At 41.3% G+C, this 72,089-nt stretch overlaps 1 protein-coding gene and 1 long non-coding RNA gene across 2 annotated transcripts in view; both read right to left on the reverse strand.

Annotated features, from left to right (window-relative positions):
• Window positions 1-30,745: 30,745 nt before the first annotated feature.
• On the reverse strand, window positions 30,746-54,965 carry TMEM242 (transmembrane protein 242). The gene is made up of 4 exons (XM_014950993.1): window positions 54,785-54,965; window positions 52,259-52,359; window positions 46,139-46,276; window positions 30,746-33,016 (listed from the first exon to the last, which is right to left on the reverse strand). Exons 1-4 carry the CDS (start codon window positions 54,918-54,920, stop codon window positions 32,918-32,920), a joined length of 474 nt encoding a protein of 157 aa, XP_014806479.1. The 5' UTR covers window positions 54,921-54,965; the 3' UTR covers window positions 30,746-32,917.
• A 10,182-nt stretch (window positions 54,966-65,147) lies between these two features.
• LOC106893211 overlaps window positions 65,148-72,089 on the reverse strand; it is a 7,672-nt gene continuing 730 nt past the window's right edge. The window contains exons 2-3 of the long non-coding RNA XR_001413026.1: window positions 66,154-66,352; window positions 65,148-65,347 (exon numbers count right to left, since the gene is read on the reverse strand). This is a non-coding gene — a long non-coding RNA (uncharacterized LOC106893211). The remainder of the gene's footprint in view (window positions 65,348-66,153; window positions 66,353-72,089) is intronic.

The raw sequence follows: 72,089 nt of genomic DNA on the forward strand, positions 1-72,089 counted from the left end.
ACCATAAAGAGACAAACAATGAAGCAAGTTAATGAGTATTATAAAGTATTTTAAGTTAATATTTTTTCCCTAATCTCTCATTGTAAAGGTAAGAAAGGCATTATCTGCTCTGCTAGAAGTTTCAAACATCGTTTTCTTAAAACAACAGATATGTTGCTATTTAGATTAAAGACTTTTCATACAAGCCAGAAGATTCAATGATCCATTCATCTTGAGGATTTTGGAAAATATTTGTTTGCTTCATAGATTTTGTATTCCAACTTTTAATTCAATTCTCTTTCTGATTTAATTCCCAACCTAGTTAAATAAAATAATTAAAGAATGTTTGTATATATTTTAATAACAGCTAGAAACATATCTTTTTTCTTGTAAGAAAATATTGTCCCTAACATCCTTCTTATGGGAACAAAGAGCAAAGGAGAAATTACAGCAGCTCTAAATCAGTTTTGTGGTTTTGATTATTTAATACATTTTTCACGGGTTGCTCTCTCTGTTTGGCATCCTCATAAGAACTCAGTTGGCATGCAGCTTTGCAATCAATCTCATCTCTTTCCTCTGCCCTCTCTTCCTTCCCAGTATCATATACTTAAAAGGAGTTTAGATTTGCCAGGTGTACGATCCAAAGACTCATCTTTTGATTCCTGACATTATCCCAGTTCTGCAGATTTAAAATTATTTAATTCTTTTATTGTATGGACACAGCAATGAATATTATTGTAGGGTTAGTAACTCTAAGTGGCTATGCTGATGAGCCAACTTAATCCGTTGGAAAGGGATAATAGGGTAATAAAGCACAAAGGAATAATCTTAGTCATGTCTCTCTGGTATTCTGACAATTGCACCCTGTTCTAAAGCAGTTTCATGCAAAGCCACCCAAGAAAAAATGATTGTAATCGTCAACTGCACAGATGAGGGAAACGTCCATGGCTGTGTCAGTCATTTTAATGAGTCACAGGAGGAGGGAAAGTGGAGGAACAAATTAAAAACAACAGTATTTTTCTCCCTTCCCCCCAACAGAAGAAAGTGAGAATAGTTGCAATTTCATTTGCTTTTAAAGCACAGCACTTGGGTAATAAACGTCCCCTGCAAATGTGCTGAGCAAACACCTCCGCATTCATCAATATGCGGGAGCTGTTTATTGCCTCATAAACTTGGAAGCAAGTGATATTGTCTCTTAAATCAATGGCTGCGTGGACATCCCAGGCACTGTAGGAGAACAGTACATCCAGACAATGCTGATACTTAAATTAATGGTTCTAGTAATGACTGAAAGGTGCTTTGTCACTACTAAAAAAGTTAGACATAGATTAAAAGTATGCCTAGGACACAATGTATATATGTTGTGATAGCGGTGTGTGTATGTGTGCGTGTCATTATAGTTTTTATCACTTTGGCATAAAAACTTACTACTCCATGCAGTTTTGATTTAAATGTGGTTTGGGTTGCCAGTACTAATAGGATCAAACTTGGTTTAAGCCTAGTTCATGCACAAACCCAGTTTCTAAACCTATGGGGAAGGTGGCCTGGCTTGTGAAACTGTGTTAGCTTTATCAATTTCTAACCAGATTAAAGATACAATAATAATCTGAATTCCATGGCATCCATTATCTGAAAATGATTTATAAACACTACAGAACTAGCTGACATCGCACTGTGAATTTCTCATCTGCAGTGCCTCAAGCTGATCCTATCCTCTATCCTATCTTCTTTATCTGAAAGGAAGAGAATACACAGCTGGAAGGTGTTGCTCCTGGTCTGCAGCATTAGTGTGCAGGGTAGGAAGTCAGTGTAGGAGAAGCTGTGACAAGGATCAAGGAAGGGCTGACCCATCAAGGACTGCGTACTTGCAGTGTCTGTATTGCAACAAGGAGGACTAACTGCTTCCTGAGCAACTGTAACTTTAATAACAGCAGTGAAATGCAGGGGAATGTGAATTATACTTCCATGTAAAGCAGCCATCTGACTCTATAGCATGGGTCCCAGGCAAATGTGAGTAGCTTATGTTGTTGTCCATACTGTTGTGGGAAGCTAATTTAGCAGTAGTGTAGGTACCTTTACACTTGCTGCTGTCACATCTTCTCAAGGCAATCATCCATGCTGCTAGAGCATCCCCTGTTTTGTAGAGGAGCAGCACAAAGGTAGTGAAGGAAAAAATATTCCTTCTCAGCTCCTTTTCATCCTTTACCCCAGAACTATTTACAATAGTACACTATAGTGGATATTTCCCATCTGCAGACTGTTCCAGCTGGATCCTACTGTATGTATCTAAAGGGAGAACAGCACTCTATTTGACATAATTTATACATATCTATTTCTGGAGTATTTTCTCCTGGTAAGTTGCATTTCTGAAGATCCTATGTACATATTTAGCACCAGAACTTCCACTTCTGCAAGAAATAATGTACTGCTGATGATGTCCCAGGAGAGTGCCCTACAAACTCTTTACTAAGCCTATGTATAATTCTGATTTTAATCTTTAACTTCAAGTCCTCTTTGAATTGGCCGTGTCCATTCAAGCATTAGACTTGTTTTCTAATTAGCAAACCTGTTTCTTTTGTTCAGGTAGCTTAAGATCTGAGTGGGCTTTCTTCAAACTATGGAAAACAAAAACCTGTTTTCATTAAGTGAAACTGATAGCTGCAAAAGGTAAATATTTTGCTAAACTTCAGACCTCTCATAATAGGTTAAAATAAAATGAAACTGTAATTTCTGGGTAAAGTCCACAGTAGCCCAATTCAGATTTCAGATTTTTTTAAACTACATCATTACTAGCATTCGAGCAGAGCTCACAAAGAGCGTAAACCAGCTGAATAACCTTATACCACTGGCTTCCATATTGTTAAGAGGTAATAGTGAACAGAAAATTAAGCATGCATATGTAACATAACACAGTTCCAATGTAGCGTAGCATAATTTCAGGCTGCATGTGCAAAAGCTGTGCATCAGTGAGCCCTGCCTTAATAGCCCTCCCTGTGTAGTCCTGTTGTAGCCTGGCTAGAAGACTAAGTATGTGTTTGATTTAGTGTGTTGCTAAAGTGCAGCTGATAAACCAAAGCAAATCCAGAGAAGGAGAACAGGAAGATGAACTAGCACAGAAAAACAAAAACAAAAACCCACAGTCAAATATAGGCAACTTAGGGAAAGAGTAACTGAGATGAAACATACCAAGTTGTAAATGTTTATGGGATGTAAACGCTAAGGAGAAAGAAAGATTACCTTATTGTAAAGCAAAGACAAAATCAAGGAAAAGACATTAGGAATAATGGATCATGCTCCCAGAAGGAGTAGCAGAAGACCTATCAATTGGGAATTTAAACTAGTTTTGACAAGACGATAGAAAATTAATATCAAATACTGTTCTCTGTTACCAGGATTTGGTTTTGATGATGTAACAGCTTCTCCCTCTTGCTGCCTCTTGGGGAATGAAATTAGTGCTTTATTAGTGCTTTCTCACTACAGAGAAGAAAATAATAAATTTCTATTGCCTAGTGAAGCAGCAATCTAATATTTGCATTTCTGCTTGGAGAAGCATTGCAAGATTTTTAACAGGTGAAATACAGCTTTTCACATGAGCAGAGCTGCCTCTGCTTTTGCCTTCTTATCCTGGAGAAGGCAGTCTCTAGGCAGATTTCAGGTGTGGCACCCTTGAAATACAGAGGATGAGTGCTATAGATGCTGAATATTTAAGAAGCATGTGTGTTTCATACTTTTTGAAAACAAAATGTATTTTATAGCTATGAAAAGATGCAAAGCTATGACAATGTTGTGCCAGGTTCCCAAGCACAAGCACAGAATACTTCTCTCTTTCCAAAGACACATCCTGAGCCTCTTTCTTTCCTGTCATGGCCCTCAGTTCAGCCTACTTGGTAGCAACAACCTCTGCTGTGCATGCAATGGCTCTGAGTTCTTACCATCTGTATCCTCCTTTTCACCTCATCTGCAGTCCCTGAGAATTTTGATCATCCTCTGTTCCTTTTACAGTCTTATCTGGATATGTTTTCTCCTTCGCTCTTTCAGCCCTGGTCCTTTCATGATCTTACTCTCTACCTGTAGCTTCTCTGTCACTCCTGCTTTAATATTCATCAGCTTTCTGTGTTTTCTCCTCTGGTGCTTTTTTAAACCGTCTAAATTAGATACATTCACAGAGACAGCATTCAGTCAGCTCCCTTTTAATTGGAAACTGGCTGCGCTTAGCCCCACAGAAGTTAAGTGGAGATATTGCCTTTGACTTCAGTGAGGCCAGGATTTCAAGCTCACATTTCTCACATTTGACTGTCTCAAAAGCAGGAAACTGTGAAGTCCCTGGGCAGTACAAATACAGTGATTTGTGCCATGCAAAATGTTGTTGGGTTATAAGACTGTGACTTGCTTGGCTTTTCAGTACTACCAGAATACTTTGGCAGGCTTTCTGCTAAGGTTAACAGAAGTTAGATAAATAAGGGCTTGGTGCACTTAAATACTTTATCATTCTGTAATGTGTCTCGCTGTATCTGTGTATTCAGCCACAAGAATGTTGGCTGTATTCCTGTCTCATTTCTAAATGCTGGCAAGCTAACGGTAATCAAGGTACTCCTTTTAACAGGATTGATTTAAGACTAAATGGAGGTTTCTACTCCTTGCAGCTTCAGGTCCTTCAAAAACGAGGCAACATTGAACTCGGTAATAAAAGCAGTATCACTGTAGTTTTTTCCCCTACTACTCATTATTTTCCATCCTTTTTCCATGTTCTTTATGGAAACCTTCCCTCCTTTCTTATCATAATTGTTACTCTACCTTCTTCTTCCTCGTGCTTGAAGGCTCTGTGACATTCAGCCCTTTTCTCTTCAATCTTGATGCCTGATTCCTCCTTTCTCTGGCCATAGCTACCACCGTCTTATCTCTTTCTCTAACCTTGAAGGACAGATTAAGAGGGGAGAAAAGAGTCAATAGATGCTCTGTATAAAAATTGGAAAAAAAAGTGGTTATAACTTAGAGAAAGGAAGAAAGCAAAGAGGGGAAAAAAACCAACCCAACAAAAAAAGGAAGGAGAAGCGATAGAAGTGGGGATAGAACTGTGATCAAAGTTTACATAGAAGAAGTGATCAAGCTTTACGCAGAAGGAAAACAAACCCTGGAAAATGTAGGAAAATCATGGAGGCCCCTTACTGGGAAAAGGAAATGGGGCAGGAGGAAAAAAAGAAAGAGATAAAGGAATCAAAGTTCAAAGTTGTTTCATTTCATTGTGTTTCAGAATTTGATAGAAAAGTTACATACACAAGATCCATACAAGATAATAGACATACAAAATCATGAAAGATTTAATTATTATTTAGGCAAACCACACATACAATTTTCCTCTGATTCAACACAGCACTCAAACACTCCATTATTTCCCTTAAAGTCAAGCAAAAGTAAGTATTTTACTCAAAATGAGCCTAAGCTCAGCTCCCCCTAGATTACTCAAGATGTGTTGGTTGTATACCCAGCACTGAAGGTTTAGGATTTGCCTTGTTCAAACACAAAAGCCGTCTCAAGGCTTCTCAGTGATTTTAGCAAAATAAGTAAATAGGAAAGGGCTTGAAGGAAAGGGGGGAGCTTGGCTGGATAGTCGAGGGTACAACTTGCTGCTCATGTAGCCCCAGGGGGGGCAAAGTTACTCTTTCCTTCTTTCTCCCAGCAGCACCTTTTATTCCATTGCTCTTGGTGGCCAATCTTGCTGTCCAAAGCTCTGACATGGTTGAAATAGATCGCATTTTACTGCTGTATGGTGTCCCCAGCCATCTGCTGCTGTAGGCCAGGCCCACACAGTGCTACTGCCTTGGTTTCCTGTGTGCTCCCATCCACCCTTTGTTCCATGAGACAACAGAAGAGCTGTGCACCAGGTCTGAGAGCCCCGGGGAGCACTTATTGCACGAACGCAGAATTGAAGTTCCCTGGATCCTTATCCAGCTGAGCACTAACACAGCACAGAGTTTCATTTTCATCCTTACAGTGGTTCTATCCCTTTTTTACCCAACAGCCTACTGGGAATGTCACTGGCTGATATTCCATCTCTGCTTGTGCTATCATACAGAGACCAACCAATGAACTATTTGCTATCCGCAGTTACTCTCTACATGAAGTCATATTCAGCATTTCAGAATTTAGTCTGGTACCTGGTTTACTCAGGTATTATTTGGTTTTTCAGGCTGGGTTGTGCAGAGCTGGAAGCTGGTTTTGGCAGAGATGAAGTCACAATCGCAATAAAAGTGAAAAAATTAAATTCCATCTATAGCCAAAAAAGGAACATCAAATAAGAGCACAAGTGTTGCTAAGATATTTGTAAATGTATCACGTAATATAAAGTCCTGCTTACCACCTGGTCACCCAATGTTCTCATCAACACCCAAAGGGCTTGCAGGTCACTCTGTCCTCTGAATACCAACTCAGTATTTTCTTCCTATTCCCAAATGAAACAAGGGTGTCAATTTTACACCACTAGTTGACTACTTGGAAAAACTGTAGCTGTCTTGGACATCTACAGATCAGGAGCTTTCACTTTCAATTGAGCAGCAAGGAAGTTTTTCAATGGGCAGCAAGAGAGATAAGAAATCTTCTAATAAAGATTTCACTTCTCAATGAAACAGGCATCCACGCAGGCAGGAAGCAGGTTGAAGGCAATACAGGCAGCAGATAAATCCTCCAGCTCCACTTTCCTTATCCCATCTCTGCAGCACAATGCATTGAGTTGTCATCTGCCATTTGTGTATTCATTCTAATTCTTTCTGCCTTGTTATTCTGTCAATTTCTTAATCTATTTACACTGACTTTATTTTCAGTCTGTCTATTGTGACAGCAAATCCTAGAATTGCCTTGGGTGTTGTCTGAAAATGGCCATTATCAAATCATAATGCCTACCCAGATGAGGAACTGTAAAGGCCCTAGGCATCAGTAGGAGTCCTTAACAGCTGCCTGCAGTTCAGACCTGCATATCAATTTCCACCTTGGAGGATCTGCTGCAGTATTATAAGGTGAATGGGCGCTGTGTGTATTAAAATTTGGATTAGTGGCTCAACCAAAACGTTCCTGTTCCCTCCCGCTCTCTCTCTCTGTGTCTCTCTCTTTTTTTTCACATTAATAAACTTGCTATCTCCATCTTTTGTTGGTAAACTATATAAAAATGCAAATGATCCAGAATCCAATTAATTTCTGGAAGGTTGCAGCTGTTTTGGGCCCTATTCACAAAGACATGTGGTGTGCGTGCGTGCATGTGTGTGTGTATGCATGTGTATGCATCTGATTGCTAAGAAAATCAGGCCTTATTATTGATGCCTTGACTCTCAAAATTTGAGCTATTGTTCATTGCCAGCGCTGATGCAAACAGATAATTTCCAAATTGTATTCCACGTTTATTAAAGTGGTAGAAAATGTGGCTAATTTGAGACAATGCTGAGAAAAGGTGGAGCTTGAGAGCTGAAATAGGAGATCTGGGAAATCTGTTTCTATTACAACAAAGAAAAGTTTATCTAATATCTCAAAAAGCATTAATTACTGTGAGGCACAGGCGAACATATTGTGGATTTCTTCATTGGATTTGTCATTCTTCATTGCTTTATTCTACTACTGTGAGTTGTTTGGCTTCATTTTGTCTTTTGGTTTCTTTGCTTATATCTAATGTGTAGTTATGAAATTGAGACCATCCTGGGAATATTTTTCATTACCCCAGCTCAGGCTTCGAACAGAAATTTATCTAGACCAGACAATTTAAAGCAATGTGTGTAATTGTTCCTGTCATTGGTTGAACTTGGGCAAGACACTGAGGACTGATTCTTTAATCTATATTTTTATATTAAGGGCCTCCATTTATGGCTGCCCAGTTTTCACCTGCAGTTGGAACCACAAACATCAAAGCACACGAAACTAAAACACTGTGAGCACATTGGTCTTGATCTCCTGTGTACCTGTTCCCCCACATTAACATGTTATCCATGAGCAACAAAATCAGCAGTGTTTAATTTTCTGTATTTATGCCTTCATATGCTCCTGCTTGCCTTCTCTACTGTCTCATACGGGTTAAGCATGTTTCTGTCAGTGGGATATTAGTAATCTCTCTCCCCTACCTAATGAACCTCAAAGGAGCTTAATATCCATGAGACCTCTTCCCCTGTGCCCTTCTATCTTCTTGTTTAAGTTGGCCAACAGTTCAAAATTTATGCAAGTGAAGGGAGCCAGGGCTGACAACAGCATGATCATATGCCAGGCTGAAAAGGGGGGCATTTTTCTTGGCTGTAAATAACCTAGGAATCTGATTTCATTTATTCTTAAAATAAGGTTTTGGTATTATTCTGCAACAGTCACTAAAGAAACACAGATGCTGCTGACAATGAGAGGTAAACTTACAATATAATTTGCCATTTTTATTGTGCTACAAGCATTTGGTGACATTTTAGCCATCATGGAAATTGTACATTTAAGCTACATAGTAGTCTATTAGACATATGTAGAACAAGCCTTCTTCAATTTATTACAGTCAGCAGTTTCAGCAGTGAGTGCATACAAGGCTAAATTCAGCCTTGTGCAGAGAGCTCGTGTCAGGTCAGAGCACCATATAAATCCCACTTGAGCTCTAAAAATATAATTCCAAAGTGGAATTTAAAGCCCTGTGATAGTGTACGGTACAGACAAGAATTTAACAAAGAGGAGACAATTTTTGCCAAGGTTGTGATACTGTCTCTAAATACAGTCTTGCAAGGGTCGATCCACGGAGGCAGCAAGCAGCCCAGTTTCACCAGGCATGGCTGTTCATTGAATAATGTGCTGAGGTGCCTTGATTAATAAGAGGAGCCTACCTCTATGGGCAATAAGCTGAAGGCTGCTCTCTTCCCTGGGAAAGAGCCAAAGCTTTCCATCAGATAACCGGGGTTTTAAGTTTAATATTTTACAGTGAGAGCTTTTCTTCTTTTGGCTTTGTTGTAACTGATAATGCACAGAGATAATGCATATTGGGAGCGCTGATAACAGGAAGAATAAGCAGATCTATAGCAAGAAAAATGGGAGAGAGGCTCCCATCTCAAGCACTGTTCTGGAAAGACTGAGGGAGAGATAGAATTGATAAGGTTGTGTGTAGATCAGCTGTAACTGCTTGTCTTGCTGCCAAAGCGACATTGGATGTTGGAGCCTTGCAGGTGAGCTTGCCATTGCAGGGCAAAATCAGTGTGGCAGACATTGGGTGTAGTCCTTGTCTAGGATACCTTATTTCCATTATACATGTAGTAGTCTCTTTGAATAAAAGTAGTAAGGGTTCAGGCAATGTCTTCATTCAGAAGCCCCAAGAAAGCACCAAAAAGTCCCCAGAGTAACAACCCTGGTAGAGACAGGAAGACAGACAGCAAACTCCCCCGCTGCCGGCCATAATCCAGAGCACAGAAGTTATTTCACAAAATTAGCGATATATAAGGTCTTAAAACTGAGAGGGTCCTTGCACGCTCTTGTGGTTTAACCCCAGATGGCAACTAGGACCACGCAGCCACTCTCTCACTCCCCCCAGCTGGGATGGGGGAGAGAATTGGAAGAGTAGAAGTGAGAAAACTCGTGGGTTGAGATGAAGACAGTTTAATAAATTAAGCAAAAGCTGCGCACGCAAGCAAAGCAAAACAAGGAATTCATTCCCTGTTTCCCATTGGCAGGCAGGTGTTCAGCCATCCCCAGGAAAGCAGGGCTCCGTCACACTTAACGGAAGTGTCTTCCCACTACTTGGGAAGACAAACTCTGTAATGCCAAATGTCCCCCATTCCTTCTTTTTCCCCCAGCTTTATATACTGAGCATGACATCACATAGTCTGAACTTTCTCTTTGGTCATTTGGGGTCAGATGTCCCAGCTGTGTCTTCTCCCAAATTTTTGTGCACCCCCAGCCTACTTGCTGGCGGCGTGGCAATGTGAGGAGCAGAAAAGGCCTTTTCTGCTTATCAGCAACCAAAACCTTCAGTGTTTTACCAACACTATTTTCATCCCAAATCCAAAACATAGCACTATACCAGCTGCTAGCAAGAAAGTCAACTCTATCCCAGCTGAAACCATGACACATGCAAAGAAGGAGAATTTAGAAGTGTGTAAGTAACAGCTCCATCTGGTGATGCCGTCTTTATAGCAATGTATTTAAGTCTCTTTTATATAGCAGCCCCCCCCATCTTCTTTCAAATTTAGATCCTTTTCTTCTTTCCCAGTTGGCTTCATTATCTGAAATCATTCAGATTTCATTATAGTGAACAAAGTATAAATATTTCTTTAAGGTAGTGACTACACTGAAAGATTATGGGAGAGCCTGGCAAATTGTCCCAGATCACTAGATAAGGTGATCTCTGTCATAATTCATTTGAGAGTAGAAGGAGGAAAAGTGTGTCTCTCTGGTATAAGAAATGTCCTGTTAAAGTAATCAAAGAAAATAAAGAGATTGATTCATGTGAGTTAAGAAGAAATATGTGAAGCTATATAATTTTCTTAAATGGCCTACTTCTGCAAAGTGTGCATTGCCTTCTGCCAGCTACTAGTTATCTTTAATCTGTATTGTTAGAGATACCTCCCATTTGTCTGAATTGTATAACGTGTGTTATTCGTTCCCACATCTTTTCTCCTCATCTCGGTCAGTCAACCACATTTTGAATATCCCAGATGCGGCAATCTGTTAGAAGAATGTGAGATCATATTAAAAGCCATTACTAGTAAGATCAAGGGACCATCAAACCCAGCACCTGTCTCTGCATGACACTCGCTCTTGCTGCTCTCCTGGACTCCAGCTATGGTCATCCTGAATAGATGTAGTCTCTGTATTTTTGGTAACTCTCAATAGATTGATTTACTTGTCTGGTTTCTTCTTTTAGTCCATACATCCACAGGATCATCAGGCAATGATTTTCACAGGTCTACCACCTATTGTACAAAGAAGCACTTGTGTTTGTTTTGAATGTGGTTCTTACTATCTTCATTTGATGTTCCCTAGTTCTCATTGTGGGAAGGGTCAAGATCCATCCTCTTGGTTGTGTTCATGATTTCTCAGAATTCTGTCATAGTCTTACATATTTGTCCTTTTGCCAGAACAAATCTGCTAGCATCTCCCTTTGTAGTTGCTGAGTAGCTTTTCTTACTATGAGGGCTGCTCTGCAGTTTTGATTGTCTTTGTTGCTTTCCTTTGAAACTTTCTGTTTTACCTGTATCCTTTTTGAAAGAAGGGGACCAGACTGTATTTGGCACGCAGTATTCAATGTGGAGTTGAGCGATGGGTTTCTGTAGCAGCACAGTGAAGTTCTGTTTTGTTCTTCATTTATTTCCTAACATTTTCTAACATTTGACTTGCCTTCTTGACTGCTATTAGGCATCGGGTTGACATTTTCATAGGACTATCTATCATAACCCCAGATCTATCTCCTAAGTAGTAATGATCAACTCCATCATATTAATATGTGGAGTTAGAATTGTTTTTCCCATGTGCATTGCTTTCCATTTATCTACAGTGAATTTCATTTGTCATTTAATTGCCCAGCCACTCAGCCTCATAACGTTCCTCTGTAGGTTTTTTTTTGGTCACTGCCTGTCCTTGCTATCTTGAGTAACTCTGTGTAATCATCATCAAACTTCCTGAACTCCCTACTCACTGACCTTCCCGAATCATTAATGAATACATTGACTATTCCACGTGCCAGCTCAGATCCCACTGGATCACACACTCTGTTGCAAAAACTCTCTGTTCACTTTTCCTCTCTGTGTCCTATCCTTTAACCAGTTACATATCTATGCCGGGACCTTTCCCTTTACCCATCACTGCTCAACTTTCTTAAAACCCTTTGTGAAGGACTTTTTGGAAACCTTTGGAAATCCGGGTAGGTTATGTCAACTGAATTAAGAGCATTCCCATACATGTTGATCTCTTTAGAAACCTCTAGTAAAATTTGGAAGACACAAATGTCCGTTATAAAAGCCACGTTGACTTTCCCAAGTGGATTAAAGTTATCATCTGCTCTTTCTTAGGCTATGACTAATTTTCTCAGTAGACAAATACAGTGTTTTCAGTGTTATTTCAACAAATATTTCTTTGAACTTTATCTGCAATGTGTTTGTTTGGATGGATGGGCAGGAGGGCTAATAGTATGTTACTTGGGATATATGCTTTTTCCATGTTGAACCCTGTACTCCGTGACATTATGGATGCCACAAAGACTGATATTCTAGTTAGTGTGAAGGAACTACAGGTATCTGCTAGAGCACTCACTGCTTGGTGGCTTGGGTATTGGTGATCCTGTGTCAGAGTTGCATGCATCCCTGCACACCAAGAAGATTAAGTCATCTCAAATGACTTAGTAACTTCTTTCACCACTTAGTTTAGCAATCAGACAGCAGTGCAAAAAGTGATGTAAAAATCTACCTAAAAAGGTCCTTTGTAATCCGTGCACCCCAAGCATTAAGCTAAACGTTTCTGAGTATTAAGCACTGTCACTTTATCTATTTACTTTTTCCATTTTGCATAATGCACCAATAACCTTTTGATTTGTCATAATATAAGTTTAGCACTAGAATTAAGTCCTCTCTGTTAAATCTAACATCATTTTCTGGTAGTAAAGACATAGGAACAGTGATGAAAAATACCAAGAAAAAAATACAGTTCGGAGGGTTAGCTCTCTTTTTCTGTGTGTCTGCACCCTATTAATGTGCCATCTGCTTCTAGGACATAGATTCATTTACCATTACAGTGTTCTAACATGATTACCTTTTTTTCCCCTCAAAAGCCACAAAAGGGCTAAATATAGATTTACTTAAAATTCTAGGGAAAGAGGCGGTCCTTGCCCTAGACACAATAGTTCTCTTGATTTTGCGAGCATTACCACTAGCATTAAATGTAATTTACTTTATCTGATGACAGTTTGCTGAACAAGATCTTAAGTTTTAATAGGATCAGGACATAGATGGTAAGTGGAGAGAAGAGAAAAGCATTGTGGGTGGAATTCATCCCACCCCATTACCTCTTCTTTAACTAAGAACAAATTGAGCACAAAGAAGAGATTAGGCCGTCTCCAGGAGGTGGGCCAAGTTAGAGGGCATCAGCACATCCCATCTCCGGGCTGGAACAGAGTGGGGCACCCTGCTGCATTTCCCCCCGTGGGTTGTTGCCCTGCTGTAGTGCAGTTGTGAACTCATTACTCAGATCTATGCTTCCCTTCTCTCCATTCACCGCTGCACTCCTAATTACCCTCTAGTTTATGATCGCTAGTAGAGGCTCGTGCAGCTGCTCAGGGTACCTGTTCTGTAAGCCATCCACCCTTTACACGGCAGAACCTTTCTTTTTTTAATGTCTCATACTATCACGGGCAAATTTCATAGTATGATAAAGCCCTTCACCAATCAAAGCATCTAGTGTTAGAGGAGAAATTGGTTTCTCATTCAGAGTTATGGGACTATTATGACCTCCCACATTACTGCTGGTTCATTTGCAATCAGCTTTTTCATTATCTTTCAGCTACACCGGACCAGAATTATGTTAATTGCCCATTAACTACAGTTGGGTGATTCATTTATTCTTTTAATTTAGAGTATCGAAAATGGATCTAACCTCTATTTTGCTTTTAAAACTTTCTGATACAATCTCTGCCTTACTGAGGTGAAAGGAAAAACAAGATATCATTAAAGCCATGTCCTTCACTGGGTATGGAGCCTCTGTGGACAGCATGAGATCCTGTTATTTCTTACAAGGTATTCTGCAAAGAACAACAAATGAGTTTATCAATCAGAAGAGTTTCTTTCTTTTTCTCTCCTTTTCTACTGTAGTAGATTTTCCTGCATGTACACTGGAGTTTTGTAATTTTGTTTTTGCTTTGTCATTTCTGCCTCTTAAAGGGGTTTGTGCTCTAAGGTTTAAGTCATCTACCTAGCAAAAGGATTAAATCATCCTCTACCTAGCAAAAATTTGGATAAGCCTTCTACCTGCCAAGCTTATCAATCTTCATGGAGTTTTCTACAGTTGGGCTGTGTGGCCAATCTCACTCAGAATACCAGTCCCAACATTGTTTTTTCCTTTGAATTGTTGGGATCCTTGAGCTTTGTATTCCTTTGCAGGGGTGTGGAGGGATAATTGTGTATTTTTCTTTCAGATGTTTTTTCCTTGGATGCCTCAGAATTGTGGGCTGGGATCATTCTCATCTCTATTATCTGTAACAGATTGTATATTAACTTAAGTTTTTCCCTGTAGAAACATGTAGGTGTTTGTGATAATTGTTGAAGGCAGAGTTCTCAGTGGAAGTGTAGCTGCAGTCCTACAAATGCTGAAGTATAACTTTACCCAAGTGAATTAGCCTAATTTATATGACTTCAGTGCTTATATGAAAGAATGTAACACTTATAAGGATGAACATATTCATCTTTGGCTTATTGTAGACTCCGAAAGAACTTTCAATGTTTTCCCAATTTGTACTGTCATAATAATATGTAGGAACCTTAACCAAGGACCCGGATATCACTTTACTCAATGCTCTAAGAAAGAAAACACACTAAGCCTCCGAAAGCTTATACTCCAGGTGTGATAAGACAAAGGAGAAAACAGAATAGGCGAAGTGGTTTGGGAACAGGAGGAGCACAAGGTAAGAGGGGTCATTTGTACCCTGAGCACTGGAAGGTAGTTGGGAGGCTTCTGGGGTGGGGAGCCCCAGAGGGTCTAAAGGGGAGAAAGAACAAGCTGAAAGAAGGTATGAGGGAAGCCAGGTGCCAGTGTGAGATGGAGTCAGCGGGGCAGCTGGAAGGCCTTGGGAAGGTAGAAGAAACCTTGAATTGTAACAGGAGGAAACAGGAAGGTGACATTGGACCACATGGGTGTTTTGGTGTAGGCAGGGCAAGATTTCAATTATTATTTTCATTAGATCAAATTAGATGAGCATTTGGGGGTGCAGGTGCACCTGCAGGTTTGAAAAAGCTGACATTTGAGCATGTTAATTTTTCTGGGTTTTTTTTAACTGGAGTTCTTGTGCAAGCAAAAGTAAGAAGTAGAAGGATGAAGCATTGGAGTATGAAAGAAGCAAATAGGAAGTGTTTTACTTTATTGTTCCTGGGAGATTTAAAATTACTTAGATTACTAGATGACAAATATGATACACTTAAAACATAATCATTTTCAGCAGAAAAGTGCAATGAATTGGATGTAGTTTTTTGAGTTACACAGATAGATATATGTATTTATGAAGAATGTCTAAATTTCACAATATATGAAGTCAAACTTTGTCTTCTTTTTTTATGCCATCCTTTTTTCTCCCCTCTCCTTTTTGGTACTTGGCTTTATTCTGTCTTTTTCTTTCTGCATGTTATTGTTGCCCATCTTTCTTAAACGTATGTTTTCTAATGTCATCTTTCTATACATCCTCAGGCCCTGGCTTTTTCACATTGAAATCAGCACTGTTTTTATCACATGAATACAGTTAGTGTTGCAGGATTAGGAACAATATCACTGACTCGCTATTAAACTCTAGTTTTTCAAAAGAATTATTTTTTTCTCAGAGAAAGATTTGCAAATAAACTAGAAGTGTGTAGGTCTTTATTTTACTGAACACTGAAGGGTTGCCTATGCAGGCAATTGCATTTTTAGAGTTTTTCATGTCAATATCTTTTTTATCAAAAAGCTGCAGAGCAGAAATAGATTTTATGCTGTATTCTTATTTCCACAGGTTGCATGTTGTATCACGATTTTGCACTATGGTAAAAACCATAAGATCAGCAAATCTGACAGTCAGTGTCACAAAACCATACATAACATTCACAAATTTGTTCTCTGCTCTGTCAGCTTCTACCTGTTACTATGAATTACATCTAGGAAAAGCAGGTGTCTCACACAGTTATGGGTGCATTCTAGAAGTCCAGAGGCTAATTCAGCATCTTAAAACATGGCTGTTGCTTCCAGCAGTCTCTTTAACTTCTGTTTACATAGCATCCCTTCCCAAACTCTTTCTTGATCTCCTAATCACAGTTGTCATCTTCTGGGAGAGGGTACCAGCCTTGTAGATTAATCATCTCTGTATTGTGACTGGAACATCCAAGCCAGTCGCCTGTCTTCCAGGATCTTTATAGTGAATGGCACCGCCCTGTTTGTAAAGTTAAGCAGTATCACCTTGTAAAGACATAAATTCAGACAAAGGGACAGCTAGAAGCTAGCAGGAAGGAAGACCACAGATAAGCAGAGTAGCTCCAGTGTGGCTCGGCCTCTCAACATGGGCAAATTTCTTGCAGGTGCCCTGTATTAATGCAACTAAATTGGGTTACTGAAGGAATGAAACTGCAAAGATTAAAAAATGGAAAAAATTAGGCTCCAAGAATCATACTAATTTAGCTGCTTTTGCATGGATAGATTGTTTCTCCACTCCACTTTTTAAAAGCTAAGAGCCTAGAAGCACTTAATAAAGCTGCTCAGGTGTGTGTCTGCTGGAACACTCATTGTCTCATTGATTTTATATACACACAGATGCGCACACATGTGTGTTCAACACCTCCTGAATTGAGGTCCTAGTCCCTGATTGGGATTGATTGATTGATTTAGCCATTCCTAAACTGTCTATATTTAATCATCACAGTAATCAATCTTATAATAGTGTCTGTGTTGTAAAATATGCAAAATGCATGATATGGAGAGAGTTCAAGTCAACTTTGCTTCTAGAATCTCAATTATTTCATTGCCGATCATTTTCATTTAAATAGGTAATCTCAAATCTCGACTTAACGTTTTCAATATGATACTTTTCCATATTTTATTAAGTGTTCAGGATCGGGTGATTAGTTCATTTACCTGTGAAACAGTCAGAAGGGAAAAGGCTGAAGGGAAAAGGTTTTGTAAAGGATGCGGCAGAAACCACTGGTTAGAGGTGCAATCATTTTTCCACATACGAATGCTACCCTCTGCTGGACAACCGGTGCGTTACAGCTTCATGATCTTACTCTCAGCTCATTACTCCTCTGAGTAACTTTTTCCAGGCTGATTGGAGGTGACTAATGGTATGGATTTACTGTCCTGATTCACAGTTTTGCTTGCTCTGAACACCAGCTACAGCGCTTTCCTGGCTGCCCTCCCCCTGGAAGATATGACACCTGAGAGGTGTCTCTGACCTCTTTGCAAGGCTCTGAGATCAAAGCAAGAGGTGGTTACCTCTCATGTGGGTTTCTGCAGTTCAAGCGTGTTACCCTTCTCCTCTGCTGCTGTGGGGCTTTGTATGTAATGGGAAGTTTAGTTACTTGTCTGCAAACACAGAAGGAGATTGGCGCATAGCTGCTGGATGAATAAAGTGTACCAGACCATTTTCAAAACCAAAATTTGATCCTGTAGCTGGATAACACGCCTGCCTGAGTTTTACCCTGACAAGGGAGGCTACCCTGTCCCTGTGAGAAGAACCACTACATGGTAGTGACAGCGTACATAGCCCTTCTTACCTTCATCTCAGCTCTGATCCATCAGAAGAAGCTGATCCAAATGCTGACTTTCCAGCATCTTTCTTTGCTTGCAGGGAAAGGATCTACTTGGATCTATTTCCATTTTCATTCTTTCCCTTAAGTCTATCCCCAGTCTGTCTTCTTGGCAACCTACCCTTCAACCTGACCCTGACCAAGTCACCCTTCAGGGGGACTATCTAGTTCAGGAGGAAAATGAGCTGAGTGGACTTGTCTGTAAGATTAGTAGCAGCCATTGGGATTTCTAGCTCTGACAGTCATAGATTTCGCTGTCCCTGAATTAAGTGTAAGCAAGATGACTTTTTAGTCGCAGTTTAGGTGGTAAGAATAGAATAGAGCCCTGAGAGAGCATAACGCAATGCAATCAACATGCCAAAGAGCCAAAAGAAAGTGTAATTTATGCCAATTTGCACTGCCTTGATGGATAAGACCAGCAGAATATAAACAAATGATACTTCTACAGGTTTCTGGTGCCATCTGCTATAATTTAATGTACAATTATGCCTTTAGTACAGAATATTAAAGGATGGTTTAAAAACCTGTAGAACGTATCTCAGAATTACAGTAATTTCTATTGATCCCAATTATGTCTCATAAAGCTCTGTTGATTTTTTCGCTTTCTTAAAGCACAGGCTGTTTTCATAAAGGAGCGTTTGATTCTGGTTTGCAGACTTCATAAGCAGAAGGGCTGATATCACAATCAAGCCATATTTATCCCACTGCTGCAATATGTATTCCTCATAGTGGGCAGATTCCTCATAGTGGGCAGAAATAAAGCAAGATATTTACTGTACGAAGACTCATTACATGTAAAGGTACAAAATTTGGTTTCACATTTAGTGATAAGCACAGAGCAGCCAGCTTTCTTGCAGGACTCAGATCTGGTTTTGAGTCAGCCTGTGCTATTTTAGAGTTTGCCTCAGAGCCCATATGAAGCCTGTCATTTTAAAATGGCATAAAATATGGAGAATTTTTATCCTTTGAGTTTTAAATAAAACTTGATGGGGGTTAAACCACAGGAGAAATGTGCTCTGTCATCATTAGAAACAGAATTATTTCCACTTCCCGTTATAGCTTTATGTTATTGGTATTCAGAAGTCTTGGTTTTATCTATGCCAAAGTTTTTGTTTTCCTTTGATTTATCAAAGTATTGGAAAATAAATACTTGAACCCTTCCAAAATGACTAGCACATGCAAAGAACCAGTAGATTCAAAAGCCTAGAGTGATTGCTTCTAGGATACAAAATAAGTTTTCTAGGCCTTTTACTTGTAACTTGAACAAATTACTGTAAACATTTTATAGTGTTTTGAGCCACAGTAAATTTTGATCCTTATTTTTTATTTCCAAAGCAAGAAAATAAACTAATGTATTATATTGCTTTGATGCCCACTGCATAAAGATATTCTGGAACCTCAAGTATGCATTGCATAAACAAATATGTTCCACAATATCTTCAAAATTTAGAAATATGTAGTTGAATGATGCAAAAATAAACAGTAATAGACACGCTACATTAAGACACGGGGATATAATGTGATCAAGAGTGAAGAAGTGTTTTTAACAATATTAGAGGAAATCAGAATAGGAAAACTTTTGGTTTTCAGTGTTCAGTTTTTCTTTTTAATGCATTCTTTGAAAAAACAGCAGAAATGTTACCCAAAAGTGTAGTTCCGTGTGTGTTTGCTATGGATATATTCATAGCATTTTAGCACAGACATTTGTTTTCAAGTCTAACTTGAAAACAAGCACATGAACCATTTCTAGGCAATGCACAGTAGCATTCAAGTCGGACCAGTTTATACCAGTAGAGGATCTCATCTGGCTTACAGTATCCTCCTGCTTCATTATTTCTCATTGTTAAATATCTTTTCAAGCAGTATTTTTAGCGAAAGAAAATAAATACACTGATACAGAGCAGGCCTTAGGAAGCAATTAGACAAAGTCAGGTTTGAGAACAAATGGGTGAAAGGTAGCTATGAACACATCTAGCCTGGAAATTAGAGGACAGTTCCCAGTCATAAGGGAAGCCCATTTTGGAACAGGCTTTCAGTGGATATAGTGAGAACAGCAGCAACTAAATCCCTGATTTATGAAGTGGAGAATGTACTGTGGTCCTTGCAATCACAGGGGCTTGAGGACCCAGGACGTGTCTTCCACTGTTGCGTTTCTTGAAATAAGGTGTGCATTCCTAGTGAGAACAGTTGACTGTGAACAGCCATGAAAACTTGCTGTGAGAAAGATGGTTCTAACATTTAATCCTGACACAGTATTTCGTAACCTCTCCCTCCCTGTGGTTTTCCATACTGAGCTCCTCCTCTCAGTAGGACGAGAATCAGGCATCTGCAGACCTTGATATCCAGTCTTAAAACCACAGCTCAAGCCATTGGATTGTGATACACACACCCTAGAACCAGACAGTGCTAATGGAGTATCTCCTCGTTACAGAAGGTTTCTCTAATTAATGGGAATTGAAGGTTTTGCTTATAACAGTCAGTTTCCGAACACCAGCCAGTAGAAAAAGCAGATTCTTGATACCTGCCTAGAATGGCCCTCCTGTGACCCTGAGGGATGTCTCCTATTTCCCCTGGATTTCCTGATCCCCCCCTGAGTCTTGGTAGCACTGTTGGGACCCAGATTTGGATCTTTATCTCCCAGCTTTCATTTTTTATCTTTGAAAGTACGGAATCTGCAGGATTATGATCAGACCAACTGTTGAGCTAATTTTTTGGTTTTGGAAGGTAGTGGAAGAGACATCCCCAGGTATGATGCAGAATAATCTCTTGCCCCATAACCAGATCAGCTGTAAAACCTTGATCTGGATATTCGTTTCCTCCTGTGGCCCCTTTTATGGTGGCTGCAAGATATAAAAAAGATGGAGTCTGTCTTTATAATGCCTTTCTTTTTCCCCATCTGCATTCTAGCAGATTTGAGCAGGCCTAAAGGTCACTCTGCATGTAGCCACAGTAGCTTTTTAAAAATCTTTGAATGCTAATCCAGCTCTGAACTGCTTTGCATTTGCATATTTGCTTAATCAGAAGTGTGTAAGGTCAGCACGGGAGCTTCATTAGGATATTCATGGCTAAAATTGCTCTCCTTATCACTTCTCTTAGAGTGCTCAGCCCAGCTCCGCACAGGTTGCAGACCTCCCTCGTGTCCCTGCTGGGAGTGGCAGCAGGGATCAAAAACAGATCCAGAAATAAGTGGGGAGGCTGAAACTCTCCAGCAAGTTGGGGGGGCAGAGGGAGCTTGTGTCACGCCAGCCTTGGTTTAGGCTGTGCTATTTTAGCTATTGAGAAAATCAAAACAAATTCTAATTGAGAAAGCAGAAGGACAAATCTGCAAAGATAAGGAAGCTAAGATATGCAGATGGCCGGGAGGAAGTTGTTTTGAAGAAACTTTAATTGCTAGACAGCCATGATGGAAGAATGCAATGACTCCGGGACTGGGTTCAAATTTCTCCCCTGGAATATTCCTTCCAAGGAAGCAGTATTCTTCAGAAATCTGCAGCGCTGCCTAACAACTGAGTGACTCCCACTCGTGTAGCTGTGCTATCAAACATACCAGTGTCTCTGACCCCGCAGTGTTGTGTGAAACAGCAACCTCCGCATATCTTTCCTTTCAGTATGTCGGTGGGTCTTCAGGAGGAGGAAGTTCTTAGTCTAACCATCTCTCATGTTTACCTGCTGCCTTTCTAAAGAGTTTCATCTTACTGGGGGTCTTCATTTCATCCGTATTCTCCACCCATTGCAAACATCAGTTTTCTTCTTCCCTCTGCTGTTTCTATCTCCATTTCTTCTACCAGCCACTGGCCCAAAGCCTAACTTTAGTTATATATATATATAATTGTATAATTATTTTATAAAACAGGAGAGAATTTAGAGTTGGGGAAGAGAAAATGCTAACAGGTAAATCAAAGGAAACAGGTACATGTCTATTTTAGAAAACTCAAAACTTATGAGAGTCAGGAAGCAGTTGCACTGCAATATATGCCATACAAACGTTTGACCTTTCGTACTCTGCCTGTCATACAGAAGGCACACATCCTTCATGTTCCTTTGACTGGCAGGACAGCAGAAACAGCATTCGGTGGTACTTCCCTTGCTTGTTTTGCCATTAATCATACACATTGACTTCTCTCGTACAACACAAAATAGCAGAAAAACTGTATTTCAGTACAAGAGCATCAGATATACATCCCATGCTCTAATTTTTCTATACTACGTGAACAGTCATCCCATTTCTTTTGTGACAACTAGGAGTTATAGTAAAGCTAGTTAAGACTTCCAACTTTGTGTTTCGGAATGAATAGGGACTTCGGGGGTTACAGCCACTGCCTGTTAGGGATAACTGCAAAGCCTGTTTTGTGAAGATGTTTGAATGCTGTTTTCTCAACGTAGGGAGTCATCAATAGCTCTCTATTCAAATTTTAAGAGACTGTTACAGACACTGTGGAGGCAATATAAGAAAACTTGTAGTTCTGAGAGTACAAAGCCCATTAGTAGAGTTGAGAGGAATTACAAAACATACACGTAGAAAACTGAACATCTGGTAAGGATGAGAAGGCCTTTTAAATGGAAAGTGGAATAATGATAACAGATGGCCAGCAGGACAATAAAAAAAAAAGTAAAAGTTAATTCCAAACATTGTCTTACAAGATGAGATTGTTGTGTTCATTATGTAATATATTGCTCAGATTTATTTTTCAAGATTTTTTAAAAAATTGATTATTGTATCTCTTCTGTTGTCATGTCTTTCCCCCTTCCTTGCCATTCACCCTTCTTCTAAAGCTTTATGTTTGAGTGGACCAAGCTTTGCCTGTCTTTCTGTGAGATTTCATTGACTGCAGATGTTTTGGTATAAAGTGATTAAAGCCTGCAGAATTTAGCTCAATGTGAAAATAGCCATGCAGAACTGTAATGGGTTTTCCTGTTCATTATGATTTTTCAGTCAAAGGCTCCAGATCTGTCTTCACCGAGATCATGGTTTGCTTGTCATTTCATTGCTGCTCAAAAATCGTCCCCATCCCTTCCCTAACTTGTGCCCTGTGCCAGCTGGAACTGTGAGGCTGTAGGTCAGGGAACCCGAGCAGCTGGGAAATAATCCTTTTGGGAGAAATTGTCTTTCAACTTGAATCTGCTCCTGATTTGCACTGTCACTCAGCTTCACAACTGGTGCTGCCAGCTCAGCTGAGGGGACGGTGAAAGAGGAGGTGGCTTACAGGCTACTTTTTCCTGCAGCAGCATCTCCTTCAACCAATGTCCCATTAAAGCCTCAAGTGAAGCTACCAGGAGTTTGAATAGGAATAAGCAAATGGTTCAAGGTTGACACATCACTAGAGACAGGTCATAAGTAGAACTAATACATCTCCATTCTAACCCAAACCACATCTTTTGTCAGAGCCTAAACTTGGAAGCAATCCATTTTCTTAACAACATCTGAAATGACACATAATAGGAAAAAAAACATCATTCTTGAGAGATTTTTGCCCTTGAAAATATTTGGGTGGAAGCTTTTGCAGTTTGTGTGATTTTTGCCATTCTTGTATTCAGACTGCTTTGGTCATTTAGCCTTTAGCCAAACCCTGGCTGTGGATGCTACCTCCTCGCTCCCGGAGCGTTACCTCACTGACCTGGGAGCTGGGGCAAGTTCTCCACATCTGACCAACGAGGCTGACTGCATGAGTTGTTTTTCATACAACAGGGTCTAGATTTATGAACCTTTAGTTTTCATAGAACTAACAAAGAAAAATTTTAGAAAATCTGAAGCATAATTTTTTCCCCTCAGTTTCTTTGACTATAAAGACTTATTCTTACCATGTAGTTCAGAGATCTCTGGTGATGAAACATTGCAAAACACTGCATACGTCCATGAGTTAGTCAACAAACAGATAAAAAACTGAAATTCTACTGTTAGGTCAAATTTTTTATAGTTGTCCTGGGATTAAAAACAGTCTGGTTTCACTCACACAAGATGGTCCCTAGATTTTTTCAGAGGGTATGTGGGCTTCTCTATTAAAAAAGCGTGGGCAATACTGCAATAAGCTGCTGTGTAATAACAGATTTTTCAGGAACATATCTTTAGTTTAACGGTAATAGAGCTTACAACAGCTAAGGAACTGGCAACTCACGAACTATTCTGTCTGTCTAGAGCTCAGCGAGGAAGACAGTTCTGAAATAGAAATCTTTTGATCTTAAAATGACAAGATCTGAATAGTAAAACCCCCTCTCATAAGAAACACAGGCTGTAATTATGGCACATCTATTATTTAAAATGTTCTTGAAAATTCACATAAAAGCTGTTCAAAACAAAGTAAAGCATTAGGTCAGGAAGTGGTCTTTAATACCGGGAATATTTTTTTCTAGTAAATTTCTGCCTTCTTTACTCAAGCAAGTGTTTGCTTGCAGTAAATGCCATGCAAGATATAAAATGTTTGTTCCAAATGGGTTGATTCTTTCCCTGTAAAAATAGATTCTAATTTATTCTGTTTTGTTTTAAAGACGACCCTGTGCATGTGTGAAGTATCTGAGGAGGCTCAGGTCTTTCCCTTCCTATACAGTGTCCTCCCTGGACAGCTGAGCTGTATTTGTGTCTGATAGCGAGCAAATCTGGCAGAGCCACTGTTAACATGTTAGCCACAGCTATTATAAACAGAATTCTGCGATGTAACTGTCTCACAGCAGACATCAAATAACCTAGGAAAACAAGTGAGCTGGAGCTTAGTCATATTTGATAATTAATGTGTGATGGTTTCCAACCAAAATTAATTTAGTGATGGAGTAAAACATATGGAATAATGCTTAAGCTTACATCAAAGGCAAATATTGAATGCATTAGGATACATTATCTCTTCTCTTTCTGGAGTACATTATGTTCTATTAAGATGTGATGTTCTGAATTTCTGCCTGGGCTTCTCTGAGAATTTGTGTGATGGCTCCCAAATGTGTTCCCCAGTGCCCTCCTCTCTAGCACTCTTCCAATTCAGCTATCATTTTTTGTTTCAGATGAAGCATTAACACTCATTATCTGTCAGTGGAATAAAAAAAAGAAAACAAAACAAAACCAAAAAGACCCAACAACACTTTTTTTTAGATGAAGCAGCTTTCCTGGGTGACACTTATGATGTTATCAGTAGGAAAAGCCTTCAAAGAAAATGAGTATCAAGCCTGAAACATTACATAATGCTGAGTTGAAAGACAAAGTGTTTTCTGGAATTTTAATTTTTTTTTAAGCAGCTTCCTTTAAGTGAACACAGCCATCACTGTTATAAAATATTCAAAGCCTCATACATATCAAACAGAGACACAGTTACTAGGGCAAACAATCTCACATATCCGTTAAACAAACACTTGGAATTTTTCCTGAGCCCACTCTAGGTCCTTACAATGCCTCTAGTTTTAATTGATTTTTATCTGGTATCCATTTGTTCCCTTTCTTATGGTAATTTTCAACTTTCCAGGACCCTGCTAGCTTTGTGGGGGAGCAGGTCAGCATGCAGTCATGGGAGCCAGAGATTAAAAGACTTCTCCCTGTTAGGTCATTAGCCATTCTACTTGCTGTACCGTAGCTCATTTTCCCATTCCTAATTGATCACTTCATTGATCAGACATTATGGAGATGGCTTAGTAACCTAAGCCTTAGATTTGAAACGCAGGAGAGACTGCAATTACCTGAAAGTCTTCAAGGGTGCCTGCAATTTTCAAGCAGTCAGAGGCTCAGTTAATCAGAGCTTCTGGCTAATGGAAAGGAGGGAGAAGAGCTGTTTCAGCTGGGTTCCCTAAGGCCAGGGTTTTTCAAGAGAGATCTGGAGAGAGAGCAGAAATACACCTATAACATTTTCTGTGCAGAAGCCCCTGTCCTGAAGATGTCCTGAAGAAAACACTGCTGAGGCACCCTCAGTGTTAGGGGTTGTTGCACCCAGGAGTTTGAAATGCTTCACAAAAGGCTGTTCTGCCCCACTGTGATGAGATTCTTTCCTCTGCTCGCCACCGTCTCTTGGCTTAATGTTTACTGTCTGCCTTGCAGGGTCTTGAAGGGGAGAGGGTCCTTGTGGGGGTCTGCTATGTGGAAAGCTGAGGAGACCCCAGGTTGGAGGTGAGCACAGGGCTGGAGCCACCTGCCTGGTCGGTCCTCTCCCACACACATCACTCTGAGCTGAGGATTCAGTTGTCACACTCCACGTGTGTGGGCAGGCTCCTGTGTGCAGACACTGCCGGGATCCTCCGTCTTCTCCTCGAAATCCTTTGCAGGGCAACAGCTTCCAGTCTCAAACTGGCCACACGTAGTGGCTAACTGGGACTGAGATAGTGACCAGGACTGAGGTAACACACTGACAGGCTGCCCTTGTAGTTCCATCCTTAAAGATGCCTCTTTTTCCAGTTTGGATGAACATGCCATTAAAAACTGAGGCCTTTACTACTTCCTCTGATGCTATAGATCCTGCCAAATAATGTGTTCTTCTGTATTTGCTAATTGTTGCCCTGCTGCCTGTTAATATACATCACGCTATGGGTCATCATCTGCTCTGAAGACTGGTTTTCAGTGGTGTGCACACTGTGGTATAGAGGATAAGATATTTCCCTTTGAAGGCAGTTTATAAATCTTATTGGGCTTCTTCATGATGAAAGGCACTATAGATACATAAGACATCAAAGCTGTGTAAAGATCAGTAGTATTTGTTTGCATGAGGTTTCTCTTTCTGTTCCTTCTGAGGATTTTGAGCTTCAAAGTTTCAACTTTAAAGAAGCTCAAAAACCAAAAGAAAACCCTAGCGAAACCCACCATGTTACAGCTGGTTTGAGGTCAGGCCAGCCAAGGGCCACAGGATTCTGACATGGGCTCAAAATCTCTTCTCCAGCCTTCTTCTCTCTGCCAGCAAAAGCTGGTGCAGAGAAAATTTTTGGTCTCTCTTAATGACAGTGGGCCCAGAGCAGTCAGTTTTGGAGAGGAAAAATCCTGCTCAACACCAAAGGAGGAAAAACAGCTTAATTCAAAACACAAGTGTTTCTGTTGTGACTTGTCAGTCAACTAGCAAAATTATTATAATTTCTCAGTATACAGTAGCAGTTGGCCTAAAGAATCAGATTACTTTATTATACAGTTTATGTTATGTATTTTAAGGTACACTTTATTTTTCATTTAAATGTTTAAATATTGAGAATCTCATTGTATGCTTCTGCAGGTGTCTAGAGGAACTGGGAATAGAAATCTAGTACATTAATTGAAAACCATTGGCTGTAAGTAACACTGGTTTTGACTGCACTGTACTTTAGCGTCAGATGAGTGTTTAGTGAGTTATCCCTGACACACAAGCTTTTATTTTTCAACAGAAATTTTCAAATTTTCTCCACTGCAGAAAATTTTCTTTACTTCATCGTGTGTTCTTGTAACATCAAAATGAATCTGTGACCCATAAAAATAGGTTTCTATATTTGACCCACACAGAACGTAGAGATGTATTACATAATGTAGTAAACCAAAATTAAAAAAAAACAAAAAGGCAGGTGACCCTGTATGCCCAATCTGAAAATCCTTCTCCTTTAAAGGCCTGTGCTGTCTGGCTATCCATCATCAGGAAAGCTCTATCTGTGAGCAGCCAAAATATACACATCTGATGCCACTTGTCTTTTTTTTTTTTTTTATGGTCACACAGAACGTAGAGATGTATTACATAATGTAGTAAACCAAAATTAAAAAAAACCAAAAAGGCAGGTGACCCTGTATGCCCAATCTGAAAATCCTTCTCCTTTAAAGGCCTGTGCTGTCTGGCTATCCATCATCAGGAAAGCTCTATCTGTGAGCAGCCAAAATATACACATCTGATGCCACTTGTCTTTTTTTTTTTTTTCCATTCTTTTCAAAGAAAAAAGGATCTAAATGAAAGGAGAAGTAGTAATATAGAATTGGAATGGATCTATGTATGTCTCTGTAGAACAACAGAGAATGGAAGCGATGAGCCAGACCCAGATATATGAGTGAATCCCAGACTTTCTGCATATCATCCACACACTGCTCTTCAGATAAGTCATGCCAAATAATAGATAAGCTGTGTAGCCAAGCAGAGTAGAGAACAATAACCTGTCCAGTACACTTTATCAATATGAAATCATAGTCCAACAGCCAACGGGAAGAATAGGAATCAGGAACTGAGTTTAATCGGTTGCTGTTGCTTGCAAGGCCTCCAGAGGCCTTACAGAAGAGATGAATGCAAATGAAGTGCAGTGGCACAGGGTAAAAAGAAGTTCAGTCTCGAGGTGAAAATGTTTGTTTTTGGAAAGAATACAGGAAATGTTTCTATACTGGAAGAATCCAACCAACCTTGAAAGTAAATGTTCTTATTCTGAGTTATTTACTCTATTTTTTGGTAAGGAAAAATTACATATTTTTTAAGGAAAAAAAATATATTTTTTTCCTTACCACAAATTTTCTGCAAAGCAGAAAGCATAACATTTGAAATAGGTCTTCATGTCCCAGGAGGCTGTCCTAGGGTATATCTGGCACAGGAGGCATCCCTCTCCACTTTCAGAGCTGTCCCTCTTTATGTTAATTATTCTTGAACTTTACCCTTTCTTATTGTAAGTTAATAGCTTGACTACAAAATTGTCATATCAGCTTCTCAGGTTTTTTTTCTCTTTCTCTCCAGCATAATAACTATTGTATTATTTACATTTAATGAAAACAGCTTCAGCAGGACCTACTGAGGCAGACGATGGTTCTGCGTGTTCCTCAACACAAAGTTCGCAATAGAGTTTTGGTTTGGGGATCTTTCCTGTGATTGAGAAGACTGGGTTTCACATTCCTGCTGCCTGTCAGCTCCCATGGCTTTCAAAACTGTCGCCCCAGTTTAGTATCTTAGCCACTGGTAATTAAGTTAAATAGAGGAAAACATATTTATCAGTTACGCTTTGTCTAACGGCTGTACAGACCTCTCCAACCACTGTACGTGGATGCGTGTGCAAGAACACACACACACACATGCACATATTCAGGTATTGGCCCTGTTTTCAACAAACACCTGGTTCCTCTTCACAAAGGGGATCCCACCAGCTTCAGGTTGTGCTGCAGAGCCAGTGGCTTAAACTCTGGAGACACATCGACCCTGCACCTCCACCCCTGGGCAAGGAAAGGCTTACACTAGAAAGACTTACACCAGGAGGCGAGTGCTGGCCAGCTGGAGTGAGGGCTAGTAGTCACAGGGGAAGAACTGTGCCCACACCTAAATAACATGTTAAGTGTTAGCTATCTCCTCCCTGCTCTGCTGATGATCAGAACTGCACCTCAAACTGGAAGGAGACCAGGATCCCCAGCTGCCAGGCTGATGAGCAACTAAGCCAGTTCTCTTGAGGCTCCAACTAACAGCAAAACCTCTTTCATAGAAACAGGTGTTCAACCAAATAAAACTGATGATTTTTGGACATGGAGGATGAAAAATTTCTCTTACACTTTCTGCAGAACAGTCTGCAAAAGCTGATTTGCTCCCTTCCAGAATTTCAGGATTAGTCCCCAAATACGCTTGAGTAAAGTCCCTGCAAACAGCTTTATTTAGACGTGAAAGGAAAAATAACTTGTCTTGTTCACTCCATTTTAAGTTTCCAGTGCTCAGCGCCCATGAAATGGATTGCTTATGGGGAGATAATGCCTTTTTTGTGCCTGTGAAAAATGTCTTCCTGGTTAATAGGTTGATTAAAACTGTATATGCTCCAGAAGATAAATATGATTATTTGTCATACTTGCCCAAGATAATGACAGTAAAGAAGACAAGGTTGAAATTCTGTATGATTTCCTCTCTTCCACATCCAGGGACATTCAGCACACAATACGCAGATGGCGTGCCACATAAAGCATCGCATTAACTGTTAAACATTGTTTCTTCCCATTAACTAATTTAACAATATGTCCCTGCTATTAAAGAAACAGACAAATTACTGAAAACTTCTGTCAGCTTAATCTTGATTGCTAAAATAGGCCATTTGCCCAGATGGGATTGTTTTCTGGCCTATCAGGTTTGAAATGTCTAGAAATTCGGCAACCACCAGCCCAGACTCTCGCAGTGTTGATTCAGCTCTTCATCCTTAATTGAGTTTCAGGCATGTAACTCTCTGGAGATTTTTGAGTGACAGCCTAAATATCGAAGGCTACTCTGCTCTGCGTGTATGTTAGGTGACCTGAATTTTCTAAAACGATGAGCTTTTAGGAGCCTGGGTTAAGTCAACAGATGCTGGAGGTGACAAAACTCACAGCAAAAGCCTCTGAGATTTTTTTTTTTGCAGGAGCGGGCAGTGGACCAAATTAAACAAGCATTTCCAGTTGGTTTTCATTTGCCACCTTCTACAGCAAAGACACTATCGCTGACCTTGGGGCTGGTGGGACTGTGGAGGCTCCTGTGGTAAGCACGGGAATGGTGGAGTAGCCTTCCCACCACTGTTCCTCACACTGCCGTCCTCACCATTCTGATCTCTTTTTATCACCATTTTCCTATTTCTCTTTTTCCTTCTAAGCTATATAATAGTTATGGAGGGAGCTCATGTATTACTAAATAGTAACTGATGGGCTAATTTTAGGAACACACATGGCCTCCATCATTCCTATAATTAAATGTAGCCAGAAACTTGGTGAAAAATCAGTGTAAGTGAAACACAGAGGGCCACTGAAGTCACTTGAAGCAACTTGAAACTTGCTGCAGCAGGGCTACATTACCTGCTTTGAATAGCAGCATTGCAAACATCCCCTTATTTTAGTGTATCACCTTGCACAAGAAAAGTTGATAATGAAAATAAACTTCCTCTTCTATGTTTTATTCTTACACTGCCTTGATGCAGAGAGTAAGCAATTTTTAAAATAAAAGAGAAAGCAATTAAGGAGCCACTTTTTTTGTGCCATTCTAGTATTTATGCTTCTAGTATTTATGTCTTGAAACTTGATTTATTTATTTTATGCATTTTGGCTGTTGTTGGTTTTTGCCTAATTTTATTTGCTCAGTTGCAATTACTGCATACACTATGGTATCTAGCCGCTATTGGTGTACTTTTCCCCTCTATTTGTTCAGGGGTTTGTTGTGGTTTGCAGTAACCCTTTGCCAAATATTTTCATAAAGAGAAAAAATGAACCATCATGAAACCAGCAGAATGTTCACCAAGTGGAGAGAGCTGCACAGTGCAGTAAAGAGAATTCAAGATCTCACATGTTTTTCATGTGGCTTGAGTCTTGATTTACTTTTACATTATGCACATATACATACACAACCCTTCATCTAGAGAAAACCCATTTCCAGCTGAAAAGCACAGAATAAAGCTTGGAACAATAAGCTGATGGAAGAATTCCTCTCTCTGTGGAAGATGTTTTATTCTCAGTCTTGTACATCAACATAGATTTACATGGTCACTCTGCTTCCCTGTAAGTGTAACTCTATTTTAAAGATTTCTGTCTGTGCATTTCACTATGTTTGGGTTTTTTGAACAGCCTCATCTGTTTGTCCATATAACTGGGCACCTCCAGATGTAATTCATCCTATTTGCCAGAAGTTTGTTGTTAGTTGTTTGTTTTTTTTTTTATAATACAATTACACTGATCCAATGGCTAATCGTTACCAGAAGGGACAACTCTCTTGTGCCAGGACTTGTCTAACCCTCAGAGCTCTGAAGTGCTAGAAAACTACTCATTTTTCTCCTGGCTTTCTCCTGAGCTGTGTTCTTACGCAGTCACCGTGCTGATGGGAGGCGAACAAGGGCAGAGCAGCTCTTTTCAGAGGCAGCCAGCAGGTAGAGCAGGTCAGATGCTTTGCACAATTCCAGGAGCAGCCACTCATTTTAGTACAGTGCAAGTCACCCTCTGACCACTCCTGTCTGTCTCCAAGTCGCCCTCTGACCAGTCCCTTCTTTCTCCAGTGACTGTGCAGGGAACTTTGGATGACCAATTTTGGCAAGTTATTTAATCCAGAGACAGATGACCCGAATACCACCTTAGAAACTAAAGGTAGGCAACCTTAAGGACATCATGCAATTTGCATGTATTTACTTCAGTTCAGTACCTGACTAGTTTTATCAACCTGGTTACTTGTTAAAACTTGGGAACTCAGCACTAATATGCATAAACATAGGCAATACAGGTACCACAGCATGCACACAAACTAACAGAACTATGAAAACAGTACTGTTTTTCATGTGCATATGATGGCAGCATTCACCACAATTTATTTAATATTGGATTACAAGCATCAAGCTAAGGAAAAGATGTCAACTATTACACTTCAATCGCTTTAAAGATATTATTTTAGTGCTGTCATGTTTCATAGGAAAACCATACTTCTCTATTATTCATCTGACATTTAAAGCTTTTTTTTTTTATGTTCTTTCCTAGGAATATAAAGACTTAATCACAAAGGACAGGTTTTAGAAGAACTTTATTAAATCTGACAACTAACTAATTGGACTGTGTGCAATTAATAAAAAAACCTGATAATTCAGCATTCAACAAAGGATTGTTCACTGATAGCATTTTTTTTTATCTCTGCGTTTTTGCAGACCTACAGTTCTGCAAATACAATGTTTGAGTAAGACGTTATTCTTCCCAGTTTACACCCACACTTCATGAAATTACTGCAGTGTGGAAAATGTCACATTGCTTCTTTTGGTAGAAGAGCCATAGGAACCACTGAAATACAAAAAAAAGCCCTAGTCCTGCCCATACATTTTCTTAGCTGAAAATATTTGTGTGGGACAGACTGGGTCTCTCGCTCTTTTGTGCCTTTTTCACTTACAACTTAAATTGCTGTACAAATATAGTGCAGACTCTTATGCAAACTATCAGATTCACTATTGTGGGATCCAATAAAAAAGCTAATACTGAGGGAACTAGTGCACTTTGTAGAGATCTCTTCTGATGCTCTAGAGAAGAGCTCAGCAGGTCACTACTTGCATATTGGATGTTTTAAACTTTCCCTTCAGACATACAAAAATAGTTTGGATTAGATACTTTCTCTGTTGCAAATTTAAATACTTCCTTTATTTTTAGAAGAGTGCACTGTATGCTTTACCTTTAGGCTTAGTAAATGACTTGATGGTTATATTCCTAATGGAACACGTAAATGTCACAGAAAGTACTGTTCTTTGTTTCATGGAGAAATTTCCTAAAATTTCTCTTAAAAACTGGGATGGGATAAGAGTTTTCTGGGGTTTTGTCCTTCTATTTATTACTGAAGATCAGTTTCTTCTTTTAGGTCTTCATAGGATATAGTCTTCTTTCAAGTTGGGTCCAACTTGACTTGGAGGGTTCATTTCCTCACCAAACAACTATACCAAGCACGCTGAAAAGTACAATATTAATTGTTTTGTTTTGAATTCCCTTGTTGCTAGATGTTCACTGGCTTACCCAGGTTTAGTAAACTCAGTCAGTAACCGGCTCAATCAGAGTTTTCTTCTCTGTTTTCCAGCTGGGACACTTCTGCTACTTCCGTTCCTCCTCTTGCTGCAAGACACATCTCCAAATGGCTCTGAGTCTTTCACTTGGATTTAAGTAAGTCTTCCCATTCAACAGCGGACTCGCTATTTTTAGGAATTGCTGGAAACAGTGACTGCATTTTAGTTCGGAATTCTTTCATCTGTAAAAGAGATTAACAAATAAAATCAGTTAACTGATATAAGGAACAAATAAAGTAGCACTATGAACCCTGGGCTTATTTCACAAAATAAGCTGTGTGAAGTAAAGAAGTAGTAAAAAGACTCTAACAGAAAATTAAGAAATTATCTCTGATTAGGTTGGTTCAATTAACAAAGTTAAAAAGGGATCCACAGCAATCCCCCCTTCTAAAGCACCACACTGGGGTGCCTAATTTGGAGCCTTTGCCTGAATGATTCACTATGGTTACACACTACTATATATACACACATACACATTTAAAATGTTTTTGTTTGGAGGAAAATTACCTCAATAGAATGTGCTCATATTTTGATTGCAGTGTTTTTTTCTACATGTGTAATGGATTACAGGACAAATAGATCCATTTAAGGCTTTTAAAACAAGGATTAAAGAACAAATACTGGTCAGCTCTCACAATTTAGGTTTATCCTACGACATGGATACAGGTGACAAAACAAGGTCTCGTTCAAATGTATACATTAGTAGGAAGGAAAAAACATGGATACAGGTGACAAAACAAAGTTCAAATGTATACATTAGTAGGAAGGAAACCAAGATTTATCATGATATACAGGACCAAGCTTTTCCTTCACTGTTGTTAAATTAAAATGCTACGAAAGAGGAAGTTTGCTAGTTTTATATCCTGTATATCAACACATTAATGCCAATTACCAAATCTGTATTTATGATAACCGTTCTATCACCAATGTCTGATTCAATATTCCTAGCAGGCCAGAACTGAAATATAATTTCTTTAAAAATCACTTCTGTTTGAAGACAGTATTTAGATTTCGCAGGTTTCTTTCTTCCAAGATTTTTACATATATTTTTATTTTTATACATATTTTTAAAAGATAGGCATGGAAAAATCAAATCAGTGAAAATCTTGTTACACAAACAGCAGGACAGAGGGGATGTTTCGGACTGCTATTTTTAGGAAGCTGCATAGAAGCTATGACATTCACACAGAGAAGACAGGATGTGGTATTCAAGCACTGGATGCAATGACCTCTTGAAGACAAAATGCTGTCTCAGGCAATATGTCCCAGGGAGAGGTTCCTGGAAATCTACATATTCTAAACAGCCACACAGGCATCTTCTCTAATATTTTGTGTGTTATGGCTCATCAGTTTTTTTACAAATACCTTTGGGCCATTTTCTGTTCAAGTCCTTCTGCATATGCATAATTCTGACAAAGAACTGGTACTTCTTTAGAGAAATGCTGCTGGATTGCAATTATTCAAGTTACAGCTGATACAAAGAATGAAACAATTTACAAAGAAATTACCAATCCTTTACTAAGACAATAAATAACTATGATGGATGAAAGCATTTTAGAACTCAAGTTTTGTGTAAAAATGCCTGGGTACCGCTAATCAAATAAAAACACGTTATATAAAGTAGGAGGAAAATTCAGAGCCAAGTTATCCTTTTTGTTTCATACTGATTGTGTTCTTATGTAAAAACTAATTCAACCTCTTTATATTTTACTCTGATCAGATAGCAGTTTAGATTAATTATTCGTTCTTGTTTTTTAAAAATCTTGGCAAACACACACAATTGTTCCTAAACTTCTTGTTCCTAATACTTCTTACTTGAAACAGAAAAGCTCTCATAGGCAGCTAATATTTCCAAGAATACTAAACACCAGTATCACACTTCTTGATGAGGAAGATGCTGCAATTAGGAATCTGTGTCGTGCCTTGCCCTTTCTTTTTAGTTACTCGGGAGGTCTTCCATCTCCCTCCCTGGAAATTTCCTGTATTTCCTCCAGATTCCACAACGCACATGCCAGCGCTCTCAAATCAAAAGGCATTAATTTAATTATGAAAGCTAACATGCTATGTACTAAGTACTGGAATGTTTTGCAATAGTTCACTGAAATGGCTGCCTCTCTATTATTGTCGACACTGGGGTACTCGGTTCAACTGGGATAATGGCTTCAATTAATAGTGCAGTTAACGGAGCACTAAAAGCAGAGTGTATTTTACCTCCTTCTGCTGCCTGCAGTATCACAGGCCACTCTCCAGCTGCTGCTTCTGAACCCAGTGGTACATGAACGATCTGTAACACATTTTCTTGACTTAACATTCCAACCTGCTCCGTTCCTGGAGGCAGCTCTCTGAAGTGAATTGCACTCGAGCGAGTTTTATTATTTTTTTAATCACAGATACTGCAAAGCTTGACGCTGTTTTTTTCCTGCCAAATAAATTACAGTAACTGTTCCACCTCTGACTGTCAGGCTTCTTTCTAAAAGGGTATCATCTACCTTACTGCATTAAATAATCTGTAATAGCTACAGATCACTGTTATTTTCTTATCTTAACCTAATGATCCTGCCTCAGGTGGCAAAAATATGGGGACCTAAAAGCATCTTCCATCTAATAATCTCTTTTTAATGTACATCGTTGACAGAATGTCACGCAAAAATTGGGATAGCACTATTACCGGGAGCACTTACGTGGCCGTTCATATTAAAATGAATGGAAGAGGGGCTAAAAGAGTCTATTTGAATCCCAGAATGAAAGTTTTACGAAGAAATGTTCTCTTTAATGTCTGACATTCATAATGGGCCAACCCAGATTCTAGGAATTATTGCTTTCTTATTTTAGTACTTGCACCAGTGAGAACTGCTTACATTAGCTTCCAAGTGAAATGAGGTGAGATGCCCTGAACCGGAATATCACCCAGGGTGTACGTGCCCCGTGTTCTCCTCAGCCACCTTCCCTTTCACAAGGCATGAAGATGAGACGGGCTGCCCCGGATTTAAGAGCATCAGAGAAGATTCTTCTTTGCCACCTTCCTCCCAATCTTAAAACGACTGCTGTCGCCCTCGTTAGCAAACGATTACCGAGGTCCGCATGAAGAAATAGCAAGTTATTTGTAGAAAACAGCCAGCACTGAGCCCTTACGGTACTGGGAGAGCAGAGCAGAGCAGAAATGCTGGCTGAAGGTGATTCTCTGATTCTGGGTGTAAAATGGGGGCACTCGCTGCGGGTCACCCTGTACTGGTCTGCACCCTGATCTCTACACTAAGCATGGAAAATAGAGCCCTGGTTCATAGAATCATTCAGGTTGGAAGAGACCCTTGGGATCATCGAGTCCAACCATCTACCCTACTCTACAAAGTTCTCCCCTACACCATATCCCTCAGTACCGCATCTAAAGGTCCCTTAAACACATCCAGAGATGGTGACTCAACCACCTCCCTGGGCAGCCTGTTCCAATGCCCGACCACTCTTTCTGTGAAAAATTCCTTCCTAATGTTCAATCTAAACCTCCCCTGTTGGAGCTTGAAACCGTTCCCTCTTGTTCTGTCGCTAATTACCTGTGAGAAGAGACCAGCACCAACCTCTCTACAGTGTCCTTTCAAGTAGTTGTAGAGAGTGATGAGGTCTCCCCTCAGCCTCCTCTTCCTCATACTAATGAGGAGTCAAGAGCTAATACTCATACCCTGGTTCATATTCTTACATCTTGCACTTCATTGGCAAAGGCACTGTGAATGTTTGGATCATTCAGAACTACAGGTGTATGAAACGGCCCTCCGAGAGTGCAGCCTGGCCGTACACATCCTCATCTTTCACAATCCTATACTGTCCTAGCACACTCTGCACAACCTGTTGGCCGATTCCAGTGTTTCAGGCTCGCACAGAGCCTGAAAGCAGCAGCAGAATTTTGTTGAACCATCTAGAGGAGTCAAGAGCTCATATTAACCCCCCGTCCCACGGAGACACACACATCCTTAACCTTATGCAGCGCTGAATACTCTCTGTGAAATCAGAGGGCCATTCACGATGCCTAAAATTAAACACAGAGACACATTTTTTTCAGAAACCTATCCCTATAAATCCTGTGGAACTGAGTAAAACATGCCCTGTGCTTTTTAGAAGAAAAATAACGTGAAAATAACCTCATTGAACTTTACAGGGAGAGGGGGAGAGGATCGTCACTGCATAGAAGGAAGCTGTCACAGTTCCAAAGCACTATACACATGCAGTGCCCTCCCACGGCTACGACATACTCTGTCTCAAATTACTGATGAACTGCAAATCACAAGGGTCAGGCTGTCCCTTTTCCAGGGACCGGGTCGACACAGGAAGAGATAGAACACATAAAATCCTTTCCTCTTGTTACTATTCCAGGTAACAGGCAGCAGCCATGTTACCCATTCACAAATGAGTGGATGTCACAGATGAGAAGGCAGCTGCTCCACATCCCAAACGAGTTTTACCCACCCCACTTCCTCTGCTTTCATTTCCGTGAGAAGGTCACTTTGCTCCCAAAAGTGGGATTATTAACTGGTAGCCTGAAAGTATCTTTCTATACATCTATCATAAAAGGAAGAAGATGCCACTCCAGTAGAAAAGCCTAAAAACCCCAGTTCTCATTTAAGGATAGATTATTTTGAATACAGAAAAAAAAAAAGGAAGTGATTAGCTAATTACGATCAATGGGAAAGATAGCAAGACAGCTATTAAATTATATACACCAAGGCAGTAATTTTGTAAACCACAATCTGAAAAAAAAAAAAAGTAAGACAGCTATTAATTTATATATACCAAGACAGTAATTTTGTAAATCACAATCTGAAAAAAAAAGGATTTCCTTAGGTTCAGAGATACAAGAGTATCCTTCAAGATTTTATACATTTCCATGTTGATCTTTCTGAAATAAAGTGTCTGTAGTATAAGATATCTCAAAGTAGATGAAGTCAATGTCTCACTCTCAAGTCTAATCTCATTGATTTCAGCGATGCTGAATCAGGCTTCAAAATGTCTGTAGCATATGATATCTCAAAGCAGATGAAGTCAGTGTCTCACTCTCAAGTCTAACCTTATTGATTTCAGCGATGCTGAATCAGGCTTCAAAATAAAAATAATGGTAGAAAGTTTGGATTATACCACCTGGTTGCAAAAGGCTTTCATGCCATGCAGAAAAAATGCAGTGAAATACTTTTGAAATCACTAAGGAATACGCCATTTATTTCTGCAGAATCTCACTTTCCAACCTGTGTGCCTGGAAAGGACATCCCCACGATTAGTCTATTTTGGTGTATTACTCACTGCCATCTCACTTCCCAATCTGTTGTGCCTGGAAAGGACATCCCCATGATTAGTCTATTTTGGTGTATTACTCACTGCTCCTTAGTCACCCTGGGGAATTTGAAAATTAATATTAAAGTCATTTAAAACAGTAAAATATCTAAATGTATAAAACAAGTTGGTTAATGGATTTGAGATCTCGGGATGAGTGTCCCAATTCCATAAGCTCTTCTGTGCTGTGATTTGGATTTCTGAATTACAGGAAAAATCTGAATTGGCTGAAGCAGGCTGTTTCTGAAAAGAGCAACCTGAGTAATTTTTTTTTCCTCTCTATGTCCAGGAATTGATGATATGCATCAGACCAGGTCTCATCCAGGAATTGATGATATGCATCAGACCAGGGGCTGAACCTGGCTTTATTCTTTCTAGCTTCTTAACAGGCTGGTGGCAGCCAACAGCTACAAGTCTCTCCCAAGAGGGAGCAGGGTAATTCCTCCAGACAGCTACAGTTACATTCTTCCCATATTCTTGAAATACCTTCTTACAGCTGTCCCTATTCATAAAGTAGATGTAGCAGCTTTCCAGTAGGAAAATTATGATCTTATTCCTTGAATAAGCATTCTGCCTTATCAAGTTTACAGGGAAGTTCACAGGGTACTTTTTTTTTTTCTTTATTTTTTGGATAAAATACTAGCAGTACATGTGTGCAGAGGCAAATCTTCCCCACACCAAACTAATTAGGCAATATAAGCAGTACAGAAAATCCCTGTATAAACAGGAGGAGGAAGTGCTAACTTGTACTCCATCTTCTTAAGAGCTTGAATTTAAATAAGTATTGAGGAAATAAAAGAACATTAAAAAAATGGACAGAATTGATTTATATTGAGTACTCCATCTTCTTAAGAGCCTGAATTTAAATAAGTATTGAGGAAATAATGTTTAAAAAAATGGACAGAATTGATTTATATTGAAATATACGATAAGAAAACAGCAAGGAAAAGAAATTATTTTATCCTGCAATCAAATCAAAACATGATAAGGAATAGAAACTTCATTAATAACACTTAAGCGAGGATGAAAAAAAACTAAAATAAAAAACTAATAAAAAATCTAGGAATGACTCTAGGATGATTCTAGGAGATATACTGCTTTTGTATCAACATTTTTTCATTTAGGAAATAGCATAAAAATTTCAACCACTGCAACATGCCTACACTTGGTTGAAATCTATAGATCTTAGCACTATTTACTTTATACTGTACCTATGGCTATAGTCTCACACAGGTAGTCTCATATAGTGAGGGGATGTTATTATTTTGTGCTTAAAATGGTGATTTAGAGGTTAGATTTCCTCTAGGGAAAAGCAGCCTGCCTAGGAAATATCCTTACCAACAAAACCATGGCAAGCATATATCCTCTGTATTGCTTTTAATTGTTTTAGATGTCTCTCCACAGCTGGGCAATTGTTTCAGACTGTTAATATTTTAAAGGTTAAGATCAATGAAAACCAGGATATTTCATTAGGAGTCACCATAAAAATGATAAACTAATATTTTATAACTATATTACTCACAAATTACTAGGCAATTCTTCTCACTATTTTCCCAGCTTCCCATGGAACAGATGTGGAAGCAACAATCAGCATCTCACAAACCTACATATGAATCATCCTGGCCCTTCTCCTATGGGAGAAAGAATGCTTTCATTTCTGAGGAAATAAAACCTAATTTATTAAGGGCATGAAGAGCAAAAGGGCTCTTCAAGCATAATTTATCTTATTTGTTAATTGTTGCATGCTTCAGCCTACAAGGGCTGAGGGTATTGTTCTGCTTTTAAAAGAAGGCTCATAATTGCTGATAGTTTAAAAACAACCCAAACAAACCAAAAAACCAAACATCAGGCATTCATAGGTATGTTTTAATATCTGTCAAGTATTCTAGAGCTCCAAGTGTAATTAAAAACAAAAACCTGCTTATTTAAAAAAAGGGTTTACAACTCCAATCTAGAAACTTGTGAAACAAACATTTTTCCAGGCAACAAAAAGATGTGGTGGATCATAACACCTGTAGAATAGGTAAATAAAATAAGAAAGGTTTAATTTTTGGAAACCTTCGTGAAAACACTTGTTTAGGTTAACTGTAACAACAGGGGGTTTAAGATAATTTTTAATGTTTTACTTTAAAAAATTTTTACTGAGTGAAACACTATTTGGTCTTCAATTGAAAATTTAAAACTTCATTGAGGATTTCGTAAGGAGAATGTTGAAATATGATGCTTCAACTACTATTCAACTTAAAAAAACCCCACAACAATTAATGATGAATTGGCCAAACCTATTCTTTTCTACAAAATTGATTTCAATACCTCAGTGTTTTGCATCAGAAATCAGTCACCCCACTGCACTCAGGCTTCTGAGGCTGCAAACTCAAAACCCTAGAAGATAAAGCCATGATGTGGAAGTTGTTAAATAGCAAATACACTTGTTAAAAAAAAAGGTGCTATTTCATTTCAGGCCAGATGTCAATTATCAAGCTTGTGTTTAACATTACACATCTATTTTGTGAGGTGCCTCAGCGAGGAAGGCAGAGGAAAGCTGTGGGGGTGAGTGGATGAGCGCTCCCAGGTGTCCATGCTTACTGGGCATGAGTTTGTGACCTGCTAAAGAGTCTCCAAATGCATGAACTGGGTTTCTTTAGGGTGACCCAAAATTGAAGAAGCATTCCAGGAGTGCAAATAACGTATTCCCAACCGCAAACTGGCATTCAAGCCTCGGGGCAAGGCCGGAGTCAGTCCACATGTTGAAAATCCCTCGGGATGGTTGCAGATGGCAGGTCCTCAGCCCCCAGTTCCTTCACTGCCCCAGTGGTGCTGGTCAACGATGCTAATACAGACAGAGCTTCTATGCCCAGAGATAATCAAAGGTGGACTGACTTTAAATATTTTCCCAAGAGATTGCAGGAAGCAAGTTTAAAAAGTCTGACTGTTACTGACAGCTGGTTATTTTCTGCAAGAGGTACAATATAAAACTAGATAACCACCATCTCCTACGTTCTGAAGATGAAAATTTCTCTTTTATGTTATTGAAAAATAGAACTTAAACAATTACCAAATCAAGTCCTCACTGATCCATCACTTCTCTGTTTAGGAGTAAGAGTTGACTGGAATTTAGTAGGGTTTATTACTTACCAGCCTGTCCTCAGATTACAACAGTGGTAACTAGAGTCAGGGGATATTCACAACCCAACCTGAGACAGCGTAAAATCTTTTATATCCCTTACCAAGATATAAAGATCAGTTAGTTACTATCACCCCTGGGTTTTCACACTGGCATAAAAAGCAGCAGACACTAAAACTACAGGGAACCACCTTTAACAATAAAGCCATTTAAGAGCTGGAAGTTGGCATTGTCACAGCACTGCTTTAAGAACCAATAAACCACAAAGATGAAATAAAAATCTAGTAGCACCAAAGCTGGTGTATCAGCTCCGTGCCTGGAATGGATCTAAGCAACAACTTGCTTCTACGGCAAACACAGGCTGTCTCTGAAGGTGTAAGGACAAAGCATCCTGAACTGGGGCTTCAGTTTCCTTCCATGACAAACTGCTGAGCAATTGTGACGCCACTTCAGAATGACGGACGCAGATTAATTACAGCAATTATGACTCATCAAGGAAAAATCGTGCCAGTTTGCTCTTGTCATTTCATCTCTGATTTTGCAAGTGATGACAAGCTAATTTAAACAGTCACAAAGCTTAGAGTAATACGTATTTTTACCAATCACTCACTGTCCCGTCGATAATTTATGCTCACAGGAAACACATCCCTGAGCATTAATAATCTTGGCATTTTGGCAACGATACCAAGTGGCACCACTCTTCTGGGACTCCAACTAACGGCAACACCATTTGCCACTACTGCAACACCAGGTCATTATAGAACAATTAAAACTGCCAGTGTGAAAAATAACACAGGCTTCTTGCCACAGGTGCTGCCGGGTTAGCTCTACCCTTCCAGGTGTGGTCCTCACTTCTTCCTGCAGATGCCAGTACGATCACTGTGGACTCACAGCGGTTACGCTGACGTACGAGTTAGGACAGTTCCTATCAATGGAACAGACCATCATTTCAAAGCAGGGCATGGCTAACGTGAGCAGAGTGCAAAGCACAAAGAGCATCTGTGCTTCTCCAAATTCACCGATAAGCTTTGCTGTCCTCCTCCTCCTGTCAAGCCAGCCCAAGCTCTGGTGTGCACCAACTTCAGCCATCTCCATGGGCTGGTCAGGCAAGAGTGGAACTGCTCAATAGCGTTCTGATCGTTACTGTGAGGGTGGTGAGACACTGGAAGAGGTTGCCCAGAGAAGTCGTGGAGGCCCCATCCCTGGAAATGTTCAAGGCCAGGCTGGATGGGGCTTTGAGCAACCTGGTCTGGTGGGAGGTGTCCCTGCCCATGGCAGGGGGGTTGGAACTCAATGATCTTTAAGGTCCCTTCCAACTCTAACCATTCTATGATTCTAAGACTGAGGGGGGATCTGATCAACGCCTATACTTAATTTGTGTCAATGTATGTCAGGAGGATGGGGCCAATCTTTTTTCAGTGGTGCCCAGGGACAGGACAAGAGGTAATGGGCACAAACTTGTACACAAGAAATTCCATTTAAACATGAGGAGGAACTGCTTTACTTTGAGGGTGGCAGAGCCCTGGAAGGGTCTGCCCAGAGAGGTGGTAGAGTCTCCGTCTCTGGAGACATTCAGAACCTGCCTGGACATGTTCCTGTGCAACCTGCTCTAGGTCGACCTGCTTTGGCAGGGGGGGTGGACTAGATGATCTCCAGAGGTCCCTTCCAACCCCATATCATTCTTTGATTCTGTGAGATGACATGAGGCATTAAACAACACTTAGCAACTCAGTTCTACCTCACTCGGAACCCCCCTCCAAAGCCTGCAAGTGAAGGTCAGCACTTTATTTGCTAACATCCCACCAAGATAGTCACAAGGACAGAGCTGGCAAGGGATCTGAGAAAGTGTCAGAATTAATGGACTCCTACATGTGACAGAAGCAGCTTTCTTGTTTACTAAATGAAAAATCTGCAGTGCTTACAGTCAGAATTTTATTATGCTTCACAATTTAATATCAAGAGACTATATTAGCTGTCAGTAACGTTATCGATATTACCAGTAGCTCTTAAACAAATGAAGCTGCTGCTCAGCAGGGCCAGATCACTAATTAGCAGGTCCCAAAGGCAGGTGGTTACCGTTAGAGGCAGTAAGGTGAAAAGGCTGGGCAGAACCTCTTCTTCTCTTTGTCCAGCTGCCAAAGCTTTAGTTATTAAGTTCACACAGGTTCCTGGCATCAAAATGAGTCAGTTCTCCCCTCAGGTCACAAATAGCACAGCACTCTCAGAGGTGAAACTCTGCCTTAAGTTTATAGTTTTCAAACCTTGATGTCTGACACTGAGTTTGAAATTGTGACTTGAACTTCTACAGGTATTGGGAACCTCCATGTACTACAGAGCAAACGAACTCACAGCGCTCAACCCCACTGAGGACTCAAGGCATTTTTATTCAGGTAAATCTGTGAGAGCCTCTTTTTAAAATGTTTAACTGAAATTAAAATGTTTGTTTTGAAGCGTTCATTTGAAATGAGTGAGCTTAGTGTAAAATCTATAATGTTTTCTGTGGTCTGAGTAGTTTATGTGGAAAGAAACTTTATTCCAATCAGTGATAACTTCAGTAAGTAGTTTCCCACAAATAAAACTTCATTTTTGTGGCTTTCTGATAATTATTAGACACAACATATGTTTTCATATGTGTTTTTAAAAATCAGTATTTTAACTGACTGTTAATCTATTATCTCTGCTTACATGATACCAATTAAGAATTTTCAAAAGTATCACAGTGTTCCCCTGAAATAGGAAAATAAATACAATAAACAGGCCGTTCTTAAAATGAGCATATGTTTAAGAGTCCAGAACAAATAATGTACTGGCCAGCTTATAATTCTTATTTAATCTCCACTGTTCAAGAAAGTTATACTTAAGAACAAAAATACTGTCTTTCAACAGTCGGTGTTTGCTCCTGAGTGTTATGTTAAAGCAGTATGCAAAAAAAGTCAACAATAATAAAAAATAAAAGATTAATCATTCTGAAAATATATATTTAATGCTAATGAACCCCTTCTCTTTAGTCAGAATATTTCATTTTTAATACACTTCTGCTTTTGTACCTCTGGTAATTATAAACATATATATATATATGATTTTAACACATAGGTAGTATAACAGGAAAAATAAATGTGTGCCAGGAAATTTACAAAAGCTAATTTTTGATTCTGCAGTAAGGAGGGGCACTATTGTACGTTTCCCTTCTGCGGTGGCAATTTGAAGCAAAAGCCCCTAAGGTACAGTTTTCCCCATCTCCCCATCTCCTTTCAACACTAACACAACCCAGAATACAATAAGGTGCAGGTTTCTGACTATGAATGATCTCTAAAATGCCTTGCAGTGTGCTGTAGGCTTCTGAGCCAACAGCCACTGCTCTCAGGTAGCCAGAAGCCCCCACCAAATTCTGACATGTCCTGGGGCTCGGCCACCTCAGCTTTATGTGGTTGTTCCCCGTTGGGCAGTCCCAAGGAAAGCAGCCTCATGGAGAAACCAGGCAACCGTGGGTCTCGGCCAGAACTTCTCAAGGAAGTAAAAATTAGGCTTACCGAGAAAGAGCTAACATAAATTGCAGACTAGGGTCAGATTCTGCTATCCTCTGGCAGGATCAGCAGCACTCTGATGGAATGAAAAGAAGAATTGGCAGCATAGTGTGAAATGAATCCTTTTGGCTGACGAAGTGACAGTGAACTGAGTGGACTGGTGCAGCTCAGCATAAGCTGGTACTCCCACTCTTCTTCCCCCTTCTCTGCCATTCCACCACAGCCTCACAAGGAGGACTTGAGTTTAAACAAAATGTGTTGTAGATGCCTCCTATGCCCTGCTAAGTTTTTTTTTTTTTGTGTTCTGCCTTCTTTAGTGGCTCCTATTGAGAAACTAAGGAATAAGGGACTGTGTAGCGCTGCGTGTTGGGACCCAAATCATGACCTACAGGATCCATCAGCAGAGTAGACAAGAGGTGAGAACTTGAACAAAGGTATTAATGAGAACAGCACTGGGATGGAGTGGTATCTTCTTCCTTTTAGCTCTGGGAGACGCTTTGCTGAATATAGAATTTGCTATACAAGTTAAAGGAAGTCTATTCATTCCTAGTCCTAAAGAGGATGCAGACAGTTCTGCTAAACTTATAGCTGCAGGGGACTCTTTAAGTCATGGCTCATTACTAGGGGCAAACAAAACAAACTTATAGCTGCAGGGGGCTCTTCAGTCATGGCTCATTACTAGGGGCAAACAAAAATGCTTACATGAACTTTAGTGTTCACGCTCAATGCTGTGAAACACTGGAACATAAGCAATTTACTAAAGATAGCCTTAGCCCCTTGGGACATACAGATGCTTCCCAAGTTTCTTTGCCTTGACGTGGTGTGTCATAGACCAACCATTCTACTGGCCATGAAACTCAAGCTTTTGCCCCCTTGCCCCTTCCCGAAATGCACTAGAAAGCAAGCTCATTTCCTCTCAGTTTTACTTATGTCCCCAGTGTCCTGATGCAAAAAATGGAACTTGGACAAATAAACAGATGGGTCTAAAGATAGAATTCGGGGGGTAGCCTTCAATTCAATAAGCAAAGGCTTTAGAAAGTTTGCAGCTACTATTTTAGTCTCTAAATTAGAACACTGGCTCTTTTGTGAAGAATCTGAAACATCTGTGCAAATAAACATAAGCAGGACAAAACTGTTCCTCTCCCCAAATTGTCTCCTCCCACAACATCCCGTTTTTTCCAGATGTAAGAAGGCCTTCCTTGTGTGCACGCGCTCTGGCTGGTCACGCTACACGTGGTGAACGAAGGTGCAACTCCCAGGCTGAAGCAGTACAGAGATGCCACCCCTAGATGCATTCCCCAAGGGAAAATACCCCATTTGAGGGGATCACACTTGGTACTCACACTGTGCACACCCAGGGCCTTCCAGATGGCAAAACTGAGCAATCCAACTCCGCACCAAGCGTAGAGCGAGCCCCACCCTAGGGCTCGTAAGGCCAGTGATGAACCACTCTCTGGTAATGCAGCTGTGGCAGTAATCCCCTAGAACCAAAAAAATAAAGTGATCAAGACAAAAAACCCTAAAAAAAATTCACTTAGTGATCTAGACTTTTTCCTGATTTGCCAGCTGTACTGACGTGCCCACAGAAACTGTTAGGGCTGGCAGCAGACCCAAAGAGCCAAGCAAGGGAGTGGATGAGGTGCCTTCCCACCAGGAGCAGCTTTCATGGTTGCCAGTACCACCTGGGGATGATTTTCATTACCCAGAAATGCCGAAGCCAACTGTTTCATGGGCACAAGAATCCGACATTCAGTTATCCCACCAGTCAAAATACAAAACTGAATCAAAACCAGTCACAAGCCCTGGACATTAGGAAACAATTCTTCACAGAGAGAGTGGTCAGACACTGGAATAGGCTGCCCAGGGAGGTGGTTGAGTCACCATCCCTGGCTGTGTTTAAGAGCCGTTTAGATGTGGTGTTGGGGGATATGGTGTAGGGGAGAAATTTAGAGTAGGGTGGATGGCTGGACTCGATGATCCCGAGGGTCTCTTCCAGCCTAGATGATTCTGTGATTCTGTCAGTGGCATCAGAAGATAATCACTGAACGTCACTGATTTTGGTACCTTTTCTTGGGGCAGTAAGGGTGATAAGCAACCATAAACACCATACAGGTCTTTATCTGCACTCCTGAAATAGCAGGTTAGGAAGCTAGGGCTGAGCGGCTTTCATCCTGACACAAAGAGGGTATAACAGTGACTGAGAGACTAATTTTGAGGGGCTCCAACTCTGAAGGGGCTCTGGAAAGCATTTAGGAAAATTCTGTAAAGAACAAACAACAACACTGCACCCCATTCCCCTGCAGAGCTCACCAGCCAGTGGCATCAGAAGATAATCACTGTACGTCATTGATTTTGGTACCTTTTCTTGGGACGGTGAGGGTGATAAGCAACCATAAAGACCATACAGGTGTCTTTATCTGCATTCCTGAAATAGCAGGTTAGGAAACTAGGGCTGAGTGGCTTTCATCTTGACACAAAGAGGGTGTAACAGTGACCGAGAAACTAATTTTGAGGGGCTGCAACTCTGAAGGGGCTCTGGAAACCATTTAGGAAAATCCTGTAAAGAACAAACTGCACCCCATTCCCCTGCAGAGCTCACCAAGTGCGAATGTAGAAAGTGCTCTGCAGTCTCCACACTTCTCAGTTTTGTCAGAACCAAGAGTAGGAGGTTTTAACCCACTTGCTAAGATCCTGCAGCTTAAAAGCCTACCATGAAACATGGCCCAAAACCACAAAATGCTGTAATTTGGAAAAGGCCACCTCAGGCCAAGAAGAGCGTAACCTCAGCTGTGATGGAGTCCCAGCTACGGTGAACCCTCCTCTGTCCCAGCACATGAATGCAGGTGGCAGCTCCCACTGCAATGGTTTCAATGGATTCACACCACACCTTCACCATCAGCCAGCCATTCTCATCTCACAACGCCCACCTCGCTGCACCTATTTGCTCTAGACAGCTTCAATCTGTGTAGCCCACAACAGCAGTCAGACAGACATAACCCTCTTGGTCATAGAGGTCAATGTCAGCAAGAGGGCTTGGGTTTTTTTTTTTTTCCCTAAAGGATCCCTGTTCAATTTTTCACGTGGAAACAGAGATTTCAGATGGTAACTCTTGAAGACTGGCATCTACGGTCCTTACACAACTGAAAAGTCCTACCATTTAGAAAAGCCAACTCAGGCTAAGAAGAGCATAACCTCAGCTGTGATGGGGTCCCAGCTACGGTGAACCCTTCTCTGTCCCAGCACATGAATGCAGGTGGCAGCTCCCACTGCAATGGTTTCAATGGATTCACACCACACCTTCACCATCAGCCAGCCATTCTCATCTCACAACGCCCACCTCGCTGCACCTATTTGCTCTAGACAGCTTCAATCTGTGTAGCCCACAACAGCAGTCAGACAGACATAACCCTCTTGGTCATAGAGGTCAATGTCAGCAAGAGGGCTTGGGTTTTTTTTTTTTTCCCTAAAGGATCCCTGTTCAATTTTTCACGTGGAAACAGAGATTTCAGATGGTAACTCTTGAAGACTGGCATCTACGGTCCTTACACAACTGAAAAGTCCTACTTATTGGGTATCTTGGGGAAAAAAAAAAAAACAAAATTATTGCTCAGAGCTAAACATAAATGAGACTGCAAGCAAATATAGTCAATAAAGAATTATTTCATTTATAGTCTAAAATACTGCTAAGTGAAATTTACTTGCAGAAGGATCCAAAAATTTTCAAACATGCCGAAGAGCTGCACTTTTTTATTCATCACAAAAAGTGGGAAAACACCCTTTTGTATTCTTGGCTTTATAAAGACTTCACATTTTTTTTAGCAATTAAAAAACCAATTGGTTCTCTTTTTTCTTTGATATAACTAAACGTATGTAGTGCCTATCACTATGGGATCTGGTCAGTGAAATAGCACCAGTAGCTTTTCCCCCTCTTGGCTTTGTATTTATTAAAATGATTCTCAGACAGTCCTCAGCGTTGACATTTTACTTTTCCTTAGGATTCAGCTGTAGGCACAGTTACCCAAGCACAAATACACGCAAGCAAAATGTATCTTGATCCTCATTTATTCTGATTTGGACATCCCAAAGTGGAAGCTGTTAACAGAACAGTGCTCTGTAAGCACACACTTACATGCACAGAGACACAAACAGCAGAGCTCTCTAGTCACACTATTATACCAGGTCCTATTATTTCCTTACCACAGCTAATGAACTTTCATAACTCTTTCAGGAGAGCCTGCTTTGAGTAGCTTTAAAATGCTGATGATTATTTCTGACATTTTTCCTGCTTCCATAGTTTAAACATATACAACAACACGCACAAGAATTTCTCCTATTTGGAAGATGGGCAACGAATGGACAAAAATATCCTCCACACAGAATCTTTAAATAGGAGTCATTATCTGGGCAAATTGCTGGGGGAAAAAAAAAACAAAACTACCACCCAAATACTATTTAAATGCTTGATTGCCCCAGAAAAAAAAAAAAAAAAAGTGGTAAATGGAAACAATTGTTCTGGTTTTACTGACAGCAGTCAAACAGTGTTCCGTCACGGGCTGATTCCTCAGGGTATTAAGTACACAGATAAGGATTTCTGTAAACAAGACAGTTTGTTATATGATTATCAGATATGCTGTTCAGAGCATCAAGAAAGCTGATTAATGAAATGCTAAAAAATTTTAAAAGACAACAGTAGAGAAAAAGATTTCACCAACAAAAGAACATTTTTAAGAGAACTGAGTTTTATTCACAAGCCTGTTATTCTATGCACAGATGGTTTTCTCTTCATTACTGCTCCTGTATTTTTTAAAAGAAAGCAACTCTTTTAAATTAAAAAATAAGCTATCAAACAATTCTTGAAACTAAAATTCAGGCCAGGAAAATCTAGGGCAGAATTAGCTTATTTGGTTACCAAAAGATATGCTGCTTCTTTAATTTTTATTTTTTTCTGGAGGATATCAGCAGGAAACGAGAGAAGGAGAAACGACGTTGTTTATTTCATACACAGACCTCAATCCTGTAACTACTCCCTTGTGGGTAAGGGGGTGTCTGAAAGGAAGCAGTGCCTAAAATAAATGATGTGTTCAGCTGTTTTGGTTGATTGCATTCAGCGTGTTCCTTGTTTTGTATGACCTAACCCATTGTCAAATTAAACACCTGGATAAATGCTGGTGTAACAGGACATTTACTACAAGGAGGCTGCTGCATCTGAGTGTTTAATTTTAAACACACACACAAATAATTTCTTAACTGAAGGTCTCTGCAGTGTTTCATCACTGAAGAAGACTGTGTAATCTCAGTTTCAAGTCAATTTGGGCACCAGCTCTACAAATGCTCACAACATGTACTCAACTTTGCCACCACGGAGGAGGTACAGTAGGTGCAATTTCAGCTTTATCTCTTGTCACTAACCCTGATGTGACTGTGCAAGAGCAGGGTCCCATAGTGTTGCTTCCTGGAAGTCTGAACGCAGTCATGAAGCCACGATGCTCCAGCTTCCCCTCTGAATTGCTATTTTTCCTCCCATAAAACTATTTTAATCTGTCCCAGGCTTGCTTCCTGTTTCTACTCTGACTTGCATGCCCCCATTTCACTGACACAAAACCTGGCACAAGCCAGCCAAGATGCTGAAAGAATAGGTCTTGTGTTTCTGCCCACCGTGGAGCATCAGTTGTCACTCCTTTGGACCTTCCCCCAGCCTTGGGCCAGCACAGTCACTGCAGTCAGGCAGTAAAGGGCATCAGAAGACTGATTTGGGCTAAAACTGAGGCAAGAAAAAAGGAAAGTAGAATTAACCAGTATGACCTCACCAACCCAGCAGCACAAGGGGCAGGAATGAATGGCCAGAAACCAAGGGCTGGTAGGATGAGTTCTTTCAACAGCAATGTCATCTTATGTTTGCTTAAAGTACCTGTCAAACTATGGCCTCACCTTAATCTGGATTTAAAAAACACACCATTTAGGCATTGAGCATTTAAGAAGGATGCAATCATCCGTAGTTATTCCGTAGTATTATCGTTACACCTTTATTATTATACAAGATGTGTTTTTAAAAATAACAGGCAACGACTTGCAGGATGTAACTATAGATTTCAGTAAGAACGTGACAGCAAAACCGCTTACCTCAGCGGTGAGAAAACCTCAGAGAGCCCCTATAGACAGTTAAGTCATTGTCAAAGTCTGTCCTTCCCTTTTGAAATTGCTCACCTACAAGTACCTTGGCAAAAACAAAAAAAAGCACCTTCCTACACTTTGCAGTATTTAAGTTGAGGGGCCCAAGAATCACAGATTTTTGCTAGCAAACTGTTGTAATTAATTTGCAGATATAGCAGCAGATACAGGTTTTCAGCAAAAATCGAAATGGTATGTATCACCTGGTGCCATTTCCAGCATATATATTCTGGGATGTCAATGTAATGTCACTCTTGATAAATTTCACACTGATAACAGGACAGCTCAGCCAGCCAAGAATACGTGTGAGCTGGAAAAAATGCAATGCTCAGGAAAAAAAGGAAGTTTAAAAAAAAACCCCAAAGATGTTAAAAAAAAAAAAAAGGGAGAAAACTTCCCGATCGTAATACATTTCTATAGCTTGTAAAATAACTTCTTGTGGAGTTTTCTATTTTACCTATATTAAAAAATAAACCTGTGTTTATTACTGCTGAAAAGGCAATGGATGAGTTATGCCATGGCAGCCTACGGAGAAAACAGGACGGCAAAGGAAAGATCTCATGCTCTTTGACCACAAAAGGTGATTGTGAGTGATCAGATACAAAGGCTCTGATAGAAAGTGCAATGGAAGATTTCTTTTTTTCTCTTGACGTGCACTATTATTGAATTAACATTTTAAAAATAAGCACAACTGATCAGTTCTCAGCTCCCTAAAAACATCTGTAATATACGTTTATTTTAAAGGCTTGGTGGAGTCCAGACAGAGTAACTTTAAGGGGCTATTTTTGACATTTTTGCAGTAACAAAGTATTAGTAAGGAAAAAGTGTTCTTCAATTAAACATGCTGTATTTCAGATGAATACACCAACACGGTATAATTGTTGGCTTTGCAATTTGTGAGTTTTGTTTTATTTCAACTAATCTCAAGTACCAAAGCATTTAGCAGCACCAACTCTGAACTGATTCCTAAATTAATCCTACCCCTATTGACTTCAATTAAGTCTAGTGCTCTTACCGTCAACTTTGTACAGCCAAACTCCACATACATCAACATTTCTGTAGAGCATTTGATGAGTTCTTCTTTCCCTGGAATAGGCTGCCCAGGGAGGTGGTTGAGCCACCATCCCTGGCTGTGTTTAAGAACCGTTTAGATGTGGTGTTGGGGGATATGGTGTAGGGGAGAACTTTAGAGTAGGGTAGATGGCTGGACTCGATGATCCCAAGGGTCTCTTCCAGCCTGGATGATTCTGTGATTCTGTGTATCACAGCTGGAAAATAGTTTAAAAGCAACAAACCTTGCTGAACCAGTCCGGGTTCTTCTTTTTCGTCATGGCAAGCGTGGTGCCAAAACCTGCTATCATTCCTGCTGCAGCAACGGTACCTAGAAAAATGCCACCTGCCAAGAAAAGTTTAAGAAATAAAAATCAAGATTTATTTTTTTTTTTTCTAACCTGTTTTGGAACTAAAACCTTAAAAATTAAGATCTGTCAGCACATGCTGAAGGGAGAGGCACAGTTATCCACATTATTTACGTTAACTCAATACGGCAAGCAAGCAAGAATACTTTGAAATACAGCACTTTGAAAATCAATGGCAAGTGTATATATCTTCCAACTACTACGCAAAGCAAAATAAATAAATAAATAATGAAATCAGTGAAATGCCAGGATGCCTTTTGACAGTACTCCCGAATTTCCACTGCTCCCCCCACAGCCCTTCTCGCTCCAGAGCAGCCACTAAACTCATCTTGTTCTGCGGTTACGTCTCCCCCTGCCCTGAAAGGAAGATGTAATTCTTTTTGTTGCAGCATTTGTTATTTTGAACGCCCGCTAGAAAATCCACCAGTACCTCAGAAAACCAACATTTGTTCTTCAGCTTTCTCTGTTTTACGTTCTAAGGCTCTATTTAAGAAGAGAAAATGACACTAGTGGGGTGTTTTCCCAAGACAGAAAGACAGTTCCCAGACAGTTTTCCTGCACTTCTCAGTTCTTTCAGAGTGTTTTACAAAGTCCCTCGGGGTCCCTTGATCCCTTCCAGTTCTGGCATCAGCAAGACACACGTAGCCATCCACACCAGACAACTTGTAAGAAAAAGGCTCGTTACAGAGTGAGTGCACTGGATGAACCACCTGAGCCATATTAGGAGGGCAACGGAATTAGTGAAGGGCCTGGAAGACAAATCATATATAGAGCAGCTGAAGGAGCTGGGACTGTTTAATATGAGGAAGAGGAGGCTGAGGGGAGACCTCATCACTCTCTACAACTACTTGAAAGGACACTGTAGAGAGGCTGGTGCTGGTCTCTTCTCACAGGTAATTAACGACAGAACAAGAGGGAACGGCTTCAAGCTCCAACAGGGTAGGTTTAGACTCAACATTAGGAAGGAATTTTTCACAGAAACAGTGGTCAGACACTGGAATAGGCTGCCCAGGGAGGTGGTTGAGTCACCATCCCTGGATGTGTTTAAGGGACCTTTAGATGCGGTACTGAGGGATATGGTGTAGGGGAGGACTTTGTAGAGTAGGGTAGATGGTTGGACTCGATGATCCCAAGGGTCTCTTCCAACCTGAATGATTCTATGATATTAAAATCTGTTTTTGTTTTTTTTTACAGGGCATTACAAGTTCTTCCTTTGCAACTACTGATACCCAGCCTGTGTTTCCCCTTCCCCGATGCCAATCAGGTAATTAAACACCGGCCGGAATAGGAAGTAAGAAGCAAGACATGCTTACGCTAGGTCTCACTGTTTAAAAATTAATTATCCCATTATTGTGATGGAGAAGTTCCCTGGACTCATGTCAATGAAGTCTTTCAAGTACCTCTCCTGCCTGGGAGCAGGAAGACCTCACATGCTGCCGGAGCTTCGCACACCCCCTGCATTTGGCTTTTCAAGGTCTGTTAACCCAGGTCTGCCTCGTGTCCGAAATAATAAGTGGGTAATAATAATAATAATAAACTGCTCCTTGAAGTGGAGGAGCTTGATGCTCGACCTCCCCGGGAGGGGCAGAAAAGCATCGCCAGGGGTGGGCAAAGCGTGTGGCAGCGGGGGATGGCACCTTTGTGTATCAGCGTGTTCAAAGAGATGTTATTCCCTCGTGTCCCACGGGCAGGCGGGGCGGGACTCACCCTCCGGGAGGGACCCACGGGGCGGGAGAGCTTTACCCTCCGCGCCGCCAGGGGGCGCCGCCAACCCGCCCGGTGAGGGGGAGCGGCGCGCTGGGCGCCTGCCCTTCACCGCCGCCGGTGTCTCTGTGTGTGTGGGGGCGCGGGGCCCGGCGGCTCCGCTGCCCCGGCCGGGATTCCGCCGGGGAGACCGGCTCCTGTCGCTGCGGACACTCTGCCGTAAGGAACCCGCGGCGCCACCTGTAACCCGTCCCACCACCCTTCGGGGCGCCCCGGCGGGGCTGGGCCCGGACCCCCGAGCTCCCTCATTCTTCCCCCTCCGCCGCCATCTCGCTGCGGCCCCTGCCCCGCGGTACGAGCGAGGGAGGCGGCTTCCCTCAGCGGGATGCCCGGCGCAGGCCCACCCGCTTCGGGCCCCCAGGATGGTGTCTGAGGGGCGGCGGTCACCGCCACCTCCGCAGGGTAAGGACAAGGCGGGCGGGGGGTTCCTCACGGCGTCCGTCCCCAGATGCCGGGGCTCCTCCCGGGGACGGGAGAGCGGGGCAAGGCCTCGGGCTACGGCAGGTTGAGGGCACGGAAACGCCTCTCTCCCTCCCTCCCCGCCGCTGTCCCTGCGGGGGCGGCCCCGGGACTCCCCGCTGCCGCTCGTCCCTCACCCGCGCAGGCAGGGGAAGGGGATAGGGAGGGAGCGTTCTGCACCTTTGATTAAGAAGACCTTGTCCTGGGCCGCCGCAGGGCTCCCGGCGCCATGGGGCAGGGGCAGCCCGCGCCCGGGGTCCAGCGGAGCCACCGCCGCTCCCCCTGCATGAGGGTCCCCGCCGGCAGCCGCCCCCATGGCCCGGGAGGAGGAGGAGGAAGCGGCGGGACGCAACCCGGAAGGAAACGGAGCTGCGCCGGGACACGCAGCCGCCCTTCCTCCTCCTCCTCCTCGGCCGCCGTCGCCCCCCAGCGCGGCCGGAGGAGGGCGCGGGCGGTGCGGCGGGAGAACGGGGGAGGGCCCGGGGATCGGCTCATCACCGGTGACCCTGCCCGTGAGCCCCGGGGAGGCGGTACGGCGGTGGCCCGAGGCCGGGCATTCCCCGGTAAAGCACGGCCCCGGTTCTCGGTGTGCCGCCGCCAGCAGCCCCCTCGGGAACCGCCTGCCCCCGGGGAGGGGGGGCGTTCGGTGTCCCCCAGAGCCCAAATCGCGCAGAGGGAAAATTGGCAAAGGTTGTCAAAAGCCTTTTTTAAATCAAGTCATTTGTAGCAGGCTCATAAAGAGGTTTTTTTGTTTTAAGTCTGTGGGACAGATAACGCCGTGGACTTCACTAAATAAAACCGGGAGAAATTCTTCCCGTTAATTTTCCAGAACTTTATCTTGACAAATGGTGTTGCTCCAAAGTACATCTTTGTGTTCAAAATTCTCATTCTACCGAGTTACATAAATAGTTCTTCATATAGATCTCAATTATGTCTGGAATCATAAAGTACCACTGTGAGAACCATACTGTTTCCTTTCATCACGGTGCCACACTAATTCTCAGGTGCTGTTGATGGCTATAAATTGCTGTACAGTCATCTATCACTCTGTTGAATGTGTCCCTTTATCAAACGGTGTATTAACTCACCAGGAGTCAGTATGGGCAGGTAAAGTAGATTTTTGTTTATAAGGCAGTACTTCAACAGCAAGCAAAGAATGTAAATAAACCGAAACCAAGTGTTTCTTCCCCGGCTTCCTTCTTTGTAGCTTCTCATCATCATTTATAGTCTGTATCTAAGAGTCTAATTATAGGGGCTTGGGTTGCTAGGCAAAAATTGAGTATTTTGGGAAACTTCCTGTTCGCGGTACTTCTGAAAACCAATCCAAAGCCATTTCCTAATAGTCCATGTTCTGTGTCAGTTAAACAAAATGTTACACAGTTAAGAAGCAGTGGTTGCCAAAGAAGTAGGCAGTGTCTCTGCTGTGTAGCTGACCTGTCAGTGCTAACTCCAGTTTTCTATTCTGGACAGCACCCAAGTGACTTCTAGTCTTCTTCCCTCCTATGGAAAAAGCACCCCAAAATCCCATGTGTGTTTTGGAATAGACTTTGCCACAAATAATAATAAAACCTCCTGAAAAAGCTTAGAGAAGGGAATCTTAGAAAAACTACACAGTGACGATGTTACAAGAGGAAATTTCTTTTTGTTTTATCTTCATGCTGAAATGTATATGATTATATAAAGTATTTAAATGTTATTTGTATGCGTAAAACTAAACCAGCAGCATGCATGTCATTTTGATTGTAAATTGTGTCAAGATCACCATTGCATCTGCTAGAAAAATCCTTGAACTGTGAGAGTAATAACCTATTTTTTCTGTCTTTGGTGATAAAATCCTAGATTTTCTGCTCAGGATAGGTTTGTGAGTTCACATCAATCAAGACATCACTTTTTTCAAATCTTCTGCAGAACTAGGAAGAAAGAGAAGAGAAAAGGTATAATGATGTTATTTAATCCTGGTTTGAACAATGCCGAGAATTTATCTTTAAGAGAGTCAGATAAGATCTGTGTCTATTCATCATTCACAGGGACTTAAAGTAGGGCATAAAACCCATGAAATCCACTCTGAATAACTTAAAATTCTTAGAGTTGTAAAATAAACTGTCCTGCTTTAAAAAAACAAAGAGAAGATGTTCAGCAGAATTGTGTCTATTTAGGTTACAATATTAATCTTTTCTCGTTATATAATCAATTATAATGTAGCGCTTTCTCTCCTTTTAGGTGTACTTCACCCAAGAGCCTTCCATTTTCTGTCTTTATTCCCGCTCTGCCACTGTCGGGGCACATCTCCATATGGTTAGTCAGAATTAACCAGTTATCTTTTTCTAAAATTCATTTAGCATTTTCTAGGAGCCACACATTTTTGTTTGAAAGCCAGATTTTAATGATTCTAGTATTAAATAGCCAAATCTTCGTAAAATGAGGGCATGGAAATGTATATGCAATTAAGTAGGTTATAGAGGTGACAGCAGAGTTGAAAAATACATTACTTTTATTAATTTAATGTGACCGCAGGTCTGAGCTCTCATAGCTTGGAATGCATTTGTTTGCCCAGGTTCAGGCATGTTTATTTTCTGTCGAGGTTTGCAATAGTCAGGACGCCCTGAGTTTCACAAAGACACAGCTGTGGATGGTGGGCTTCCTTCTGTGGTCCTCCTGGTTTATTACCAAAAAATTCCCTGAGCCAAACACAGTGAGTGAGAGGCAACCAAAGTTTTCAGCTTCAAAGTACAAATAATCTCCACTTGTGTTTCTAAAGTTACGGTCAGGATTTTTACTTCAACCCCTAAATTTTGTGAAAAATTTGGTAACGCTGTGCTTCTCTTGTAGAAGGTGTAAAATCGTACAGTATTGGTGAGGGAGAAGTGGGGAAAGAGAATAACCAAGAGCATGAGGAAGAAAAGAAATTAAAGAAAAATGCAAAAGAAACAAGTTTGCGCAAATATATTCCCCAAGAGATTTTTATAATCTTTGTGACTGCGTGCTATTCCTGCCAATAAGCAGCTCTATCAAGAAATAAAAGCGCAGTGTGCCAACTTCTTAACGTAATGCTGTGAAATATTTCAGTCCTGGCCTGTGTTTGTGCTGCTGCCCTCCCTCCCTGTGCAGGACTGCACAGCCACCTCCACTGAAGGGCGAGTTTCCGTTGACCAAGCTTGCAATTTAGGTCTTCAGAGGATAAGCAGCTTAGTTAATAAGCTGACTGGGACATAATAAATGCAGTAATTTGATATAGTCACTAAATTATCTGATTTCTGTCTGATTTTATATATCCAAAACGGTCTTGAGTGCCACTGCAAAGAAAAAGAAATAAAAAAATTGGCAGCTGAGGCACAGAATCCTGCTCGGAGTTTGAAAATCCAATTCAAAACATAGAGGAGGTTGATTTGAATCCTGGTTAAACTGACATGTTCGGTAACAGAACTGGATTATGTAAAAGAATTTGGGAAAGAGCCAAAGGCTGGTTTTGGGAAGAGAGGAGATGCAGCAGTGGAGCCAGCCTCAGGCTCTCAGGAGAGCTGAGCTTTGCTCTCCCCCTGCCTCGCCGGGGCCGTTTCCCGTATTTATGGAAGCTTTGATATTCCTGAAAGCACCTGCAGCCTCAGCGCTGTGTACAGGCCGGGGCACGAAGAAGCCCCTTACCTATTTCCAATTTTCTGGTTGATGGGACAAGAAATGAAAGCGTTCCGCAGCTTTGATGGGGTTTCTGTAGAAACCTCTGTTTTTACAGTAAACTGGTTACTGTTGTGCATCTCTTAAAAAGAGTCCAGCGAAGGGCAACAAAGATGATTCAAGGATTGGAGCATCTCCCTTATGAGGAGAGACTGAGAGAGCTGGGACTCTTTAGTCTGGAGAAGAGAAGGCTGAGGGGAGACCTTATCAACGCCTACAAGTATCTCAAGGGAGGGTTGAAGGAGGAGGGAGCCAGACTCTTTTCAGTGGTTCCCAGTGACAGGACGAGGGGCAACGGGCACAAGTTGGAACATAAGAGGTTCCACTCAAATATGAGGAGAAACTTCTTCACGGTGAGGGTGACAGAGCCCTGGAAGAGGCTGCCCAGGGAGGGTGTGGAGTCCCCTTCTTTGGAGATTTTCAAGACCCGCCTGGATGCAGTCCTGAGTGATGTGCTCTGACAAGCTCTAGGCAATCCTGCTTCAGCAGGGGAGTTGGACTAGATGATCTCTATGGTCCCTTCCAACTCTGAAATTCAGTGAAATTCAGTGAAAAAGCTGGTGGCTGAAATTCTCCTGTTGAGAGCAAGTCCTTGGGTCTCTTGGCTCATATCGCAGCAAAAATCTGGTCACTGAATAATGATTTATAGTCTTTAACCATAGAAATACGGCCAAAGTCAGTGCTCTAAGAACAATTATAGGAAGAGCCTTGCATTGGAGAATCAAAAAGACGCTTTAAAAGTATTGGTTGAGCCAGCTTCAGACGTTTATAGGAGGGGTGTTTTTCCATTTGGAGAAGTTGAGGAAATTAATCGGTTTGCACAAAGTTCTGCTGTAGTTGTCTGGCAAAGCCGGAGCTGAGAGGCCGGATCTCCAGATTCCCAGAGCTGCCTCTCTGAGCTGCAGCGTACTTCTACAGAAGATGAAACGCTGCTTTTTTGATTCCACTTTTTTACATGTGGTTATTCAGGGGGGCACGTCAGGCATAAATGTGGAGAGGGCTGTGTGTGCTGGCGTGTGGCACCGACACCGCAGCGGCACCGCTTTTCATGGCCAGAGCCTGGCCGCGCTTCAGGGAATGGCAACAATCCCATTGGCAGGACAGACAGGGTTTCAGCTATAAATCCCAAATTAGCACTCAGGGATGATGACATTATGGCTGGTCAGAGGCACAGTGCAAATTTCAGAGCTGTTGATAACATTTCTCAAGGCTGTCACATGTCTTGGACGGCATTTACATGGGGCTGCAGAGACGAGGACACTTAACAGAGGGTCTTCTTGCGTATGTGTGTTATCTACTTGTTTTCTGTTCTTATCCTTTACAAATTTATACTTTTTATTACCTGCTGGGTGTTTAAGATATTCCCTCTCTACAGGTAAAATATGCTCATATCTCTTTGGCTCTGCCCACATTAACTGGAGAGGCAAATCATAGATCCCTTCCCAATTCCTGTGGTATCACCACTGTCTTTAGAGACCTAGCAAATATGTTTATAAGCATTTTTTATTTTTTACTGGGTACTGTGTCTTTAATGTACTCAGGATGTATTTCATTATAGAATAGTACTCTATCAACTTTTAATAGTTACTTTGCTGTACCGTATTAGAAAAACCTTTAATGTAGTCCAGAAAAAAAATGTATTTCTGACTTAATTAGAAAAAGAAACAGCAAAAAATAATTATCGTTTCCACAGTGTCATTAGAGCATGGCCTAGTACTTGAAGCTCAGCCACTCTGCCTAGATGCTGCTGCCTGAGGTGGCAGTACTGGACCTGCACCACCAGTGAGATGGACCAGCTGACCAGCCCTGTCTGGAAGCAGGATTTTCTACAGAGAAAATCTGCTCCAGGCCCACGTGGCTGGAACTGGAAGCTTCCAAAATTATGGTTGGCAGGACACAGGAGGCCTCTTGGTGATAGTCCAAAGCATGGAGTTGTCCATCCTATATGTTTCCTGCCGTGGGCTCCAGGAGATGACTGTCCATAGCTCAAACAGGTCCCCATGAGGATGGTCAGGCTCAGACCAGGCTGCCCAGGGAGGTTGTGCAGTCTCCTTCTGAGGAGATTTTGAAGAGAATAAAGCCCTGAGTGAGCTCCTCTGAACTGGGCCTGCTTTGGGGAGGAGGTTGGCCTGAGGCCTCCTGAGCTCCCCTCCAGCCTGGGTGACTTGGGACGTGTGGGTAGAGTCCCCCACAAATCAGTTAGTGGGCCAGGGTACCTCCAAGCTTGGCCCATTGTCACCTGGCTCTGAAGCAACACCCTGCACCACGGTGGCTGCAGGGCAGGAGGGACATGCTGCTGGCATGGGACACCACCGGGCAGCAGAAGTCCCTCAGATGCCACGTTCAGAGGCTGCTCTGTTGGGTGGGCCCACGGGAGGGCCACTGGCTGTCCTTGTGTGGCCAATGACACCGATTTGGGCACCCTCTGCAATGGCATGTGCTGCAGAGCACCTGGCAGAGGAAGGAAATTGAACTGGTGTTTCATTTGTCACGGGGAGATGGCCAGTATGAACTTGTGTAGTGCATTACCTGCTGAGAAAGCCAACGGTAAAATTAATTGGCACAAACATGAGATGTATACTTCTCCTAATCAGCTTCGGTGCAATTAGATCCAAAGGCCGTTTTTTGCGGTCATTCACGGAGCTTAATTGCTATAGTTTAATATTACAATTTAAAAAGGCCTGGAAGGAGAGCTGAATGTTAGGCTCCTAATGAATGATAATTATCACTTTGTGTAGACAGATGGAAAACATTTCTAATTAAATTATTCTTGTAACATAAATTAATAGTGTGATCCAGATAAAGTACTTCTGATTTCACATCTAGAATATTTCTGGGAGCACCAAGTTTGTGCTAGAATTTCAGTTGTCTTAAAAATACCTGACTTTTCAGTCCATGTAGCAGCTTATAGGCTTCTGCAGTGAAGATGTTCGGCAGTGATAGAATGACTCAGATGTTGCATGGAGAATAAAGTAAAATAAAATAATATAAAATAAATTAAACTCTGCAGCTAGCATAACCTCTTAGTTCTGTGAGCATGGGGGATTCATAGTTGAAATGACAGGGGTTCATAGCGTAACTGTCACACATTTTCCTCCTGTATTAATTTCATCTCCATCTGAGGATTTTTGCAAGACACAAACCGTTAAGCTGATACTTTGAAAAGAGGAAAGCTCATTAGCAGCTTTAGGGAAGGGAGTGAGGTGGGCAAGGAAGGTGCAGGTCATTAAGGTCTGAAAGAGAAGGAAGTGTGAACGTTCTAAGAAGAATTACTCGACACGCAATCTGTTTGTGCTCTGCAACAATCCAGTGATGTTTGTACACCTCGCAGTTCTTTCTAATTAGTGAGCCCTGCAATGAGTAAAGCGAACAGGCGGATGTAGAGGTCTCAGCTGAAGGTGTCGGGCTGTATTTCAAGAGGTGGATTATAGATAATCATTCTGAGATGCCCGGTAGCTCCGTGGCCTAATACGTGTAGCTGCCCCGTGAGGTGTTGACAGCAGCCCTTTCCAACAGCCCTCGTTAGACATCCATTCTAAGTTTGTAGAGCAACGGCCCATGACTCCCAACAGGGTGGTTTTGAAGGGCATCAAGTGGGAGATAGACGGCCACTTTCTGTCGGAAGATAATGGGAATTTTGTGTCAAGGCTCTCTCTGTGCACATGGAGGACTCTCCCTGAGATGTTCTGCATGCCTGCCCTCTTGTGTGTGCAGTGCATTGGTGCCTACTGTATATATCAAAATTTGGCACTATCTCTCTAAACATCGCATTAATCCATCTGTCTGTCACCATGGTAACAAGGCTCCCTATTGATGACTGAAGAAGAGCCGAACCATTAAAACTAAATGTACATGGTTAAAAAAAAAAAAAAAAAAAAAAACTGTATCTCTCTAAACATCACATTAATCCATCTGTCTGTCACCATGGTAACTCTCTCTAAACATCGCATTAATCCATCTGTCTGTCACCATGGTAACAAGGCTCCCTATTGATGACTGAAGAAGAGCCGAACCATTAAAACTAAATGTACATGGTTAAAAAAAAAAAAAAAAAAAAAAGTAAGCAAGCTCACTTGGTGAAGAGCTACAGAGGCACAAATGGTCGAAAATGAGCTAATTAATATTTTGTATGCATTATTTTTATTCACGGTTGTAGATCTGAAATAAAGCCTATTGCTAAAATAATCCTTAAATCTGATCTCTGCTTCTTCATGTCTATTTATTACATATTCTGCTGAACTCAATATTAAAAAACATGCATTTTTTCAGAAGTTTACATGTTCCCTGGTATATATTTGTCCCGGAGGGTGGAAAGATGAAATGAATATATTAAAGATACCAAGTACAAAGCAGATTAGAAATGTTGCTGAATATTTTACTGCACATATTCTCTCTCTCTCTCACATCCATGCTTGTAACGTTGCCAAAATACACTTGGTAAAGTGCACACATTCATTAAAGGATCAATGTCTAACGGAGCATGCTGTTAGTTAGTTGGACCTGAGATTTTTTTGAGAAGCACAATGTAGTGGAAACTCTGACATGAATTACTGAACTTCATCAATCATTCTTGGACAATGAATTTCCATTTTTTATTACACTGGCGCCATGCACGCTATTAATGGAGACTCGAGTCTATAATTCTATTAGGCTAGAAAGAGGTCTTTGGTTTTAGAGCAGAAATAAAGCTTAAAACTAAACCGCTGACATCTCATCTTCTTCTGTGTTCATTGGAATGGTGCTTTTTGTTCTCTAGAAATATGCCGTGGATTTTCTTCACCCTTTTTTAGAGTTTCTTTTCCAAGCCTCTTTGCTTTGCTCACAAGGTTAACGCTAATAACAGCTGGATAAATGAAATGAAGTGGATAAAATGATGGACCAGGGAAAGAAACGGGAATACTGTGTTTCAGAATGCTTTGCTGCCTTCACTGAGCTGAAAGCATGATTATTCTTTTCTGTGTCAGGATTTACAGCTCTTTGATACCTGCTTTAAACTATGGCCCCGGGGTCAGGAGGTTGCTTACACGTGTCTTTTATCAGCCCCATGGAAGGCTGGTTGGTCAGAAGGTCAGATGGTGGCATCGCTCTGTCAGTGCAAGGGTGGGGTGGAGTTTGTACACATGTGTGTATGTTTCACCTACGTATATCAGGCAGATTTTATAAAATCTGATGTCCTAGTGAGCAAACATGGATGGTCTGCCCTGTCACAGGTTATATGAACCCCTGGGAGGTCAGCTGGACCTACTTGGTAAAAGGAGGCACGGATGCTACGGGCACTTGTTGGACTCCAGGATTTTTTCCCACATTGAAGAGAAGGCTCTGCTTGACAGTATGTCCCAACACTGCAATGGGACATGTTCCAGGCAGGTGCCATTCTTCAAAGAAATACAGAACTGAAGACCTCCCAAGTGCTACTTGAGGTGGTGGTGGGTCCTGGTGGAGATGCGACATGCACCAGCATCTCACCCACTAGCAGGGTCAGAGAGCTTTATTGCAGGTTCTTCAAAAGCTCTTCAGGCACCTTCTAACTTTCAGCCCTGTTTAAAGCTTATCCAAGGAGCCACATGCCCTGTCAGCCCATCAAGCAACAGAACCTGCCCAAGCAACTTTGAGCATCCCTTATTCATGGTGGCTGAATTCAGGGCTTCCCCACTGAGGTGGTCTGCATAGCAACACTAGATGAAGCTTTAGCAGGTAAGCATTTGGTTTTATTATTATATTTTAGGGGTTAATCATGGCAAACTTCTACTTATGAGAAAGGGCCTTTCATGGCAGAGGCCTGACCACTGACCTTTGTGAGGAGCATTACTGGTCTATGAGGTGTTAAGAAGATGGCGAGTTGTATTCTTTGGGTAAGTTGGTGGGAAGGAGAGAAAAACTGGTGCCTTTCATCACTTTGGAAGGAGGTGGGAAAAGGAAGTGAGGGGATTGGGGTTTTTTTATATCTTTTTGTATAAAGAGGAAACTCTTGCTTTTGTCTTCTTGAGGAGGTGCAGAGGAAGGAAGGAAATCAGTGCTTTTTTTGGTGATGTATGGAGAGAAAAATTCAGCCCTTTGAGCGCTGGTTTGAATGAACATTCTTTAAAGTAGTGCCTTTCTGGCCCTACAGCCCCCGGTGCTGTCACCGACACACATTTGCCTGGCGTCCCAGGGCCCAGGATCGCTCGGAGGCAGCAGCTGTGCTGAGATGGATCTAGGCAGGCTGAAAGACATAACTTACAGGGCTAATCCACATTGAAGGGTTCACCAAACCCCTCGTAAAGAGATGGTGGGAGATGCATCAGGCTGTAGGGATTCTCCCTGGCCATGGGAAACTGGCATCCCCTATGCCCAGAATGCTGAATAGCAGGTGCTGACTCTGAGACAGGCATCTCGCATGTGGCCTCCTCTGGCCAAGAATTCTTAATTATCTGCTGCTCATCCCAGGTACACTGGGAATGTTAGTCTGCAAGATGCAAAATCTCCTAAATTATGAAGTATTGGTAATGGCAAAAAAAAAAAAAAAAGTCATTGGAAAAAAGAAAAAAAATCTATTTCATGTAAGTCTAGAAGATGGCAAGTTGAGAGAGCTGGGGTTGTTCAGCCTGGAGAAGAGAAGGCTCCAGGGAGACCTTAAAGGCCCTTTCAGTACCTAAAGGGGCTACAGGAAAGACGGGGAGGGACTCTTGATCAGGGAATGTAGTGATAGGATGAGGGGTAATGGTTTTAAACTGGAAGAGGGGAGATTTAGGTTAGATACTATAAATAAATTCTTTCCTGTGAGGGTGGTGAGGCACTGGAACAGGTTGCCCAGAGAAGCTGTGGCTGCCCCATCCCTGGAGGTGTTCAAGGCCAGGCTGGATGGGGCTTTGAGCAACCTGGTCTGGTGGGAGGTGTCCCTGCCCATGGCAGGGGGGTTGGAACTGGATGATCTTTAAGGTGCCTTCCAACTCTAACCATTCTGTGACTCTAAGGTTCTGCGAGGTGTTGAGATGTGACATCTCAAGATGGCTTACCTGGCCCAGGCAGGCTAAGGAGAGACCTGAGATACTGGTTCTCAAGCTGTTGCACAAGGAGCAGGTCCAGTGGCAGCTGCAGGAAGCAAAATTGGGGCAGGTGGGGTGTGTTTGCCATGTGGGCTATGCAAAGGTTACCAATGTGTGCTAGGCTTGTTCTGAGCAACATGCTGTGGTTGGGTATTGTGGTTAGAGCAGACAATTGCTGAGCATTGTGCATAATGCATAACAGACAGGGCTGTGGTGTGCAGATAAAAAAAGGGTGGGATGGATTTTGCACTAAAATACGCTCCTCTGCGTGTGAAGAAAGGATGAGGCTTGTCCGCTCGGAAAGCCCTAGCTTTGACCTGCATGCCAAAAACTAGTCTACACCAGTTGGTCTAGATGAGAATCACAAAAAAATGGAAGTTAAATTGGGTTCCTGTAAATCCCCGTGAGCTGCCCCCCATGCTACCAGCAGTTCGCTCATTGTTAGCATTTCTCTGTGGAGGAATCCTTCCTCGTCGCAGTTATCTTCAGAAGTGGAAAAATGCAAGTTTTTACAGATGATTTCCCCTTATAAGATGTTCCTTCTGAGTAAGGTATCCCCAAAGATCCACCTGCAGTTCTCCCATGGGCAGCGAGTACCAGACTTTTCCCCTCTTGATGTCCTCTGTCCCCACTCCTCAGCTCTGAGCAGCCACCTGAAGCTTCAGCCATCAACTTTACCAGGTATCTACCATCTCTGAAGCATCCACGGCTGATGCTGTTTGCATGAAGGAGCCAGGCTTCTCACTATGGGTATTTGGAAACTTCCCTCTTCTACATGTAACCCCACTTTATAAATTTCCACACATAAATATCTATCTTTGTATGTAGAAGTGAAAAGGCCAGCCTACTTACTACTGACTGAAGGTCTTCAAGCTCTGATATTCACACAAGCGTTCTTTCCTTCTGATGGTCACCTGGGGCTCCGTGGCTGAGAAGTTCCTGGATGAGGATGATCCACTTCACGTGCTCTGAGGTGGAGGGAAGGCAGGCTGAGTGCTCCCCGATACAGGCAAAGTGAAAATGTCCTTCTCCTACGTCCACTTGCACACACCTGCGGTACAAATGAACACGGGGATTTTACACTGGGAGGAACTCTGGTTACTGGTAAACACTTTCATCATCTTTACATCAAGTCTGAGCTTATATTGTTCTCCCAACTTCACTTCTTTCTGAAGTTAAGATTCTTTTCCTACTATACTGCTGCTCGTATTCTGTACCTACACTCCTTTTAATCAAATAAAACATACCGATTCGTAATGCCTCCAAGACTAATCTTTGCATATTATTTATTGCATGAATAATTTTCTTCAGAATTCTGAATGGATTTCCTGGATTTGCTGATTACAGTTTTATTGCTTTAAGATGTGATTATACTGCAGACTGCCATTTGCTCATCAGAATTCATCTCTATGAATTCCAGTAGATTAGTATTAACTAATTCTACAAAAATTCAAATTTATAAACTTATTCTCCTATTTTGATGTTAAAAGCATATGTTCCAAAGCCATTGCAAATCACTGTCAGAATCCTGGCCAAAACCTTCTCTTAACCATACAAATAATCCCATACCTTTTCTTGTAAGAAATTATTGAATTTTTTGAAGAATAATTATTGGTTAAAATAATGAATGGCTAATAATCTTACAGGAAGAAATACAAAAATGACTTATGAGGCCCACATGAGCATATTTGGAGAAGGCAAATTTCTGAGAATGCTTAGAAGTGAGCCATTATATTGACTGTGATATGAAATATACATTTATTAAGTGAAAATCCCATTTCCATCAGAAAATGGTGCATCAAGTAGAAGTAATTGCAAAGACTCTGGTGCCATAAACACATACTAGTTGGGCACAAGCTTCTGAGCAGAGCAAAGCCCAACCATTTAAGCGTTCACAGAAATACAGCAGTGATCACTGTAGTAAATAAATGAACAAAAATAGCAGAAAAATGTTTTTGTTTTATGCATCTGATCACACTTGTGTATGATCAGTATCACATTTCTGTTGATTGGCAGACTTCCTTTCTGTACTGCAGTGTTGTCAGCCATATGATTCATGAGTCATATCTAGTCCTTTGTATACAGAGCTCATTGAGTATTCAGATTCTGCAGAGTTATCAAGTAAATTATCAAGTAAATGAAATATTATTTTTTTCTTTATCCTGTTTTGGGGAGAGGGAAAGGAAGGAACCTAGGCTTTCCAAATTTGAACTTAATTCAGTTCTTACAGTGCTGCACCTCTGAGTCTCTCATGGCTTATTGTCCTGAAAACAATAGCTCTCAGAGGTGTAAAATGACCTGTTCTCCCTTATTCTTTTTGCTCATTGTTTTATGATAGGAAGGTGGGAAAGGGGGGGTGGGTATGAAACCCAAGGCCAACACTGCTGTTTGCTGAAAGAATGTATATGCAGTGGGGGAGGGGGGATGAAGAAGAGACACAAAACCAAGTGGAAAGGAGTATGGGAAAGAAAAGAAAGGAACAAGAGAAAAGCAATGATATAATACTAAATCTTCCCCGTTAATGATGCTGAATTGTGACAATGAAGCATTGAAGAGATTTTCAAAAGCAGTTAGCTCCATTTTGAGACGGCCTAGTTAAGTGTTTAATGATGCAGATAGCCCCCCTCTGGGATTTTCAGAACTCTCTAATTGCCTAATTCCTCCAGGAAAACTATTATGTATTTTCTGTCAATCCACATAAACACACATCACGCATGTGTTCCACTGACAGCAATGGAGGGTTCTGCTGTAAATGCTCGAAGTGTGTAGTCAATGCTCAAAAAAAAAGCAGTGAAACAGCCCACGACTGTAATTAGAAAGGCAGCTTTTCTCAAAATGAGCATCACGCTCCGGCATGAGCTGGATGGCATCGCTTTCCCCCACTGCAGAGCACAGACTCCTGCTTTCCCACAGCACTGTAAGCAGCTGTTTGCTGAGGCAGCAGAGAAGGGAAAGGAAGAGGCAGCCAGGGAATATACACGGGGGAGGGCAAAAAAGGTTATCTAGGAGATAAACTGGAGCATATTAGTCCTTATTCTTTCGTCAACCCGGAGTTTCCAGTCCCTTCTGTAGCCCCAGGTAGGAAACCGGAGGGAAAAAAGAAACACCTGTAAAGGGGATATTCTTTTACACAGGAGATATTAGTTAAAGAACTCTATCTGAAAATATTTTTACTATTTTAATTGGTTAATTAAAATAATTGCAGTTAACAGCATCCCTTTAATTACATACCCATTTATAGGTGTGTATTTTATTATTTATTGATTTGTTTCCTATGGGAATAGACTTACGCAATTGTTTAAAGTGTTGGTCAAATTTTCCGCCTCTCCCCAAAGGAAAACTTTGGAACTTGCTCAGCTGAATAGGAAAGAGAGTAGAAGGATAACTAAATTCTTAAAAAGTTTCCTGAAAATCAATGGAAGAAAGACAAATTGACGCCAGTGCTGTGGAAAGGACTTGGCCATTAGGTACTGCCATCCCAAGTAAGTCATAATGAGATGGCTGGAGCTTCCCTAACAGCCCACCGTGACCAGAGGGGAAGGTCCTGCTCTCCCTTCCTTTTCTGCCTTCAAGCTGCCTGCTGCCTCCTCTCACTTTTTGCCTGCCCTTGCACCTATGGGATGCCACCATGAGCACACCTGGTTGAGCCTGAAGTTCACCGGCAGCCTAGAGTAATCTAACAGTCCAACTCTCTGCCCTTATTTTATATATATTTAAAGTTATATTATATTTAAAGTTATATTATATATAAAGAGGAAAAGACTTTCCTCTCTCACTTCCCTTTCCCTGGGTAACGTGTTCCTGCCCCCTCCTTTGTACCAGCCCTGGATGCTTTGTCATGTCCTTTGCTGAGTCATTTCAGCATGATAAAGTGACAGAAAATTAACTCGGTGGGGAAAAAAAAAAAAAAAAAAAAAAAAAAATTGGTCAAATTTTCCGCCTCTCCCCAAAGGAAAACTTTGGAACTTGCTCAGCTGAATAGGAAAGAGAGTAGAAGGATAACTAAATTCTTAAAAAGTTTCCTGAAAATCAATGGAAGAAAGACAAATTGACGCCAACGCTGTGGAAAGGACTTGGCCATTAGGTACTGCCATCCCAAGTAAGTCATAATGAGATGGCTGGAGCTTCCCTAACAGCCCACCGTGACCAGAGGGGAAGGTCCTGCTCTCCCTTCCTTTTCTGCCTTCAAGCTGCCTGCTGCCTCCTCTCACTTTTTGCCTGCCCTTGCACCTATGGGATGCCACCATGAGCACACCTGGTTGAGCCTGAAGTTCACCGGCAGCCTAGAGTAATCTAACAGTCCAACTCTCTGCCCTTATTTTATATATATTTAAAGTTATATTATATTTAAAGTTATATTATATATAAAGAGGAAAAGACTTTCCTCTCTCACTTCCCTTTCCCTGGGTAACGTGTTCCTGCCCCCTCCTTTGTACCAGCCCTGGATGCTTTGTCATGTCCTTTGCTGAGTCATTTCAGCATGATAAAGTGACAGAAAATTAACTCGGTGGGGAAAAAAAAAAAAAAAAAGTGAATAGTTTTCTATTTCTGCTGATACTTTAGTACTAAGACAGCTCAGCAAAACATCCAGTGAGCAGTGGAGAGACTGCAAGGGAGAGGGTGTAAGGGTCTGAGGAGAGGAGAGGACAACTGCCACCCTTCAGTGCTAGTTTAAGAGCAGGAAAAGGGGGAGAGAGGGAGACCTTCCTCCCTTGGTGCTAGTGAGCTGCTCCTTCTGGCTCAGCCACTCACCCCCATCTTAATGTCACTTCACTTTTTGTCATTTGGTGGCAGCCAGCTGGCCCCCAGTCAGCGTGTGTGCAGCTCCCAGTTAGCCACAGCACGCCATTCTCCTGTCACGTGGGGAGTGTCATGCGGACCACGGGGGGAGAGCGAGGTTCTTGTGATGGGGAAAGGAAATCCAGCTCTGTTTCACCCTCTGCTCAGACAGACACTTGTTTTAATATTAATTGTGCTGAACACCAAAAAATGAGGCCTGGCTGAACAGTAAGGAGTTTATCAACAGAGACACCTAGAAACTGGCAAGCAGATGTGTTGTGAAGAGTAGAGATGGGTATGACCTCTGATCATATTTTTATTTCTCTGAAGTGCTAAGTTCATTTCCTGTACACATTGCGAAAAAAGAAAAAAGAAACAACAAAAAAAAGAAACCGCTTTTAAAGAGGAAGTTTACTGAAGTACTGGTTTGGTGAACTGGGATTAGGATAAACCTGTATGAACCATGGTAATCAAGAATCAGTCATGTGGGTGCCTGACCTTCACTGAAGTATACAGAAATTTCTGTATCCTACAGATGGGTTAAATGATGCGGGTCTGCATCAAGTGATGATGAATACAAGGTACTTCACAGGGAAGCAAAACATCAAACAAACTGTAATTCATTCTGCTGTTGGAGCAGCGTGCTCCAATACATGATGTAAGACTGAGGAACATTATTTCCTGGCTCCAGTGAGGGAATGTTTGATGTGCTCCAAGATTGATACCACTGGAAAATTTGGGGTTTTTTTTCCCTCACGTAACTGTACTTTCCTGGCCCTTTCTTTTGTTTGGCTCGTGTTCTGTGGCAACTTCCCAGAATGAAAGACTTCTTTTCTTTCGTTCACTCAAATCAGAGCAAGAAGAAATGTTAAATAGGGTTAAAATATAGGAGTTTTCAAATTGTTTTAAAAGCTGCTTTAAAGAGGCGTTGCTAATGTGTTCATAATGTTTTCAAAAGGACGTCAATAATACACTAAATTCCAGTGCAATACTGGGACTGATTAGGGACTAGAACAGGCTATCACGTGAGAAGTACAACATGTGGCACTGGATGATCCTGTTAGAATCAAAGCAGAGTCACTACTGAAAGTAAAAGCGTGTTTGTTCTCTGAGTTTGACTTCTACAATTATTTTTCCAGGCGCTCCTCAAATTTCTTATGTATTTCTTCTTTCAATTAATATGACTGAAGTTCACTTCCCAACTGTAACATCTTAAAACCCAAGGGAAATATTGTGGAGTAAGACAGCAGCTTGAGCGAGGTGTTGGTATTGTTTACAAATGTTTTGCTTCTGATGAGTGTTTCTGAAATTAGCCTGAGTGCTACCTGTGAAGATAAGCCAACAATGACATTTTTACATAAACTCTCTGCTCTATTTGCGAATGTCTAAAATATTTCATACTCTCAAGAGAGAATAGTGCCATTTGATATCATATAAGTCATTAATATTGTCAAAGCACTGAAGACAGCTCTCCAGCAATATGCTAATAAAAACCTGATAAAGACGAAAAATCCTTGTCAGTGAACCACCAAATTTCTGTCAGCAGCCTTCTGCTGGCATATATTGATGCTGTATTCGTGAAAATAGAAAGAAAAGTTATTAACTGTTTATAAAGAGCATTTCAAAGAATAAAAAATGCGGTGATATCTAAGTTATGAGACACAGGCAAACTGTTGACAACAGGCACTAGAGGAGGAGGAGGAGATGGGAAGGAATAATGCAGCAGCATCTATTACATGTGGAAAAAATGAGGCCAATGCATTTGCACAAGAGATGATATCGGAAACTGGTTTTACATCCTGCTGCCCACCTGCCAAAAAAACCCTCCTCCTTTACACCTTGCAGAGGGAGACACCCTCTGTATTTTTCCCATGTGGCATAACATTTCCAAAATTATTCTTGTGTATCAATAAAATGGATCAGAGCCTCTACCAGGCTACTCTGTATAATTTGGTTATCAAATTAATTAATTTCCTCCAGGGAAGGGGGTATATCCAGTACTGGTCAAT

This window comes from Calidris pugnax, unplaced genomic scaffold, assembly GCF_001431845.1.
Source record: "Calidris pugnax isolate Ruff unplaced genomic scaffold, ASM143184v1 scaffold24, whole genome shotgun sequence".
NCBI lineage: Eukaryota > Metazoa > Chordata > Aves > Charadriiformes > Scolopacidae > Calidris > Calidris pugnax.

What these genes read in the sequence shown, in the direction of transcription:
- TMEM242 (XM_014950993.1), bottom strand. Translation starts at nt 54,920, where the DNA reads ATGGGGGCGGCTGCCGGCGGGGACCCTCATGCAGGGGGAGCGGCGGTG. An exon ending in ACCCGGACTGGTTCAGCAAG is followed by an intron (nt 46,277 to 52,258) that starts GTTTGTTGCTTT and finishes TTTTGGTTCTAG; the next exon opens with GGGATTACTGCCACAGCTGC. An exon ending in AGGCCCTGGGTGTGCACAGT is followed by an intron (nt 33,017 to 46,138) that starts GTGAGTACCAAG and finishes TCTCTTTTACAG; the next exon opens with ATGAAAGAATTCCGAACTAA.